Source organism: Fundulus heteroclitus, unplaced genomic scaffold (assembly GCF_011125445.2).
Source record: "Fundulus heteroclitus isolate FHET01 unplaced genomic scaffold, MU-UCD_Fhet_4.1 scaffold_185, whole genome shotgun sequence".
NCBI lineage: Eukaryota > Metazoa > Chordata > Actinopteri > Cyprinodontiformes > Fundulidae > Fundulus > Fundulus heteroclitus.
The window spans coordinates 9,997-82,085 of record NW_023396597.1 but is presented as its reverse complement, the minus strand read 5'-3'; the positions used below and the strand labels follow the sequence as shown (position 1 = coordinate 82,085).

General features: G+C 41.3%; 4 protein-coding genes and 1 long non-coding RNA gene across 9 annotated transcripts; 3 read left to right on the top strand and 2 right to left on the bottom strand.

The window, feature by feature from the left end:
• Positions 1-12,364: 12,364 nt before the first annotated feature.
• LOC118558944 lies at positions 12,365-15,125 on the top strand. Of its 5 annotated transcripts, XM_036129557.1 has the most exons (4): positions 12,365-13,309; positions 13,617-13,685; positions 13,830-13,906; positions 15,039-15,125. In XM_036129557.1, exons 1-4 carry the CDS (start codon positions 12,398-12,400, stop codon positions 15,052-15,054), a joined length of 1,074 nt encoding a protein of 357 aa, XP_035985450.1. In that variant the 5' UTR covers positions 12,365-12,397; the 3' UTR covers positions 15,055-15,125. The 5 variants fall into 5 exon arrangements, with proteins under 5 accessions (XP_035985450.1, XP_035985451.1, XP_035985449.1 ...); XM_036129558.1 differs by lacking the exon at positions 15,039-15,125 and having other exon boundaries at positions 12,365-13,357; positions 13,617-13,736; positions 13,830-14,589; XM_036129556.1 differs by having other exon boundaries at positions 12,365-13,906.
• Positions 15,126-23,958: 8,833 nt separating this feature from the next.
• LOC118558949 (gastrula zinc finger protein XlCGF7.1-like) lies at positions 23,959-26,106 on the top strand. The gene is made up of 2 exons (XM_036129563.1): positions 23,959-24,001; positions 24,083-26,106. Exon 2 carries the CDS (start codon positions 24,386-24,388, stop codon positions 25,271-25,273), a length of 888 nt encoding a protein of 295 aa, XP_035985456.1. The 5' UTR covers positions 23,959-24,001; positions 24,083-24,385; the 3' UTR covers positions 25,274-26,106.
• Positions 26,107-31,747: 5,641 nt separating this feature from the next.
• On the top strand, positions 31,748-48,119 carry LOC118558947 (zinc finger and SCAN domain-containing protein 2-like). The gene is made up of 2 exons (XM_036129561.1): positions 31,748-32,023; positions 46,739-48,119. Exons 1-2 carry the CDS (start codon positions 31,864-31,866, stop codon positions 47,797-47,799), a joined length of 1,221 nt encoding a protein of 406 aa, XP_035985454.1. The 5' UTR covers positions 31,748-31,863; the 3' UTR covers positions 47,800-48,119.
• Positions 36,773-38,412, bottom strand: LOC105924633 (zinc finger BED domain-containing protein 4). The gene is made up of 2 exons (XM_021315374.2): positions 37,611-38,412; positions 36,773-37,383 (listed from the first exon to the last, which is right to left on the bottom strand). The coding sequence occupies exons 1-2, from the start codon at positions 38,270-38,272 to the stop codon at positions 36,885-36,887; spliced, it is 1,161 nt and encodes a 386-aa protein (XP_021171049.2). The 5' UTR covers positions 38,273-38,412; the 3' UTR covers positions 36,773-36,884.
• A 20,981-nt stretch (positions 48,120-69,100) lies between the features above and the next one.
• Positions 69,101-69,571, bottom strand: LOC118558956. The gene is made up of 2 exons (XR_004928564.1): positions 69,265-69,571; positions 69,101-69,190 (listed from the first exon to the last, which is right to left on the bottom strand). It is a non-coding gene; the product is annotated as an uncharacterized LOC118558956 (long non-coding RNA).
• Between the last annotated feature and the right edge of the window lie 2,518 nt (positions 69,572-72,089).

Genomic DNA, 72,089 nt, shown 5'->3' with positions numbered 1-72,089 from the left:
GCCAGAGTCCTCTGCTTCAGCCCAGTTCAAGGTACTCCCCACAACACCAGAACAGGAAGCACAAACAAATGTTATGTGACAAGATTAAATGTACAAAAGTTAAACAAATGTGCGCGCTACAATTGGAACTAACGTCTTTCAATATTGTCACAATAAAAATAAACAAACCAGTGTATTTATGCTGCAGTGTATATGTGTGAAAACTTAAAGTGAAGAAGTAGTTGTTTGTGGGGTTACTGACTGTGTGGCTGCAGGTGTGGCCAACACAGATGTATAAATTGTATTTTATCACAGCTGGTGATTTTATTGCTTCCTTTAACACGTTGCTGTTACACTGTTACAATATCTAACAGATCTAAGTTGCTGTAGACAACAAAGGTGGAGATGGCCAAAGGCCTCTTAACCACATGGATGACCAACAACTCCTGGAATATGTGAAAGGGTAAATGGTTCTACTTACAACCACACGCTCTGTTCTCTGCAGACTTTTATGATAATTTCTGTGAGGTGGGCTGTGCTTATAGGTCATGTCATGCAAAGGATTGTGGGATTCCTAATAGCTCCTTAACGCTGGTAAGGGACATTATGACGTACCTATGCTAAAGGAACTATGAGAGGAAGCATACAGACTGAAAGGCTACTCTTGCAGGAAGAAACACGTAAAGCCAAATTAAAGTTTTCAAACCCCCACATGGAAGAGGTCTATATGTTCCAGTAAATTTATAATAAAAACAAACACATAAATAGTAACACGGGTACAACATCAACAGTCACCTGAAAACAACTTTAATATCTGAATAAACTCAAACTTTAAAACCTTTTTAATAGTAATGAGTAAATATGTGATAAATGTAATGAATATGGTAAATAAAACATATAGAGAATAGTAAAAATAATTTTAACAAACACGTAAAGGCCAGATTAAAGTTTGCAAACCCACACATGAACAAGGGAATTAATTTTTGGAGACATGTCCTGTGGTCTAAGAACACTAAAGTTGAGCTGGTTGGCCTTGAGGACCATTGTTACATTTGGAGGCAGAAGGAGGAAGCTTTCAAGTCTGAGAACACCATCCTAACTGAGAAATATGAGTTGGTAGCATCATATTGTTATTTTTCTGTGTGTAATTTACTTACTTCCTAATTTTAGCGGATTTGGGTTTTACCTTATTTGATGAGGTGAATGGAGTTAAATATTTGTCCATTGTGATACTTAGCTCAACCACGATTCATCCTCAGCAGTGCCTCCTCAGGCCCGACAGCATAGTTTCATGGACCCCAGTTTGAGGGCCGTTGCATTAATGGACTCAGGACCTCCATCTAAACACAATTACAAAGTCTGTCTTCCATCACTTGAAGAACATTTCCAGGATTAAAGGACTAATGTCTCAGCAGGATCTGGAAAAACTAATCCATGCGTTTATTTTTAGTAGAATTGATTACTGCAACGGTGTTTTCACAGTCCACCAAAAAGTGGATTAGAACGCTGCAGCTGATCCAGAATGCTGCTGCCCGCGTCCTCACTAAAGACTAAGAAAGTAGAGAGCATAAAATCCCTGAATGGCTTAGCACATAAATACATATCAGTGACAAGTGAATTTCTCCACTGTGAGATCAATAAAGCCTTATCAACCCTCCTGACCACTAAGGACCTCTGTTTCAAACCTAATCTGGTAACTGGTTTGTACTTGTATAGCACTTTAACTAGTCCGACGACCCCAGAGTGCTTTACAAGTTGGAACAAGTTGACTTCCTATATTGTAGCCAACTGGAGCAAACTTCCAGACGACTGTAAAAAGTGCTTGAAACGTTGAGTTCTTTTAAATCAAGATTATAAACTTAATAGGGTGTTTTCACTGACGTCACTGGCCAACTTCCGGTCCGCCATATTGGGTGGCACACTTCCTTATCTCTAGTTGTCTTACACGTATTATCGTATCGCGAATGGATAAGTACGCCAGCACGCTAGAGCGACCAGATAAGGACGTATATCTGAGGAAATGTTCCGTGATCGACCATATGGACCCGTATGCCCTCCACGGTGCCTTGTTTAGCCGTAATCCAGATGATTGGCCAAATGTAGAGCACGGCGACATAGTGCATTACCTGGTGTTCAGTGAAAACCCTCTGCACACTCTTGAGGAAATGAGAGCTTACAAGGGTCTAGAGGCTCACAACCAGTTCACATCTGGTTATGTACATCAAGGAAATCGCCATCATACGTGGACGGGTAAGTTTTAATAAGATGGTAAAAATGTAAACAATCCGACGCAAATGTGTTGCAAATGTGTTGCGCGAAGGCGCTTGGCTGCAAGGCCGATCGACGCCGCTCGCGGCTTTAATTATTTAAGCAGAACAATGACCAGTGCAAAATTAAGTTGTATTTACCGTATTGGCGCCGGTAGGAGCTGCAGATCATAAAGCCAGCAAACAGTGGGAACACAGCAACTCGTTCAAAGGTAAGCTGCGCTCAGACGGGCTGGCACATGCTAGTTTAGTAGCTGCTAACCGCCAGTGCTAACAACCACTCGCGCATGTAATGTACTTTTAACTTGCTGCTATGTGTTTCAAACGTTTAGAACACACTCTCATTGACATCGGGATACTGTGGAAAGTTATGTTCGGTCTTACAGCCGCGATCCAAGCGAGCCGACGATCTCTTTATCTCTGTAACTCGTTCAAAGGTAAGCTGCGCTCAGCCGGGTTAGCACATGCTAACCGTTAGCGCTAACAACCACTCGCGCATGTAATGTACTTTTAACTTGCTGCTATGTGTTTCAAACGTTTAGAACACACTCTCATTGACATTGGGATACTGTGGAAAGTTATGTTCTGTCGACTTACAGCCGCGATCCAAGCGAGCCGACTCTTTGTTATCGCTAACAGTTGTTCTCCGTGGTTGCGCCTCCAGGCAGGAAAGCGGTGGAAAATTAATCTGTTTCTATGTTTTTCCCATGGCGATCATGTGTTCCGCTGTTACAGCCCACAATACAGCAACGGTTTACCATGGTTGAAATCAAGTTAAGGTGAAATTAATCAAATTAAAACACGGCTGAGAGAGGGAGTACAGTATGCGGTAGTAATAGGCAGTAGAGGCGGCGGAGGCAGTCAACACGACAGCCGCGGAAAGTAATAAGTCATAACGCCCAAGCCCTATTATTAATATATTCTTCTTATATGTTTTAAATACTTAACAGTTAATTACCTGTGACAAAGTGAGCACCGCAGACTCTGGCGTATTCCAGCTTAACACCGTCCAAATCGGACCTGGATATCCGTGTCAGCCATAGGTGACGGCGTTGTTCAGACAGCTGTTTTTTTTTTTCACACTGATTCACTATTACGGCTGGTAGGCGATAGAAAGCGTTGATCTCCACCTCCACGGGCCGTGCAACCAACCATTAAACACGTTTTCCCCATTGTTCACTTCCAATACTGCCTAAGGCGTCATACAATGCAGGTCAACGGTGCGAAACGACTGCCACCCAATATGGCGGACGCGCTGAGTAGTCACGTGAGCGTGACGTCAGCTGAAAACCCCCTATTGCTTAGGATTGACTTTGACTTTTCTAGTTAAGCTTTTAACTGAAACAACAACATTATGTTTAAATTTGTAGTCCAATTGTTTATAAAATCATTAACACTTGCTCTTAGTTACCCTTTACTGTTTTATTTTGTTTCACTTCCTACATTTCGTTCATACTACTTGTTTACATTTTTATTTATCTACGTTTTAATCATCAGAAATCAACAGAAAGGCTCCTGTTCTGTATGGATTCTCATGTGTGTTTTTAGAGAGGATTTCACGCTAAATCTTTTTCCACATAGATCACAACAGAAAGGCTTCTGTCCTGTATAGATTCTGATATGCGTGTTTAAATTTGATTTGAAGCTAAAGGTTTGTCCACATATATCACAACAGAAAGGCTTCTCTCCTGTATGGATTACCATGTGTGTGTTTAAACTTGGTTTGAAGCTAAAGCTTTTTCCACATAGATCACAACAAAAAGGCTTGATTCCTGTATGGATTTTCATATGTTTGCTTAGAGAGGATTTATCGCTAGCTCTTTTTCCACATAGATCACAACAGAAAGGCTTCTCTCCTGTATGGGTTCTCATGTGTGTTTTTAAATTTGATTTGATGCTAAAGCTTTTTCCACATAGATCACAACAGAAAGGCTTCTCTCCTGTATGGTTTCTCATGTGTGTTTTTAAATGTGATTTTATGCAAAATCTTTTTCCACATAGATCACAACAGAAAGGCTTCTTTCCTGTATGGAATCTCATGTGTGTGTTTAAAGCCGATTTGTCGCTAAAGCTTTTCCCACATAGATTACAACAGAAAGGCTTCTCTCCTGTATGGGTTCTCATGTGTTTCTTTAAAGTTCCCTTTTCACTAAATTTTTTTCCACATAGGTCACAACAGAAAGGCTTTTCTCCTGTATGGATTCTCATGTGATTCTTTAAAGATCCTTTTTCGCTAAATCTTTGCTCACATAGCTCACAACAGAAAGGCTTTTCTCCTGTATGCATTCTCATGTGTCTATTTAAAGCGCATTTTCCAACAAATATTTTGCCACAGTCTTTGCAGCTAAGCTTCACTCCTCTGCGGCCTTTCCTACATGACTCCACATTTTTCTTCTCTGCAGAACATTTCTTATATCCAGAGTCTGACAAGTGTTTCAGGTCAGAGAGAGGGTGGTCTACATCACGGTCTTCTTCATCCTCCTCAGTGTCTTCAGTCTTAAAAGAAATGGAAGCATCTCCATGATCTTGTATCCTGATGGATTCTCCATTATTCTCTTCTGGAAGCTCTCTGCCTTTAACTTGGTCTGGATAAACCTGTGAGAGCAGCAGAGACTGTTTATCCTCCAGACTCTTTATGGGAGGAGGAGCAACTGGAAACCTGATGGCATTAATCACCTGCTTCCCATTGAGCTGCTCTCCTGGCAGACTGATGTAGACTCCCTCCTGTTCCTCCTTGATTTGGGGGGGCTTTGGGTCATGCAGGTCAGCAGGAGGTCTGTGGTCTAAAGAAGCTTCTTCTTTAACAATCAGCTTCTGCTGAACATCTGCAGGAAACAATGAAACACATTATGCACATTAGAAAGTATTTGGATCTCAGCCTGAACTGAGGCACATTTTAATAAAGATATATTTATGTAATTTAGTTAGATTAAATTCTTTGACAGAACAATAAAATGACATTACTGTTATAACCCCTGCAAAAACTCAGTTCTTTGTAGAGCTACCCTTTTTTACCTTAAAGTGCTGATGACACAATATTGACCTTTTCAGCCATGCTTTAAAATGATGCCATCATCTACCTGCTGAGTTCTGGCCCAGCTGGAGAATCCTGGAAGCACGGTGAGGATCATGTTCTGTGGTTTCTCCAGAGCGTTCAACACCATCCCACCAGGACTCCTGAAGGAGCAGCTGGAGCAGTCAGGAGTGGACCACCACCTGTCCCAGAGGACACTGGATCACCTCACTGGTCGACCGCAGTATGTGAGGACACGGAGCTGTGTCTCTGACAAGATGACCTGCAGTACCACAGGGTTCACCTTCTACACTGCAGACATCAGTCACCAGGCTGCCACCTGCTGAAGTTCTCTGATGACTCTGCAGTAGTCGTCTCATCACATGTGAGGACGAGTCAGAGTACAGACAGGGGATCCAGAGCTTTGTAGACTGGTGCCAGCAGAACCACCTCATGCTTAATGCAGGGAAAACAAAGGACCTGCTGAAGACCTCCTTCAACTCTGTGGGGGCATCAGACATCTTCTATGGTGTGGTTTGTTGGAGCATCAGCTTAACTGTAGCTGAGGGGAAACAGGCTGCTGCATCCCAGATGCTCTAAGGAGCGTTTCTGCAGATCCTTCCTCCCAGCTGCAGTCAGACTTTAGAATCTTAGCTGCTCCCAACAGACATAATATCTGTTTAAATCATATAAAGTGTTCCACAGGCCATGATCCAACCATTATTGTTTTCACTGTTCCCAGATCTGAAGATAACTGTTTACATCATGCTAATCGTTGCACAGCTTCTCAACCATCAACTGTTTACACTGTTCCCAAATGCTAAGGTAACGCACACGCTTTAGCTAGGATGAAGCTGCACTACCATATTCATTTATTGCAGTGTTTCCCCCCCAAGGAAGTTGTGGCCTGCAGTAAATTATTATACAAACTTTCATTGAAACCAGCCTGACGTCCCACTGGGAGAGTCTGCATGGTGCGCAGTACAACCAAGTGTGCAGCATCCTTTAATGTTTCTCACCATTTTGAGCAGAGATTGGTTCTAAAGATGAGTTTTTACTCCCTGATAACTTTGCACCTCACCGTCACAAACTGAGAGGTGGCAGAACTGCTCTAAATCAAGATGGATGCACCCAGCAAAGTAGATTCAAATGAAAATTACTCTTGGTTAAAAAAAATCTCTTATTGAAATGCAATAATGTAATAATTTTAAATTTAAAGTACTTTATGCAGTTTGAATTCTGATATCGACCGGACTTTTCCTTTAAGAAGTAGGGAGTAAGAATGGCAGCTAGCTTTCATAATATAACCATGTATAAAGATACATGATAGAGACAGAAAGATGGATAAATAACAGGTTAAGAGAGACAGAAGATGGTTGCTCATATAAATTTGTACTCTGTGATTTAAATGGACAGCTAAGTGGAAAAAAAGCATTAGCATCCCATGTGCTGCAGGCAAAGCTAGCATTAGCATACCATGTGCCACATGCTAAACTAGCATTAGCATCTAATGTGCTATATGCTAAACCAGCATTAGCATCCCATGTGCTACATGCTAAGCTAGCATTAGCATCCTCTTTGCTACATGCTAGCTGATCATGTGCTGCAGGCTTAGCCAGTTTTCTGGGGGAAACCCTGCAGCGAGTTGTGATGAAGAGGAGGAATCCATCAGCTGCTGAAAACGGCTCCTAAACTTTAGCTCCATCCACACAGTTAGCATGAAGAAGGAAATCTCCAAACCTGATGGGTGCAGCAGAACTCTGGGCTGGAAAACATCCCCCATCATCGGTGTCTCCTCTGCTGCGTCCTGCCGCTCTTTGAGCTCCTGCTTCCCTCCAGTTTCTCCGCTGTGCCTCCAGCTGCTGGACTTCTTTCCAGACTTCATCACCTGCAGCAGCTGCTGCTCTCTTCCAGCTTCACCAACACTCCCGCTTCTGGCCTCACAGCAACACAAGGACAAAGAACCCGGAGAATCAACGTGGCTGTAAGCAGGGAAGAAGGAAGGACTAAAGTCCCTTAAATGATCATTTAAGGGACTTTAGGAAGGACCATAGACGTTTTATAAGACTAGACCCCGCATTGACTGTTGCTGCGCAGGAATTACGGCCGCCATCTTGGGGCGGTTGACCTGCTACCCAAATTCTCCTGATTTAAGCTGAACAGACGAATAATTCCTCAGCACTGTGTGGCGTAATTGTATTTGAATCGACGGACTATTGACGTCAGGGCTCGATGGATAACATTTCACAAGTAAGATGAAGATATATTGATTATACTTTTGATTAGAATATGATTCTTCTAATATTAGGTAGAGAGATACAGGTCTACATATGGATGCCATAAACAGAGTTTAAGTTTTTGTGACCTAGTCTCTCCATAATTTCATCAGAGCTTTAGTCATTAGTTAATTAGTGACTCCCTGTACATTTTAGGATTCATGTTAAAGTTCTTTTATTTGTTTTTAAGTCTCTTCATGTTCTTGCTCCATCTTACCTTTCTGAGTTGCTGCACCTTTATGCACCCTCCTGTTCACTCAGGTCAGCGGATGAGCTGCTTCTTGAGGTCCCAAAAACTAAGCAGAAGCTTAGGGGGGATCATGCTTTCTCTGTGGCAGCTCCAAAAATGTGGAATGACCTTCCATTCCAAATTAAATTGTGTAATTCTTTGTCTGATTTTAAACTGCTCTTAAAAACTCATCTCTTTGCCTTGACTTTCTGTACTGTGTCAGATGTTGATTTTAGCCTGTGAGAAATTACTTTTATTTTAATATTATTATAGATTTTATAGTTCTGATGTTAATTTTTTGTTTTATGATTTTATTGTTTTTTTTAGTCTGTGTAATGGTTTTATGTTGTTTCACTGTATAAATAACATTGGATTGGATATATATATACATATACATATATATACATATATATATATATATATATATATATATATATATATATATATATATATATATATATATATATATGTGTGTGTGTATGTATCTACAGGATAAATGAAATGTCCACTTTTGACAACTGACTTTTGATTACATTTATTTTATTTTTTTTCCCCCTCCTTGCTTCATCTCAACCCATTGAAAATTTTTACCTCTCAGTTTTATTTTGTGGTGTTTTCTATTTATTTATTTATGTTATTCTTACTACTCTCTCTTTTTTAATCGTCTATATACTTTTTTATTCACATGTTTGTGTAGGGTAGGAAGGAAGGATGTGGGTTATTATTGATCTGTAACATAATTTTGTAGGATTGGGGAGGGCTGGGGAAGGGAGGAAATGAGTGGTTGTTTTTGTAAAAAAAAAAAAAAAAAAAAAAACTTAACTTTTCATTGTTTGTACTTGACCTTGTTACGTGAATAAAAACATGAATATAAAAAAAATACACTAACCTGGCCCTATTACTCTAGGAGTGAAATAATTCTGCAAACTGTGACTATTCTGGAAATGTTCCCTCTTAATTCTTATAATGACGTTTTTCTCATAACATTACCACTTTTGTGTATTTTGTTTTTCTTTTTTTTTTACTTTATTGTCCTAGGTCTTTTTTTCTCATATTAGTAATTTTACCTCTTTAATACTCCCCCAAAAAGTCTGTTCCTAAAGGTTCACATGTGACACGGTTTTATGAAATAATGAAGACCACAATGTTTAGATTTAACAAATTGATCCTTATATTCATAACACACACACACACACACACACACACACACACACACACACACACACATACATAGATAGCTATAATCATGACATATAGTTATATATAATCACACAGCTATTTATTTGGCTTATTTATAATACTTGAAAATCTATATATGCACATCTATGTCTAAATACAATAGTCTGTACTGTATGCAAGCTAAAAACCTTGATAAATAATGGTCTTGCACAGCTTTTTTATTGTTGCCACTTTAGTGTGTCCAGTTTTGCAACATGGTGCAGCCTTAGTTTATAGAAGGCAGATACAAGTAGTGAAATCAGCCAGAATACATTTCCATGCAGCACAGGAATGAGGCATCTTCTCTGATCCACGTTCACAACAACAGAACTTAACTTTTTTCTGCCACATACAATATGGCGGTGACGTTGACGTGCGAACCTGCGCCCAACGACGCGTCTACGTATTTGATGTCTGTGAGTCCTTCCTCTTCCCAAACACGCAGCCACGTTGATCACTTCCGGGTTCTTTGTCGCTGTGAGGCCAGAAGCGGGAGTGTTGGTGAGGCTGAAAGAGAGCAGCAGCTGCTGCAGGTGATGAAGTCTGGAAAGAAGTCCAGCAGCTGGAGGCACAGCGGAGAAACTGGAGGGAAGCAGGAGCTCAAAGAGCGGCAGGACGCAGCAGAGGAGACACCGATGATGGGGGATGTTTTCCAGCCCAGAGTTCTGCTGCACCCATCAGGTTTGGAGATTTCCTTCTTCATGCTAACTGTGTGGATGGAGCTAAAGTTTAGGAGCCGTTTTCAGCAGCTGATGGATTCCTCCTCTTCATCAGAACTCGTTGCAGGGTTTCCCCCAGAAAACTGGCTAAGCCTGCAGCACGTGATCAGCTAGCATGTAGCAAAGAGGGCGCTAATGCTAGCTTAGCATGTAGCACATGGGATGCTAATGCTAGCTTAGCATGTAGCAACATTCAGCATCAAGTTCTTCTTGTCTGTCTGCCTGGCAAATTTCCTCCGATCATCACTTTTTGGTTTATCTTGTCTAGAAAGATGGTTGCATGTTTTCTTCTGGCTGTTGGTTATGGAGGACCAATCCTGTCATAATTTAGATCACATACTAAAGTAAGAAAAAGTATTCCTCTACTGTCCCACAATGGGGAAATTTTGGTGTCACAGTTGCAAACACATGGACAGTTCCACACAATTATTAGCAATGAGGCAAAAATGAGAATAAAAATGAAGGAATCTGTCTAATCCAAAGTTACCTCTAAAGAAACACCAAGAGTAGCAGATAAGAGTAAAATACCAGAATAAATATTGACCAAGGAAAGAAAAAAATGTCATAGTGGAAGAATAAACTGCATTCTATTTACCCATCACACAATAATGATATATGCAAATCTTACATAATGTCTCACTGTCCATTTAAATCAGAGTACAGATTTATATGAGCAGCCATCTTCTGTCTCTCTTAACCTCTTATTTATCCATCTTTCTGTCTCTATCATGTATTTTTATACATGGGTATATTCTGAAGGCTAGCTGCCATTCTTACTCCCTACTTCTTAAAGGAATAGTCCAGTCAATATCAGAATTCAAACTGCATAAAGTACTTTAAATATGAAATTATTACATATTTTTCAATAAGAGTTTATTTAATTAAGAGTAATTTTCATTTGAATCTACTTTGCTGGGCGCATCCATCATGGTTTAGAACAGTTCTGCCACCTCTCAGTTTGTGACGTCACGGTGAGGTGCAAAGTTATCAGGGAGTAAAAACTCATCTTTAGAACCAATCTCTGCTCAAAATGGTGATCTGCACCGCTAAAGCTACTTTCAGCAGTTATCATCATTTATTAAGGAAAACAAACAAAGAAATAATGTAGTGGTAAAGTTGTTGTTTCAATTTGTTTGTTTTTACCATTTCTTTGTTTCTTTGTTTGTTTTCCTTAACAACCTTTCCCACCTTGGGTGTCCAATACTGTGGTCTGACGCGTGAAATTAAATCCGGGAGATGATTATTGTGTGTCCTTTGATGGTTTATTGTAACAAATTAAACTTGAGTATAACAAAAGATCAGTCCAAGTTTGCAGTGCCAATCACGGTCAATGACTGTCTCAGCTTGTATCAGACACAGCTGCTGTCCTGCATCACAGCCTTTTAAAGGCGCAGTTCCCGTCTTCACCTATAGATGGAAACATGGAAACAAACTGGCATAGAAATAAGATATATAGAAATTAAGAAAGTATGTTGTCAAGTAACTAAAATAAACAAATGGCTCCTACACACCGGCCCCTAATTGGGACCTGAAGTACCAATTACCATTAAAAAATAATAAGAAAGGAGCCTAATCTATAACAAACATAACAAACAAATTGAAACAACAACTTTACCACTACATTAGTCAATGACTATGCTTGATGTATGGAAACGACAAAGAGAGGATTGGATTGCGTGGATGCCGAAAGATGGAATTGTTTGAATGAGGCCGCCACGCCAACTGGAAACAAAGGAATACACCTTGAAGGAGGTACGTGCCACATTAAATTCTTTGGACTATACAAGTGAACCTGGATTGAAATGGATTTAAGTTGGAAAGAAATTATTTCAGAAATTATTAAAGAAACGAAAGTTTAATTTTGGATGAGCGTGGAGCTTAAGTTTTGCTTGAAAGAACAAGAATGTTGAAAGAAACGCTGCTGGACGAATAATTGATTTTGTTTTTTAAATACTAAAGGAGGAAAGTATTTACTTTGTTTGGAAAGTTTCTAACAAACTGTTTTGTGTTGAGAAATGGATGACTCCGACAGAGAGGAAGCTCCAGGCCCGTCTGCAGAGCCAAGAGAGGTTGCAGCAAATCTCCGTGCCTCGAGGTCTGGTAAAATGTCGCATCTAACGCGACGGATGAATATTGTGAACAGGCTTATGGAAAACAATGAACATGTGGAAGAGATTAAAGGCAATATGCTTAAGTATAACGATATGTTGAAAGAATTCAAAGCCATAAATGTATCGTATCAAGAAATGTTAGAGGAAGATGACAAAAGCCTTGATACAAAAACGTGGTTTGAGCCCCATATGGAGCAAATCAACGCGTTCCTTGCCAATGTGGAAACATGGCTCGCAAATATCGGACATTTGAAGCAAGACGGTGTCTCATTCGAACTGCCTTTTGATGCATCACCAAATATGCAAACAAATATTGAAGAAGACGACAAGCGCTCTGTTTGCTCCTCTGTGAGGAGCAATGCCTCAAGCGCATCTTTACGCATAAGGGCAGAGGCCGAGCGCGCCGCACTGATTGCAAAAGCAGCAGCTTTAAAAGATAAGCACGCATTAGAACACGAACAAGAACAACTTGAAAAGAAACGTGCTGAACTTAGAAAGAGAAGAGAAACGCTAGACATCCTTACTGATATAGCAGCAACAACTGCGAAAATCAATTATTTGAAAAACGCTGAGAATGTAGAAGTTATGGACCCACTGAGCACATCACAAGATGCCATGAACGCATACTTTAATGCAGCGCATAATTCACCTGTTCAGGCAGAGGAAAATCAGCCTGTTGTGAGACCCAAAGAACCTGTTGGGAGACCACTCTCGCAATTGTTAAATATTGAGAGCTTACAACAAGAAAATACTCAGAGAATGTTTACGTTGCCGACTCAGATTCCCACACATACAAGTCCCAATAATTTCTCAACGAACACAAGTCAACAGTCTGCAATTTTAACAACTGTTCTTGAAAAGCAGAATCAATTAACAGACATAATGGTTAAACAACAAAGACTCTCTACACTGCCAAAAATCAATCTGATTGTTTTTGATGGAGACATTCTTCAGTATCAGTCATTCATGCAAACGTTTGAACATGTTATTGAAAGGAAGAGCAAAGATGACCAAGACAGATTTCACTTTTTAATGCAGTACACAAAGGGTCAAGCGCATGATCTTGTGAAGAGTTGTCAGCACATGGCGGCAAGTAGAGGCTACCTCAAAGCAAAGCAACTGCTGAAAGAGACCTTTGGTAATGAGTATAGACTTTCTTGTGCATATATGGAAAAGGCTCTAAATTGGCCTGTAATCAAATCGGAAGATCCCAAGTCATTGAAAGAATACGCTTTGTTTCTCAGAACATGTTGTAATGCTATGGAAGATCTACACTACATGGATGAATTGAACACTGTGACTAACTTAAGAAATGTTATGCTGAAACTCCCATTCAGGTTGAGAGCAAAATGGCGTGCAGAAGCACACGAGCTGCAGACCATGGGTAGGATTAAAATGCTTGATTTAGTCACTTTCATTGAAAGACAATCCAGCATATTGTCAGACCCAATCTATGGCAACATCCAGGATGCAAGCTCTGTCCGTGGAAAACCCAAGGTAACACCGAAACCAAAATCTAAAGGAACATTTGCCACAAATGTAAATGTGAGTCCACAAGAACACAGAAATGCATATCTTTCGTGTATGTTTTGTAATGGAGCTCATGAATTGGAAGCATGTTTGCATTTCAAATCAAAACTGCATAAAGAAAAAATTGCATTCCTTAAACAAAATGGAGTATGTTTTGGATGTTTGAAAAAGGTTGGACATTTGAGTAAAGATTGCCCAAAGCGGCTTAACTGTTCAATTTGTAAAAATAATCATCCCAGTATGCTACACATTAATGCAGAGCGATCTGTTCCAGCTCCTGTTAACAGCGCACAGGTGTCACTCAGAGCTGGAGAACACGCCGGGGCCGGTGACCGGGACAATGGTGCAGACTGCTTGCTGTCTATTGTTCCTGTGAAAGTGAAACACGCTAAAGGAAGCAAAATTATACAAACATACGCCTTTCTTGATCCAGGAAGTTCGGCTACATTTTGCACAACTAACCTTATGAACAAATTAAATCTTTCAGGAAGGAAAACCAACATACTGCTCCGTACCATGTCGCAAGAGAAGGCCACATCTGCAAACATCATTACAGGCCTGGAGGTGAGCGCCATTGATTCCAGGGAGTTCATCAACTTACCTGAGGTGTACACCCAGAGCAACATGCCAGTGAGCACCAACAGCATACCCAGTGAAGTTGAACTCAGAGCTTTCACCTACTTGAAAGAGGTAAAGATTCCCAGAATCAAAGCGAATGTGGAGTTGTTGATTGGCAGCAATGCTCCAAAGGCGCTTGAACCATGGGAAGTTATTAACAGCGAAGATAATGGACCATACGCTGTGAGAACAGTTCTTGGATGGGTCATAAACGGACCAATGCAAAGACCAAGGTATGATGGTAATACAGTTGTCTCTGCAAATAGAATCTCAGTTGCAAGCCTAGAAGAATTGTTGATGCAACAATACAAGCATGACTTTTATGAGAGCCAAGAGGAAAGGCTTGAAATGTCTTTTGAGGACAAGATGTTTATGACTAAAGCAGAACAATCTGTTAAATTACTCAATGGACATTATGTTTTAGACTTACCTTTTCGAAACAAAGGCATTGTTATGCCACACAACTACCAAGTGGCAGAACAGCGGCTTGCTTCTTTGAAAAAGAAATTTTTAAAGAACAGTCAATTCAGAGCTGAATACACTGATTTTCTCTCTGAAGTTATTAGTAATGAACATGCTGAACTTGTGCCTGAAAATGAAATTGAAAGAACTGATGGAAGACTTTGGTACATTCCACATCATGAGGTGTACCACCCTAAGAAGGGAACACTTAGAGTTGTTTTTGACTGTGGTGCAACGTACTGTGGAACCTCTTTGAACTCAGAACTCTTGCCAGGTCCAGATCTGACAAGCTCTCTCCTAGGAGTTCTCTTGAGATTCAGACAAGAGCACGTCGCAGTGATGGCAGACATTCAGAAGATGTTTCACCAAGTCCGAGTCACTAAATCTGACATAGACTTTTTGCGGTTCTTATGGTGGCCAAATGGGGACATCAGTAAGCCAGCTCTTCAATTTCGGATGTTGGTGCATCTTTTTGGAGCTGCCTCTTCGCCAAGCTGTGCGAACTTTGCACTCAAGCAAGCAGCCAAAGACAACAGTGATTTATACCATCCAGACATTGTTAAAACTGTGCAATGCAATTTCTATGTGGATGATCTCTTGAAATCTGTCTCAACAGAACAACAAGCCATTGAATTGGTCAAGCAGGTCTCTTCACTGTGTGAGAAAGGAGGATTCCACCTGACCAAGTGGCAGAGCAACAGCAAAGCAGTAATTGCAAGCGTTCGAAAGCAGGATAGAGCACGTGCCATTGGAGAGCTTGAGTTGGACAGAGACAAACTGCCTCTTGAAAGAGCGCTTGGACTGCTGTGGAGTGTTGAGGAGGATGTCTTTAAATTCAACATCATTGTGAAAGATAGACCACACACACGCAGAAACATCCTCTCCACAGTAAGCTCAATTTACGACCCATTAGGTTTTTTGAGCCCTCTCATCCTTCCAGCAAAGCTACTTTTGCAAGAGTTATGCAAGTCTAAATGTGAGTGGGATGACAGAGTACCTCAATCAGCTTCGGATAGCTGGCAGAAATGGCTGAGCAGTCTTGAGGTTCTGAAGGACTTCAATGTGTCCAGATGTTTGAAACCACCTGACCTTAAGTCACCTCTGCATTTTGAAATCCATCACTTCTCAGATGCTTGTGACCATGGCTATGGCACAGTAAGCTTCCTAAGAATGACCACCACCAACAAGATCCATGTCGTGTTTATGCTTGGTAAAGCACGAGTTGCTCCACTAAAGCAAATGACCATTCCACGCATGGAGCTCACTGCTGCAGTGCTAGCAGCAAAAGTGGACAAAATGCTGAAAAAAGAAATTGAATATCCACTCAGTGCAACCACATTCTGGACAGACAGTCAATCCGTATTGAAATACATTGCAAATGACACCACAAGATTTCACACTTTTGTTGCAAACAGAATTTCCTTTATTAGAAACCACACAGAAACAACACAGTGGAAGTACATACCGACCAAACTGAACCCGGCTGACATGGCGTCAAGAGGAGTGAGTGCAAGCACATTGGTGAAGTGCAAGCAATGGTTACAGGGACCAGAGTTTCTGTGGAGATTGGAGGAGGAATGGCCTCAAAACCCCATGGAGACCCTCTCACTTGCTCAAGATGACCCAGAGGTGAAAAGGAGCACCACTGTGTTCAGTGTTGTTGTAAAGGAGGACCAAACGGACAATCCAACAAACCAGCTACTAGAGCACTTTTCAGACTGGCACAAACTAAAAAGAGCAGTAGCATGGCACTTGAAATTCAAAGAAACTCTTTTGCAAAAGGTGAGAAACAAAAAAATTAGCTTGGACATGACTATTAACATAGACCAACCCACAACTTTGAATTTGGTTAATCTGGGCAAAGCAGAGGAAAGCATCGTTCAGTTTTGTCAAATTCAAGGCTTTGCAAGGGAAATTAAAATGTTGAAGGAAGGGAAGGCTGTAAGCAAACATAGCAGCATCTGCAAGTTAGATCCCATTTTGGAAAATGGAATGTTGTGTGTTGGAGGCAGGCTGAACAGGTCAGCAATGCCCATTGAACAGAAGAGACCCGTGATTCTTCCCAAAAACCATCATGTGGCAACACTGCTGATTCGACACATCCACCAGCAGCTTGGCCATAGTGGAAGAAATCATGTCCTCTCTAAACTGCGTGAAAAATATTGGATTGTGAATGCCAACTCCACGACTAGAAAGGTCTTGACCAAGTGTGTTGTGTGCAGACGCTGGAGAGGCAAATTGGGAGAGCAAAAGATGGCAGATCTGCCAAAAGAAAGACTGACACCTGACCTGCCACCTTTCACAAATACTGGAGTTGACTACTTCGGACCCTTTGAGATAAAGAAGGGACGAAGATCCCTGAAAAGGTATGGTGTGATATTTACATGCATGTCAAGTAGGGCCGTCCATCTTGAAATGGCTCGCTCCATGGACACGGACTCCTGCATCAATGCCTTACGGCGATTTGTATGCAGACGAGGCCAGGTAGCCCACATAAGGTCGGACAACGGCACTAATCTGGTTGGGGCAAAAAATGAACTTCAAAGAGCAATAACTGAATGGAATATACACAAAATCCAGAGTGTGATGCTGCAGAGAGGAGTGGAATGGAGTTTCAACCCACCAGCAGCGTCCCATCACGGAGGTGTTTGGGAGAGACTCATTCGCATGGTGCGACAAGTTCTTTATTCCATTTTGAAGCAACAACTACTTGATGATGAAAGCCTTGAAACACTTTTATGCGAAGTTGAGTCAATCCTAAACAGCCGTCCGATAACAACTGTGAAGGAGGATGGGCAGGATGTTGAAGCACTAACGCCCAATCACATTCTTTTGTTGAACACCCAACCTGTGCTACCACCAGGACTCTTCAGCAAATCCGACCAATACACAAGAAGACGCTGGAGACAAGTGCAATATCTAGCAGACTTGTTTTGGAAAAGATGGACCCAGGAATATCTCCCAATGCTGCAAGAGAGACAGAAGTGGTTCAGAGTGAAGAGGGGGTTCCAAAGAGGAGATGTAGTGCTTATAGTGGACAACACTGCACCTCGAGGTTCCTGGCCCCTTGGAAGAGTCACTGAAGTTCGAGCTGATTCTAAAGGTCTGGCTAGAAGCTTGACCATTAGAACCAAGACTGGTTTCCTAGAGAGGCCAATCACCAAGGTCTGCTTGCTTCTTGAGGGTTCAGAAGACCCAGATCCAACTGAAAGAACTCTAAGATGAGTACAATGTTTATTCTCTTTATTTGTTATGTTTGTTATAGATTAGGCTCCTTTCTTGTTATTTTTTAATGGTAATTGGTACTTCAGGTCCCAATTAGGGGCCGGTGTGTAGGAGCCATTTGTTTATTTTAGTTACTTGACAACATACTTTCTTAATTTCTATATATCTTATTTCTATGCCAGTTTGTTTCCATGTTTCCATCTATAGGTGAAGACGGGAACTGCGCCTTTAAAAGGCTGTGATGCAGGACAGCAGCTGTGTCTGATACAAGCTGAGACAGTCATTGACCGTGATTGGCACTGCAAACTTGGACTGATCTTTTGTTATACTCAAGTTTAATTTGTTACAATAAACCATCAAAGGACACACAATAATCATCTCCCGGATTTAATTTCACGCGTCAGACCACAGTATTGGACACCCAAGGTGGGAAAGGTTGTTAAGGAAAACAAACAAAGAAACAAAGAAATGGTAAAAACAAACAAATTGAAACAACAACTTTACCACTACAGCAACCGTAAACTGCAGAAAATACGGGCAGATCTGCTCCTTATGCCTTTAACTCTGCTCCTGTCAGGATGAGCTCCAGTGCGTTATCAGGCGGAGGGATATTTCACCTTCACCTTTTAGTTATATGGCACCGTTTAGAGCCTGACACAACAGTGAGCATTATTTCCAAGTGTGTCATATCCCTCCGCCCCTCTGGTCGGGTAAACCATTGTCCCCACAAATTCTACATTATAAAAAAGAAAAACCTACATTCTTCTTGAGAACATTCTTCTACCAAATGTTGGCTACAGACGACATGTTTTTTTCTCTGGCCAAAAGTTCGATGGCAAATCCTCCCTCTTCAAGTTGGCAATCCAGCGACACCCATGAATTGGAAAGGTGAAAAAACTGTTTTTTCCACTTTTACCAAATGTATAGTTACATCCAACTGCCATGCATGTGAGCATTGTTGCTTAGTAAGTAATAAGTAATAGTAATATCATCTTTATTGTCATTGAAACATACATTACAATGAAATTTGTTCTCTGCTTTTAACCCATCCCCTTGGGGAGCAGTGGGCTGCCATGTGCGGCGCCCGGGGAGCAATCTGGGGTTAAGGGTCTTGCTCAGGGACCCCAGAGTGCAGGCGCTGGGGATCAAACCGGGTACTTGCATCCTTCTCTGAGTGCAAGCTCATTGCTCTAACCACTAGGCCAGCACTGCCCAACAATAGTTCTCCTGAATTTCAACGGTGAAGTCCTCTGGAAATCCAAAATAATTGTTGTTGATCACAGCTGTGTACAACAGTTCCTATTGAATTAGCTTGTAGAGCACAATGCCGCTCCGCACCTAAACATCACATCCTGTGATGTCTGACATCTGAAAATGACCATAGAGCCGTTAACTTGCTGAGAATGTGCTTTAATCAACGTTAATCTTTATAATAATCTAGTTAAAACATATGATCGTCGTCCTTGTATCAGGCAAACATTCTTAGTATATTGAAGTAATCAGGAACCACAACATGAAATAAACAAATGGCCCTTTTCTGTTGTAGCACAACAGAAAGAAACGACAAAGGAGGCCTTCATCCTGTTGTTTCCCTTTGCTCCTGACACATGTGATATAAATTGTGTCTGGGATAATTCCTGCATATTTCAGCGTTTCTCTTTAATGCACCACCGCATTAACCTGACTCTAGCCAAATGTATTTCGCTCCGCCTAGCTCCACTCAAAAATCCTTGCATATGATTGGATAAGCCACTTGTCTGTCATCTTTATCGACGTGCTATTTCAACCACTCACACCGAAGCTAACCCGTGACGCTGATGATAGCGACGCAGGAAAAAAAACCAAATTTCTTTATTTTTTTTAAATGTGTTTGCGGCTCTAGTGGCACGTGTTTTATTGACAGTGAGCTGACAGGAAGAGGGGGAAGACAGGCGGCAAAGCGCCGCGGGTCGCAGTCGATCCCGGGCCGACCGCGTTGAGGACTAAAGGCCTCCTAGCATGGTTCACGCTAACCGCTAACCGCTCCGCCACGGGCGCGCCCCGGAAAACATACTTGCCAAATCTGGTCGGGAGAAGGGCGAAAACATGGTTTCCACCAACAAAAGCCTTCAGAGCCGTTCTCTGATGTTCTTTTAAAGAAACAATATTAGGTAGATTGGACAACACGGAAGAAATAGCAGCATCAATGTTAACGCTTGCTTCCTCGATGCGAGCCGCCATTGTCTGAATCCAAACAGTCTCACGGTCGCTTCTCCACTACGTCACATCTATGAAACTCCAGCCCTGCGTCCTGATTGGCTAGACAATAAAATTGGTTGGAGAAATCACTCTCAATGCCGCCGTTTTGTTTTGCTGCTTCCGCCTTTAATCCCAGAGAGCAGCAGTACTGCAGATCGTCACTAGGAGGCGAGGAGCAACCAAGGAACCGGGATAGTGTGGTGTGTAAACGGTCGTCTCGGCTTGGTTAACTGATCAAAGCTCAGACTGGTCTCGGCTCGGCTAAAAAAGTGCAGTGTAAACGGGCCTATTGAGTCTGGTTGGGTTGGAATTTTTGGGGATTGAACGAGGTACTTGCAACCTTCTCAGAACGCAAGCGCACTGCTCTAACCACTACAGGGTTTTCCAAAAAAAAAAAAAATAAATCACATAAACATGCTTGCATGTTTATGTGATGTTAACACGCGTTTTTTGGTTGTTGCTTTCGCGCGTGCGTGAATGGCAGGGACAAAACACATGGATACCCCCCCGCGCAAAACTCCCCACCCCCCCACCCACATACCACCCCACCCCCCTCCCCCGTGGGTCCGACAACTCAACGCCTCGCCTAAGCAAATTCCTGGGGGAAACACTGATATAATACCCACTTAATTTATTAGGTCGCTCTATGATTGCATCAAGTTGCTTCTTTAAAGGTTTTCACCTTTACATAAAATTAATGTGTTTTGTAATGTGTATTTTGTTCTAATTGTGAACAAGAAAATCTGAAGTGAAATGCATGAAGTCGTGTCTGCAGAACTCATCTGTGTTTTTTGTCAAAGGTTGTCCAATGCCTCAGTCATAGTCCTTCATTGTCCATTTTCAGTCCAATGTCTGAGGTCAGCAGCACAACATTCTCCTTCCCTTCAACAGTCCATCCTCCAGTCCTCACGCCTGCAAACAGAATTAATTTTGCCAGCATTTTTTGCCAAAGAAAACTCCATAGGTTGAAAAGAAATTACAGCAAAGTAGTCACAAACATTTTAACCACAGCGTTCCCTTCAAAACGACAAACATAAAACAAAGAAAAGAGAAAAAATAAATAAAACTAAAAGAAATAATAATAATGATTTTCTTTTTTCTTAACAAAAAAAAAGACAAAAAAATAAATCAAACTTTTCTCTGCCAAAATAAAACTTAAAACTGGATCAGACTGAAGTCAATGACATCACCTTTTCTCTTTTGTCCCATGGATCAGCCTCCATGTCACTGCGGCACCGTTTTGGTATTCTCTCGCATCTGAGAATGTCTAAAATGAGACTAAATCTCTCTCTGTTAGCACATTCCTATCATATTGACCAGGTTTCTTTGCAAAGAAAAGAAGCAGAAAGATAGAACTGTTAATAGCAGAAAGCAACAAACATTTTTAAGACACCACCTTTCCCACTGGAAGATCTGGCATAAATGGTTAAAACTAAGTATAATTTAGTGTCCAAATCTGATTATAACTCCTTACCGCACTGCTAGCACTGTCTTTTCAGAGTCTTCTGTTGGCAGAAAGGTGGCGTCTCCTTTAATCTGAAAGCAATAACTCAGAGAAAAACAAGAGTGTTAATAGCATGCAGTTAAAACCCCTGGTCCCCTTAGTGTCCCTCTAATGTGATGTTGTTCTGCTGATCCTGGGAAATTAGATCTATCCCTCACCTTTCCTTTGAAAACTCTGTTCAAAACACCTCCAAAAGAAATGAAACAAAGAAATAACCGAAAAACAATTATGTCTTTTCCAATATGACATACATTATTGACTTATTACAACTTTTGATTTCTTTCTGGTCCTTTGACCATGTGTATTTGCTGTTAGTAATACTTTTCTGTATATATAACTTTTCAATCTCAATTGGTCAAGGGTGAAACTTTAAAGCAATGATTTTCTCTTTTAGTTTTTGAGCTTCTAGTGTTTTTCTATAAATAAGAGTTTTCCTCAAAATTCAGTACATTGAAAAGACTGCCCAAAACAAACCAAGATTAAAATTAGAATTTAACCCTTCAGAAGTTGGGTTTTATTTTATTTATTTTTTGCCGATATTCTTTTCATGCCGCCCAGGCCAGAACACACAGACCCAGCCTTGCCATAACATTCAGATGTTTACATCATGGTCAGATTTGTTTATCATATCTATTGTCCTTCTCAGGTTATACTGTCCCTCTGAGGTTCGCCTCAGCTGGGTATAACTAATAACATCAGATGATTTTGTAACTGATGACGCGTTTAATGTGGCCTTCTGATATTCTGATGCTTTTCAAAATTTCTCTTTAGTTGCATTCAAATTCCAAATAAAAAATAAATAAAATAAATGAATAGAAAACCCTTAGAAAAGCAACCATATTTAGTTCCATACAGTTTTGTTCAAAGCCAAAAGCACAGTTTTTTACATCTATTTAAAATCAAAGATCATGTATAGCTAAACTTCTTTCGAATGGACTGGTTTGGAATGAATCATTATTGTTATAAGCAATAAGATCTCAGTAATTCTATATTACTTTAGGGCCAAAAACAAGTGATAGGATCTAATTTCATAAAACAGTAAACTCAACAAGCTTTATGTAAAGCTTATTACCAGTTCCAATTTTCTAACAAAGCTGAAATATTTCCGTTTAAACCATGTTAATCTCTCACTGTATCAATTTAATTTGGGCCGGATATTTAATGTGGGGAAAAAACAAACTTTGTTATTGAAGTTTCTGTTTTCCTTTAGCTTTTTAGTTAACCTATATCATGCATAAAAACTTCATTTGAATTAGGGAGCTGCAGTCTCCCAAAACAAATTAACATTTTCGAGACCATGATTTATAATTTGACTTACTTATTACTTCACACAGACAAACATATAGTTACATACAGACAATGACATTCAGACAAACAAACACAAATAGGCCTGTTTTTCATTATCTTATTCATATTTTTAAAGAGCTGGAAAATAATCCCGTTACCGTGTCATGGAAGAAAGGTTTGGATCTTCGTACCTTCAGGGTACCAGAGGCCGGATAACCTTCTCCAGGCCGGCCAAAGCTGCTCCTGTCCCCGGACTCCCCGGCTCGTCTGTCGGAGAACTTGTTCGTTGACGCCAAATGTGGATGGAATTCTAAACAATAACTGAATTCCCATCTTTCCTAAATGAGGAGACTGTGGTGAAGAAGTTCCGGCACTTATATTGAGAAACAGAGCAGAGATCACATAGATGGAAAGTAATCGCACCCCACAGTCCCGCTGCTGTCTGCGTCTGCCCCTGTCTCTGCCTGTCTCGCTTTTTCCGGCTCTCCCTAATACTGCACAGTGGGCTTGGCATGAGACAAAACAGACAGGCTATCCTAGACAATAATCATTCTACGCAGTATTCTGCCTTGCAATCAGCAAACAGTGGATCTTCTACACAGCCATCAGGTCTGCAGGCCTCCCACATCCGAGTGGTGTGAGGCCATAGTGACTTCAGAATAATATTTCTTACAACAATCTCTTACGTAGCGACCAGCATCAGCTTCCTACTTCATGCACCTACAACTCAATAAAGCTGGTGTTTCAGAGCTAAGGACATTGTCTCAGATTTGTAGGACTATGTAATCTATAAGGTATCGATAAAGTAGCTAGTAGCTGTGGGCTGTAATTTCCATGATGCTGAAACACAGACAGAAACACATAATTTACAGTAAACAGTTAAACCATGACTCTACCAAATGAACAGAACACTGCGGGGGGCTCAGCGCACACACGCCGTCACATTGAAATATAGGCGTATAAAAGTGCAGCCAACTAAAGGCTCCCTCCCTCATGTTTGCTGACAAGAATTTATTTTGCAGGGGTTATAACAGTCATGTCATTTTACTGCATGTTCTGTCAAAGAATTTAATCTAACTAAATTACCTAAATACGTCTTTATTAAAATGTGCCTCAGTTCAGGCTGAGATCCAAAAACTTTCTAATGTGCATAATGTGTTTCAATGTTTCCTGCAGATGTTCAGCAGAAGCTGATTGTTAAAGAAGAACCTTGTTTAGACCACAGACCTCCTGATGACATGCATGACCCAAAGCCCCCCCACATCAAGGAGGAACAGGAGGGAGTCTACATCAGTCTGCCAGGAGAGCAGCTCAATGGGAAGGAGGTAATTAATACCATCAGGTTTCCAGTGGCTCCTCCTCCCATAAAGAGTCTGGAGGATAAACAGTCTCTGCTGCTTTCACAGGTTTATCCAGACCAAGTTAAAGGCAGAGAGCTTCCAGAAGAGAATAATGGAGAATCCATCAGGATACAAGATCATGGAAATGCTTCCATTTCTTTTAAGACTGAAGACACTGAGGAGGATGAAGAAGACAGTAATGTAGAACACCCTCTATCTGACCTGAAACACTTGTCAGACTCTCAATATAAGATATGTTCTACAGAGAAGAAAAATGTGGAGTCATCTAGCAAAGGCCGCAGTGGAGTGAAGCTTAGCTGCAAAGACTGTGGCAAAATATTTGTTGGAAAATGTGCTTTAAAGACACACATGAGAATCCATACAGGAGAGAAGCCTTTCTGTTGTGATCTATGTGGAAAAAGATATGTCCAAAAATCAAGGTTAAACACACACATGAAAACCCATACAGGACAGAAGCCTTTCTTTTGTGATCTATGTGGAAAAAGCTTTGGTTACAAATCAGCTTTCAACACACACATGAGAACCCATACAGGACAGAAACCTTTCTGTTGTGATCTATGTGGAAAAAGATTTAGCCAACAATCAAATTTAAACACACACATGAGATTCCATAAAGGACAAAAGCCTTTCTGTTGTGATCTATGTGGAAAAAGATTTTGCATGAAATCACATTTAAAACCACACATGAGAACCCATACAGGAGAGAAGCCTTTCTGTTGTGATCTATGTGGAAAAAGAGTTAGCAATAACTCCTCTTTAAAAAACCATATGAGAACCCATACAGGAGAGAAGCCTTTCTGTTGTGATATATGTGGAAAAAGAGTTAGCGATAAATCCTCTTTAGAAAAACATATGAGAATCCATACAGGACAGAAGCCTTTCTGTTGTGATATATGTGGAAAAAGCTTTAGCTCCAAATCAAGTTTAAACACGCACATGAGAATCCATACAGGACAGAAGCCTTTCTGTTGTGATATATGTGGAAAAAGCTTTAGCTCCAAACCAAGTTTAAACACGCACATGAGAACCCATACAGGAGATAAGCCTTTCTGTTGTGATCTATGCAAAAAAAGCTTTAGCCAACAATCACATTTAAACACACACAGGAGAACCCATACAGGACAGAAGCCTTTCTGTTGTGGGCTATGTGGAAAAAGCTTTAGCCAACAATCAAATTTAAACACACACATGAAAATCCATACAGGACAGATGCCTCTGTTAATTTCTGATGATTAAAACGTTGATAAATAAAAATGTAAACAAGTAGTTTGAATGAAATTCAGGAAAAGTGAAACAAAATAAAACAGGAAAAGGGTAACTAAGAGCAAGTGTTAATGATTTTATAAACAATTGGACTACAAATTTAAACACATTTCAGTTTAAAGCTTAACTAAAACAATCACAGTCAATACTAAGCAAATAAGTTTATAATCTTGATTTAAAAGAACTCACCATTTCAAGCACTTTTTACAGTCTTCTGGAAGTTTGCTCCAGTTGGTAGAATATAGGAAGCCAACTCTTTACAAGTTGTAAGGCGCTCTGGGGTCATCGGATTAGTTAAAGTGCTAGGGGTTAAAGTTCTCCGTAGCTGTGACGGATTTCCGCCATTTGGATATTGTGCGCAAAAAGTGGATATTGTGCGCAAAATAAATGGTGGTCAATGGTTTTCTTTGGATTCATGCGAACCAGCAGATCAGAAAGTTCAGCGGATAGAACATCTGATAAAAGCTTCCCTCGGTAAGCGTGTCTGTCGCTGCTCCTGCAGTTAATCAATGAGTTATTTCCACCTGTGGCCATGTCACCTGTCAGCGTTTATTCCCCCGCTTCCAGTAACTTAGCTGATAAACGCGGCGACCAACCATGGATCTCCTCGTGATTCGCTATTATGTTTGATTCAAAACAGAAAGAAGAGTAAAGCGCTAGCTCAGGCTAATTTAGCATGACCCTAGAAGAAGAAGGGTTGTAAGTGAAACAATGTCCCGCATTTGATGGGTCAGATTTGGGAAAAAGTAAAAAAAAAAAACGCTTCTCCCGGCCCCGTCTAGCGATCGCCACCTCCCCTCCGCCGCTATTTCAGTAGAACAATGACTAGTGCAAAATTAAGTTGTATTTACCGGAGATGAAGTGCAGACTGCACATTCTGTCGGGGTATGATGGCTCCCCCAGTCGACTGGGATCGTGTGCCTGGGTCCTTCTTCATTGAAAATATCCATTTCTTTTGTCTTTCTTCGTCCTTTGGTAAACGAAAGAAACGTACATCCAACGAATTGGAATGCCTCTGTGTGCAACCGGGAGCACAACAAGTCGTAGGCATTGTTTACATTTTGAAAATAAACTAACTAAAAGCACGCTCTAATTCACCCGTTTTGTAATGATAGAATGCGAGAACAGTCCTGTGTTTGCCTACAAGCGGGACCCGGAAGTAGCGCGGACATCGCGCGTGAACTACCCAATTAGCTCTCACTGAAATAAATTTCCAGATATTTTGCTTTCATGGCTCTCTGAGTCAAAAAGGTTCCCGAACCCTGAGCTACAGGAATCATTTAATTGCAGTGATTGCCTCAAAATATGCAACAAAATATTAAAGGTACCATCATCTTTATCCAGGTCTGTTTCATGAGTTTATTTACCAGCAATGACTGATTTTAATTTTTTTATTGTGAGAATTGTTTTTATTACTTGAAGTTATTTCTGTGACCATTGTGGGTTTTTCTTTCATTAAACGAGGGGTACCAGCAATTTTGTACGTGTGTGTGTGTGTAAAACTTTATTTAAATTGTTTCTCCTAATAGAAACATGTTTTTAAATCACTGTGCACTGGAATGTCAAGACAAATTGTCATTGAAAACTTATTTTGTGTTTCTGTCAGAACTGATAAACCAACATGTAAAGCAACAAATCCTCATATTAAGCAGAATATTTGAGGCACCGAATGTGTTGAAAGAAAAAACGGATGTGTATATCTGATAAATAAAGGGTTTAAATATAAATGTCAACTTTACAGCCTCAGGTCAAAACCTTTGAGCACAAAGCTGAATGTCAATAACACTTAGCTGGAACAAGTCTACTTCTCAGTAAAACTGTTCCAATGTGCCGTGACGTTTTTGTATGAGCCTGTGCTGTCTCGCTCGTGGATATTGTCCTTTAAGACTTCAGTCTGAATGACAGACAAAAGGGCTGGGACACACTTTGTAGAGGTGAAATGTAGGGAGTAGTAGTGTGTCATCAGATACAGCAAAGCTTCACCAAGGTTGTCTTTAATTATCCTGTAATGATTTGTGGGGAGAAGACTATTTTAGATGATAAAAGAAAAGCTAAAGATTTAGCTCAGCATTTTGTTAAATTCCATAGTTCAGAGAAGTTCAGTGGTGAAGAAAGAAGAGCAAGAAGAAAGCAAAAGTAAATAATGTACATGTGTTTGAAGATGTTGATATGATTAGAATTTGCGTTACTGAACATTTAACCTTTAATGAAGAAAGCCCAATAATAGCATTTTCTGGTGCCAGTTGGCAAAGATCTTGATGGCAAGGAACAAGAAATAGCCCAGACCATCCGTCCATCATCCATCCATTTTCTAACACGCTTATCCCTTCTGGGTTCATGAGGGGTGCCGGTGCTGATCTCCAGCTGTCAGTGGGCGAGAGGCGGAGTATAACCTGAACAGGTGGCCAGTCTATTGCAGGGCAGAAATAGCCCAGACTTTTATCCATTTTATTGTGCAAGACCTGCAGCGCTAGGATAGCACAGGCGACAGGCGTCTTTGATATTAATTATATTAAGAAAAGGAGATATGTCACTTTAGGTGTTTAAAAAATATATTTCATTTTATTAGAATGTGGTGTATAAAAATATTAAGACTTCACAAAGCTGGAGGTTAAAACTTTTATTGATTTCAAACTCCCCCGACGCAGGGCAAACGCATTCTGGCGGGGATAAGTTGTTTGGCACAACACCTGACACCTGTGCTATCCTAGTGCAGCAGGTCTTGATGATATCACAGTTAATTGGGCAAAAGTCTTTGCTATTTCTGCCCTGTGATGGACTGGCGACCTGTCCAGGTTGTACCCCGCCTCTCGCCCATTGACAGCTGGAGATAGACACTGACACCCCTCAGGAACCCAGCAGGGATAAGCGTGTTAGAAAATGAATGATGGATGGTCTGGGCTATTTCTTTTTTTCTTGCCATCAAGATCTCAGCCAGCTGGCACCAGAAAATGCTATTATTGGCCTTTCTTCGTCTGGAAACAGATGCATACAAACATCTTACGGGCGCAGCCATGATGACGTGTTGAACTCGCACAGTTGACAATACAGCAATCTGATTGGCTGGGCAGCAAAACTTGAACCACGTGACCTCTTGGACCTTTTATCAGCTATAACTTATTAATGTGCAAGTGAAAACGTGGGAACATTGGTGTTTTGAGATCACTGCTATGTGTAGCAAGTGATCCCGGTGGAAGAAAGTTGCCCCCTGACAGTTCATACAAAAAGTCATCCTACAGATTCTGGCCCACGGCCTAAATAAAAAAAAATTCTGAAGATAAAGGAATTCATTTCAATAAGGATTATAAATCAATGTACCCCATTTCATATACTGGTGCAAATCTGTGGCACATTGATGCAAGTGCATTGACTAAACAGTTTTCCATGGCAGAGTATAATTTATAGCTGCTACACAGTAAGGACTCAGTCATGGTTTCACGAAGTGTGACAGACTGCCTGATTTTAGTGATGTAATGGGTGTAAAATGTTGAATAACATGTTTTTCTGCGTGACTGGCTTTATTTTCACTCTTATATTTAACTTTATGGTGCAAATTTCCAAGAGGATTGCCGATAATTTCTCCAAGTGCATTTTGGATAAAACTCATCATCACCAAACGTCCACCAACGGGATCTTCGGTCACTTGGCAACTGTTTGTAAAATACGTGGAGCATTTTAACTACTGAGTTAACATGAGCGCTTCATATAAGCATAAAAGTGGATCGGCAAAGTGAAAGAAAATGAAAAAAGAGCAAGGAAAAGCCAAGTTACAAAAACTGTCCAGGAGTAAAGCCTTCCCCTCAACACCGCCACCAGTGGTAGAGCAGAATATAGGTCAGTGTGTCAACCTAAACAAAACACCACCACCCAAAACAAATAAACCAGAAACACTAACAACTATAAATGGCTCCTACAGTGATGATGAACCTGTTATCAGACCTTCAGGTACAGCTGTGATCTGTAAAGGAGAAATGCGTGCTAGTGTCCATGCACATTATAAATATTTTATTTTCCTTTTTTCTTGCCTATGCCGTTTTCAAGGCGGCCCAGCCGGGAGACATAGTCCCTCCAGCGTGTCCTGGGTCTTCCCCTGGGCCTCCTCCTGGTGGGACGTGCCCGGAACACCTCACCAGGGAGGCGTCCAGGAGGCATCCTGACCAGATGCCCGAGCCACCTCAACTGGCTCCTCTGGACGTGGAGGAGCAGCGGCTCTACTCTGAGTCCTCCCCGGATGACTGAGCTCCTCACCCTATCTCTAAGGGAGAGCCCAGACACACTACGGAGAAAACTATTTTCAGCCGCTTGTATCAGGGATCTCGTTCTTTCGGTCACGACCCAAAGCTCGTGACCATAGATGAGGGTAGGAACGTAGATCGACCGGTAAATCGAGAGCTTCGCCTTTTGGCTCAGCTCTCTCTTCACCACAACGGATCGGTACAGCGCCCGCTTCACAGCAGACGCTGCACCAATCCGCCTGTCCATCTCACGCTCCATCTTCCCCTCATTCATAACTATTTATCATTAGTTATTCTGTTGTTATTCTGTTTTTATTTTGCTATATTTTAATCATGTAAAGCACTTTATATTGTACTGAAATGTGCTATAGAAATAAATTTGCCCTGCCTAGTTTCTCACCAAAGTGAGACGAAGCAGGGGAATTGATAGCAGCATGTTTGATGCTTGGAGCACCTTCAGTGTATCAAGCTCAGTGTCGCATATAAAACACTTTGATGTAAAAACTTGTTCCTGCTGCATATGTGATTGAAAGAAAAATTAGAGTCCATGCAGATGGCCAAGGACTGGTGTCTCTGAGGAAAGCCTTAAAGGCATACTATACAACATTTTTCAGTTAATTAATATGTTCCATACTGTTTTGGATGATTAAATTAGTCATTTCAGGTCGAACAAAGGTTTTCTCGGCCGCCCTGGGGGTCTGTGGGGGAAACAAAGAAGTCTCGCTTTACGGCGAGAACTCCATGTGTTTTTGCCCAGCCATTCACTATATGCACACGCGAAAGCAACAACAAAGAACCGTGTGTTAACGTCAAATAAACATGCAAGCATATCGAGTTTTATTATTATTATTATTATTTATTTTTATTTTTTTTATGTTGGCGAGACGCTACCGCGGCGGCGGCGAGGTGGTGGCGGTAGCATCTCGCCAACATAAATAAATAAATAAAAAAAATAATAATAATGATAATAAAACTGGCTTGATGGAGAAACCAGAACAGCTGAGCATCTTTACGACAGTGCACTTTTACTTTCGCCCTCTGGGGGGAGCCTCGCTGGAAAATCAACCCCGGTTGCATAGTATACCTTTAAATGGAGAGGCAGTGATTTGTTGCCATAGCGACTCCCTCCAGCAGCTGTCTGTGATAGCGGATGGTCAGCAGCATCTGGGGCTGTTTTACTGTCATTCTGACGTGAAAATATTCACTAAAAACAAAAGTTTTGTTGCAAGAATTACAGCAATGAAAGGGGTGTGAAGGAAGCCACCTACATTAAGAGAGAAAAAACAACCTTAAACAGAGGAGGGGGCCTTAGGTTCCAACTCTCAAAAACTTATAATACAGCTATAGGATTAATTCCAGCCATTCATCACCTTAACTCTCACCCATATTCAGGTGATCATGACATTGTTCCTTTAAGCCAGGCCAACAACAACCCTAACGACTCCTCGTTGCAGAGGAGTGGACCAGTTTCGCTTCAATCTGCTGGCTTAATGACTTTAACGACCGCCCATTACTAAGGGGTGGACCTGTTTCTGTTCAATTTGCATGTTATCTAGCATTACAAGGCCTTTGTTGGGCGGTAGTATAAAGCTTGATACTCCACATTACTCCAGACTTTTTGAATTGATAAAGCTTCCTGGAGAGGAAGCGAAACGTCTTCAAACTAAAAACTAAAGTTTTGTTGCAAGAATGACAGCAACTTAAGAAAGAAATTACAAAAAAAGTTATTTGAAGGGCTTTTATTTTGAAATTCTATACCAGATGTTGGTGAACTTTGGTGAGGATTATCTGGATTTCTTTTACTGTGATTCGGAAATAAAAGTATTCACTGAAAACGGTTGTTTAAATGTACATATTTCCCTCATTGAGGTACAATAAAGGTATTTCTATTGTATTCACTGTAGCTCATGAAAATTAAGTGGACATTGGCAAATACTGAGCATACTAACCATGTATCAGTGAAAGAAATGTCTCCACATTTACAGGTGGACCTGAAAATAGATAAAATGTAGCAGGAATATGTCAACTAACTCCATTTGATAATTAACTAACTCCATTTGATGTTAAACATTGCTTTGGTTTTGAAAAGTTCTATTGAGGATTATTACTGTAATTCGTGGTATTCGGGTGACCTACATACAGAACCACGTGCAGGCCAGATCCACTCCAGTCCAGCAGGGGGCGGTAGATGGACCAATCAGCTGCTTTGTCTCAGTGACGTCCACCGGAAGTGAAACTAAAAGGCTCCAGCAGCAGCGTGTGTGGACTCAGCAGGAAGACGGTTGTGTTTTCGTTTCTCAGCTGAATCTTTGCGTAGTTTCAGCAACAATGTCTTCAGTTCAGCATCTGAGAGAGTTTATCAGAGAGCGACTAACTGCTGCTGCTGAAGAAATCTTCTCAGAGGTTGAGAAAACCATCGTCCGCTACGAGGAAGACGCCAGACTGCTGGAAAGCTGCTGGAGACCCCAGATAAAACTCCCCAGAATCGGTATGAAGCTACAAAAAGTGTCTGATAAATCAGTTTGATCAGTTTCTAATCTGAGCTCTCAGCTTTCCAACCACACTTCAGTCTCTGAGGCTCCGTTCACACCTGAAACTAACATCCTCCCAGTTCTCCTCAGCTGCTGCTTTCTAGCTTTAAAGATGAAAAACCTTTAAAATAAATTTTCACAACCAGCTTTATTTACCAAGTATGTGAACTCATAAATTAATCTGACTTTCTTTCACTTAGCTTTCCATTAAAAACACAGAATACAGCTTTATACGAGCAGCCATCTTGTCTCTCTAACGTGTAAATTTATACATGGTTATTAATGCTGTCAAACGATTAAAAATTTCAATGGCGATTAATTGCATAAAGTCAATAGTTAACTCGAGATTAATCACAAATTTAATCTTTTTATTTTTGAAAGTGTAAAAGCCTTTTTTGGGCATTCTTAAAATGCAGTTGTGTAATAAATGACATATAAAAAAACATGCTTGTACAAAAAGTTTTTATTATTTTTCAAGCACTTTTAAGAAATTGGAATAAAAACTTTGTGGTGCCATATTAACATTTTAAGTTCTGGCCAATAATTATTCAAACATGGTAAACAATTAAGTGTTATGCTTCCATCCAAACTGTAGCATAGCAGTTCAAAACTACAGAACAGTAAACAGTACTTCAAAGTACTCTGTAAACTTTAGTTATTTCTTTAACTTTAGTTAAACATGGGACAAAAATAAACATGTACTGTTAAAATAAAATAAAGTGCACATTGAAGTAAATATTTAATTAAAATAAAATTACATAATAATAGATAAGTCTAATGAAATTTACAAGAAGTGGCTTCCACAGTCATCTCACCAACATAACATTTTACATATAGAATATTTTCAAAATGCTTAAATATTCCTTTGCTCTGAACAGGAAGTGCAGCAGCTATAAATGCATTCCATGACTTAATTCATTTCTTTCATGTTTGCACTAAGCCAGCTGCCCAAACACACAAGCCGTTTAATATTTTCAGATGAGAGAGACGCTCGTTTCTTCTGGACAACATGACCAGACGGTGAAATAATCTCTCACACTGTACACATGTAGCAGGTTCTTCCAGGCCAATGATGGCTTCTGCTTTGTAGCGCTCTATACACATCTCAATCATGTCCTCATCCTCATCAGATGAAGATTAATGAAGCATTTTTGTAGGTGGTCCTGATGTCTCTTGATCTCACACTGGCTGATTAGGCATCTCCCTCTCCTTCCTCAGTAAATCAGAGATGGACTGCCACAGCTCAGACCTCTCACCTCTGCTAAGACCTTGAACCTGGGATCAAGTTGCTATTCTCAGCCATGTTATGTTGGTCTGCTGCTTGCGTTTATCCATTTCTGCAGTAAAGCTCTCCTTAATTCTGGTCATGTAGGCAGGCTCATCTGCAGAGACCTCCATCACCCTCGACAGATGGCATAATGCTGGCAGCACCTGCAAGTTTCAGACTTATCAGAAACTTGTATCTTCTGAGACATTTGTCTAGATTTTATATTTTGAATAAATATAATCATACAGAGTTACAAGTGTACTGAGCAAAACATAAAAATTACCCACAATGCTTCAGGACGTCCTCCAGGTTTTTTTTTTTTTTTAGCTTATCCAGCTCAGCGGGTGTTGGCATAGTGATGTTGGTAGGATGTAGAGCAGGAACATCTCTGAGGTTCTTGATTTCTCGGTACACGGCTGATCATCTCCAGAGTACTGTTCCATCTTTTAGACACATTATGTGTGAGTGACTCAGTTTTTTGATTGTGACCAATCTGCTTCTGTTCTAGCTCTGCGGTGTCAGAAGAACTATGTTTAAAATGTTCGACTAATTTTCTGCATTTTGCAAGAGTGTTTTCAGAGGGACTGTTTTGCAAAGAAACAGTTATAGATCGGTGGATACTGTGTGCGAGGCGTATGCTCGAACGGCAATTGTCTGGCTGCTGCTATCATGTTGCCAGCACTATCTGTTCTCAGTGTACTGACTTTATGCTCACTTTCCCACTGACTTGCTACCTGCATAAAGTGCTCAGCACACTCAACTTATTTTCTTCATACAAGCTGTTAATCCTGTTCACAGTTGATGCTTGAGTGAAGTTCTTACATTGGATCATTGCTCGCAATGCAAATGATTTCAAGCAGACCTTTATCCTCTACAACATTAATCGGCCTGCAGTAGGTAGCTATCCATGTAGCTATAGCTGCTGCCAGGTTTTTAGTAATAATAACTAATAGTAATATTATTGTCATTATTTATTTATTTGTCATTGAAACATACATTACAATGAAATTTGCTCTCTGCTTTTAACCCCCCCCCCCCCACCCCCCCCCATTTTTGTTAGTTGTGTTGTTCATGGGTTTTCGGTGCACATTATCTAGCGTTGTCTGTTTTTGACGAGTTGCTTGTTGGCTCGAAGTCTGCGCAATATGTCTGACTAACAAGTGGTATGTCAGACTCGCCGTACTCCGCTGGTATCTCCTTACGCCACTACAGAACGTGCAAACAACTCAGGTTTTGTTGAGAGTGCCATCTGGCATAACGTTAAAAAGAAACTTGTCACTTAGGATACCTTGTCTGCTGGCCATTTTTGCCCATTCAAAGCGTGAGTCTGTTTATGCTGCGGTCTCCTGCGCAGACTTAGCATTCCTGGAACTACAGAAAACGCAGAGGGTAAGAAAACATTAGGCAACTGTGTTTTTGTTTTGACAAGCGATTAATGTACTATAAAAAAGTTGTCGGCGTTATGGTCTAGCAAAGTTAGCGCATTAATAACGCGTTAAAACGGACAGCTCTAATGGTTATATTTTGGAGGCTACCTGCCTCTTTCTTCCTACTTCCTGTTTGAATGAAAATCTAGATTTGTTTATATTTCTGGCTTAACTTTACTCGATTTTAATTTTATTACATGTGGGGTTTATTACATTCATGGGGTCTATCTAGCAACAAAAATATGTTTTCCAAGAATAAAGCAGCATCTGCTTTCAGGGATGGACTCAGGAAGGTGGATTTTTTTTTCCCAACAGAGACTTTTGGTGTTTTGTTACAATCAAAGCAAATTGTATTTTCATAGGACATCTGGAAATGACCAAAGATCCGTTTATTTGTTGAGAACAAGCTATTTTAAAACCACCATCAGGATGATTCAGTGAATCCTGGTTCATTGCAGATCTGACTTAAAGAACCAAAGTTTATCTCAAAGAATGTGGAATGAGGTTAAATTAGGTTAAAGAATTTAGAACCCATTCACAATGCAAATACTCAGTTAAAAATTATTTGAAAAAAAATAAAATTTTAAAGAATGATTTGCCATCTTAAATCAATCTTTAGGACACTTGATTTTATTAATGTGATTATTCCTCCAGGAAGCTAGGGGTCGCCATAGTGATCGGTCACTTGATGGGTTCATCCTAAAGTTATGTAAAACACCATTAAATCAACATTAATATTCCCTATTAATGCTATAATAATGTTCATAGCACCAACGAAACGACAACAAACATTATGTTTAAAAACAAACCATAGTTGCGTTGACTAAGGTTGTAGTCGTAAGTTATCAGTAAGAAGCTAATAGCGCTATGCTAATGGACATTCTGCGCTAATTTAAAATACTTTTCAGATCTATTTGGCAGTAATGAGCGGACCAGAAAACACAATCATCATTATCCCATCAGTGTATAAAACCCTTATGGAAGTAAAGCTTGTTCTAACCATAAAAACACACTGGAGCCACATCAGCAACCCTTGGTTTCAAAATGCTAACGGGAGCTATGCCTGTTTTAAAAAAACACCGTGAAAATACATTAAGTAAAACATTCTAAACTTTCCTTGTTTATTTCTCTGCCAGATTTCACCGACTGCAACCTGTACAGGTTGCAGTCGGTGACTTCAGATCAGCTTTCCTCTCAGCTGGATCTGGCCGTAGCAGAGGAAACCGCTCCTCGCTGTCTCCTCTCAGCTTTCCTGCAGCAGCTGAGAAAAATCACAAGTCTCAGTATAGACAGATTCTGTACTCCGCTGTCTGGTCACGCAGAAGATAGACTGAACTTTTTTCATGTCTCTCCATTTTTCTGAACAACACTATTGTGTATATTTTATCAATAAAGAAGTCTGCATATGGCTTTCTGGCTATACTCGACATGTTAGCTAACTCTGGACTTTATTCCAGCATACTTGTTTAAGTGTATTTTTCAGTGCATTGGTCCTTGTGTACTTGACATAGTAAATGCCTCTTTAGCTTCTGGTCAGGTACCTGTTTGTCTGAAGAGTGTTGACATCCACCCACTCTTAAAAAAGTTACAGACCCTAAAACGGCTGACGTGTCTGTCTGATGTTCCAGGCTTTGCTTCAGAATGATTGTCCTCATAGTTCAGGGTTTCCCCTAGAAAGTAGAGTAATCCTGGTGTTAGGCGTCATGTTGGGTTGCTGGTAGGGATGTGCCGATACCAGATTTCTTCAAACCAAGTACGATTACAAGTACTTCAACTTCAGTACTTGCCGATACCGAGTACCGATACGAGTACTATAAAGTGCCATTAACTCCTCAGAATTAATTTGAATTTTTTTTATTTTCATTTGGCTCAAACAGAAATACACTTGGTGTATTTTAATTGTATAGATCTGTCCTCTTGTTATATTTTAAGACATAGAACACCACTTTTAGTCTAACCAACACTGTTAAACATAGATTTTAACATTTACTGAATAGTTTTAACAACCTTGTCACAGTTTTTACCTATATGCAAATTGAATATATAACTATGAAAACAAACTTTGAATGAGCAACTGATAAATTACATTATGCTTCTTGTAAAGCTTGTCTTTTAGGTCGGAACCTATTTTAAGAACGTGAGAGGCAAGTTTTTCTTGAGGAAAAGCAACATCTCTGCATTTGCTGCACTTAATCTGTTTCGATCTTCATTTATGATGTGTGAAACTGAGCTAAAAAGTCTCTCACTTTCTACACTGGTACATGGAGCTGAGAGGTACCTCTGGGATATTTTAGCCAAAGCAGGAAACTGCATTTTATTAACACCCCAGAACTGCAGTGGGTTTTCTTCTCGAGGAATTGTAGTCTCTCCAAGGTAGGTCTCTAACTGAATGGCAGCACCCACTGGGGTGGCATGGCTTTGTGAAGACGACTTTTGTTCTTCTGTTATCTCCTCAAACACTCTGTCCAGACTGCTGCTAGCTTGTGTCATACGAAGCCTTCTGGCAGGTGGCTCTTCCAGATTCTCCTTTGGCTCTCCTGTATTCACACTCTGCAACTCCACCTTCAGCATTTCTTTGGCATCTATGGCAATGTTGACGTTTGAGAAAAAACGATCTTTGTACCTACAACAGAAAAAAAATACATTTGCTTTTTATGGATAGGCTAGTCTTTAAATTGTAGGTGAAAAATGGTAAATCATATCATGTAACGTAAGGTAAGCTTATCGTGTATGTTAAATGCCATAAGTGTAATTGCATTATTCTAAATAAATGTTTAATTACGTTTTAGCTTAATTGGTTCTGTTTTGATCATATTCTAATATGCTAAACAGAAAAGGGCAGAGTTTTACCTTGGATCCAGTAGAGTTGCAATGCAGTAGAGGGGGATCTTCTCCATGTCAGTGAAGCGCCTCTTCACAGCTGCAGCTAAGGTCGACTTCATTGTTTTGATACCCTGATCTTCTTCAGTTTCTCTGTTCAGGATTCTCAGAAGCACAGTCACAGCAGGGATCACATCTGATGCCAATGCATCAGAGCAGCTTACTTTTCTTGTAAGCTCTTCAAACGGAGCCAGAACAACAACAGTTTTTTCCAAAAGTGCCCACTGGTGAGCGGCGAGATTCTCTGGAAGCTCGTGTTCAGATCCATATATTCCAAGAGCGCGCTTCTGCTCAATGAGAGACTGTAACATGTAAAATGTGCTGTTCCAGCGGGTCTGTACATCCTGTTGCAATCTTTTTGTTGGTTGGTTGAGCTGCAGCTGAATATCTTCCAGCCGGGAGTAAGCTAATGTGGAGTGTTTAAAATGTCTTACGATTTTCCGACCAATAGCGACAGCATCAGTCACACTCCTCTGGACCAGAAGCCCCTCGTTAACCACCAGCTGGAGTGTGTGCGCGAAACATGGAAGGCTCTGAAGTCCGGCATCCGTCATGGCTTTTATCATGTTTTTAGCATTATCACGTAGCACAACATGAATCAAAGTTTTGGGAACGCCCCACTTCCGGAGCATCTCATCAAACACATCCGCGATGGCTTGGCTAGTGTGTGATCCCCGAAAATGTTTTGCATGCAAGACAGCCCTCTGCAGGGTGAAATCTTTGTCAACCCATTGCGCAGTTAGGCTAATGAGTGACACCGGGCTAACGCTGCTCGTCCAGATATCATTTGTCAAGCTTATCGCTGAAACGTCTTGCAAAAGGCTTTGGATGTGTCTCTTCACAAAGTCGTATAGTTTCGGCAGCTCCCGGTCAGTGATGTATTGCCGACAAGGAATTTCATACCTCGGCTCCAGCACACTCAGAAGACGTCGGAATCCAATATTTTCAACGACGGATAATGGCTGGTCATCGAGGGCAATGTATTGGGTAAGAGCTTCTGTTATCTTCATTGCGTGTGGACTGTCTCTGGACATCTTCTCCCGCTTCTTCAGCGTTTGCTGCAATGTTGGTTGTTGCAGTTTCCCACCGCCATGAGACAACTCCTTGTGTTCTGCGTGGTGTTGCGTTTTAAGATGTTTTATCAGGTTACTTGTGTTGTAACTGTTAGGGTTTGTTCCTCCTCTTGATAACTTTGATTGACATATTTTGCAAACAGCCTTACTTTTGTCGTCCTCGTTAACTTGAAAATATTTCCAAATAGCGGACATGGCTAACTCCTTCACCCTTTTTGTGTTTGCTCCCTCCTCATTCTCTATGCTCTTGACGTCACACTGCGTTCTTCTTCGCTGTTTTGTCTTCTTCTTCTTCTGCGTTCTTCTTCGCTGTTTTGTCTTCTTCTTCTTCTTCTGCGTTCTTCTTCGCTGTTTTGTCTTCTTCTTCTTCTAGTATCTGATCGCAAACTAATGCTTTCTGTTAAAGAGAAAAGTATGCTAGTATCCGGTCCTATAGTATCGGAACACATTTACGGATACAAGTACGAGTACAAACACGTGGTATCGGGCCAGATGCCGATACCAGTATCGGCATCGGTGCATCCCTAGTTGCTGGAGGTGTGCGTGGAACCGTGGGGGCGGGGGATGGGCTTGTATTACATTATGATATACCATCTTAACATACGTCACCCTTATTGGCTGCATCTATTTCTAGATAATGGAGTGTTTTCAGCTGACGTCACGCTCACGTGACTACTCAGCGCGTCCGCCATATTGGGTGGCAGTCGTTTCGCACCGTTGACCTGCGTTGTATGACGCCTTAGGCAGTATTGGAAGTGAACAATGGTGAAAACGTGTTTAATGGTTGGTTGCACGGCCCGTGGAGGTGGAGATCAACGCTCTTTCTATCGCCTACCAGCCGTAATAGTGAATCAATGTGAAAAAACAAAACAGCTCTCTGAACAACGCCGTCACCTATGGCTGACACGGATATCCAGGTCCGATTTGGACGGTGTTAAGCTGGAATACGCCAGAGTCTGCGGTGCTCACTTTGTCACAGGTAATTAACTGTTAAGTATTTAAAACATGTAAGAAGAATATATTAATAATAGGGCTTGGGCGTTATGACTTATTACTTTCCGCGGCTGCCGTGTTGACTGCCTCCGCCGCCTCTACTGCCTATGACTACCGCGTACTGTACTCCCTCTCTCAGCCGTGTTTTAATTTGATTAATTTCACCTTAACTTGATTTCAACCATGGTAAACCGTTGCTATATTGTGGGCTGTAACAGCGCAACACATGATCGCCATGGGAAAAACATAGAAACAGATTAATTTTCCACCGCTTTCCTGCCTGGAGGCGCAACCACGGAGAACAACTGTTAGCGATAACAAAGAGTCGTCGGCTCGCTTGGATCGCGGCTGTAAGTCGACCGAACATAACTTTCCACAGTATCCCGATGTCAATGAGAGTGTGTTCTAAACGTTTGAAACACATAGCAGCTAGTTAAAAGTACATTACATGCGTGAGTGGTTGTTAGCACTGACGGTTAGCATGCGCCAGAGCCCGTCTGAGCGCAGCTTACCTTTGAACGAGTTACAGAGATAACAAAGAGTCGTCGGCTCGCTTGGATCGTGGCTGTAAGTCGACCGAACATAACTTTCCACAGTATCCCGATGTCAATGAGAGTGTGTTCTAAACGTTTGAAACACATAGCAGCTAGTTAAAAGTACATTACATGCGTGAGTGGTTGTTAGCGCTAATGGTTAGCATGCGCCAGAGCCCGTCTGAGCACAGCTTACCTTTGAACGAGTTGCTGTGTTCCCACTGTTTGCTGGCTTTATGATCTGCAGCTCCTACCGGCGCCAATACGGTAAATACAACTTAATTTTGCACTGGTCATTGTTCTGCTTAAATAATTAAAGCCGCGAGCGGCGTCGATCGGCCGTGCAGCCGAGCGCCTTCGCGCGCCGCCGGCCGCCAGCCACCGCAGAAGCATGCAACACATTTGCGTCGGATTGTTTACATTTTTACCATCTTATTAAAACTCACCCGTCCACGTATGATGGCGATTTCCTTGATGTACATAACCAGATGTGAACTGGTTGTGAGCCTCTAGACCCTTGTAAGCTCTCATTTCCTCAAGAGTGTGCAGAGGGTTTTTCACCGAACACCAGGTAATGCACTATGTCGCCGTGCTCTACATTTGGCCAATCATCTGGATTACGGCTAAACAAGGCACCGTGGAGGGCATACGGGTCCATATGGTCGATCACGGAACATTTCCTCAGATATACGTCCTTATCTGGTCGCTCTAGCGTGCTGGCGTACTTATCCATTCTCGATACGAAAATACGTGTAGGACAACGAGAGATAAGGCAGTGTGCCACCCAATATGGCGGACCGGAAGTTGGCCAGTGACGTCAGTGAAAACACCCTATTCTCCTGTCTTGTTCAATGTGGTGTTCCACAGGGAACATCTGTTCTACATCCATTGTTGTTGTTGCTTTATCTGCTCACTGTTGGTACCAACAGAGTCCATCAGGACCCATCAGACCACATGACCTTCTTCCAGGCCTCCAAAGTCCAATCTTTATGCTCCTTAGCCTTGCTGATCAGTGGTTTTCATCAGGCTACAGCTGTTCAGTCCCAATCCCTCAATTTCCCTTCACATTGTGTGTGTGGAAAAGTTACTTTAATTATTTAACAAACCCCTGAGTTCATCTATTGTTTTTCTTTGAATTCTCTCTTTGCTCTAATCACTAGGGCTGACCTAGTGGTTAGAGCAGCTTGTGTTCAGGGAAGGCTGCAGGTACCTGGTTCCATCCCCACAGACTGCCACTATGGATCCCTGAGCAAGACCCTTAACCCCCGATTTCTGGGCAGCTATAGAAGCTAACCACTGCTTCCTAGAGGATGGGTTAAATGCAGAAGACAAATTCATTGAAATGTACAGTTACAATGACCAATAAAGACTTCTTCCTTTCTTCTATTATGATTGCGGGTCCGTTTCCTATTCCGCTTCACCACGACCCATGTTACTCGGTCCAAAGATTTGGTCGCAAAGTAAGAAACAATTATCAGAGACCAAACACTTGTACATACGTTGTGCAATTATACACCGTTTAAAGTTATTTAATGTTTCATAAATAACTCTGTCTGTTAAGTATTGTCTGGTGATAATCAGTTGTTAAGCTGATATCAAGACAATGGTTGAAAGGGATGAATGGCGTACCGCGCACATGATGTCACCATCTCAAGAGCAACGCCCCTTTTGCTGCTTTGGTAGGACAAACAGGTAGAGAGCGCCCGTAGCCACCAGCTATTACACGCGCAACAGAAACAGCGATATGACCGACTTTGCAGCCGTTAATCTTTTGCAAGACGTTGTCCCAGGCGCACGGATTACTGGTCGAACTGTCGAAGAACACACCAACCTTCAGCTCAAACGATGGCTTGAGTGTCGAGTAGGGTGACCAAACGTCCGTATTTCCCGGGACATGTCCGTATTTCACGTCCTGTCCCGGGCGTCCCGGGTTTTTTTTAGAAAGTGAGGAAATGTCCTGTTTTTTAAATTACCTTCATTGGACCATTAAATTGACAGGCACTAGGGCACTGCACACAGCGCTGCGTGTGACGTAATCCCTGAGCCGCGTCAGTGCGGGCAGCCCTGTTCTTAATCAGAAGATAGATAGCGTGGCTGTCAGTACGCCAACAACATGCCGAAGCGCAAATGTATGTTTACCGACGATTTACAAAAGAGTTTCCCCGCTTTCAGACCGGGTCGAGACAAATGGAAGGCCTTTATTGTGCTATTCATTCATTACAGGAATTGTTAAGCATTTTTTAGTAAATACATTTTGAATAAAATTATCAATTGTTATTGGAGTTATTGCTGTTGACTTTAACTGAAAAGCATTTTTAATAAACCAACTGTAAATATCATGTTATTGTAGGATTACGTAGGCCTATGTTAAGTGAGTGCATGCCACAGACATCTCTATGCATGGGAACAGAGATTCCCCCCCCCCCCCCCCCCCCCCGCTCCAAGGTGTCCTGGTTCTCCCAAATGAAAATATGGTCACCCTAGTGTCGAGGGTGTAAAAAGACCGGAAAACGGGCCGAGTTGATCGAACGGTAAGTCGTTTTTTTTCCCTGCTCGGCGTTCATGGCATCGTCTGCCGTTTTTTTTTCTCTTTGTAATCACCGTCCAGGAATCGATGTTGCCAATAGGTAGCTATAAAACAACTGTTTACATCTCAGCTGCCATGATAGCCTATATGCTATTATGGTAGCAGGCGCTCGGTTGACAAAGGTAAATGGTATTCAAAAAACTCTTACCTGTTCACTACTTGATGTCGCTGGAATTGGGTCAGGATGTTCTTCGGTTGTGCCCTTTCCTCCAACAAAATGCTTGCTACATATGTACGTGAATTTGGTAACTTTTTCCGGGTTGAACTGTTGTGTAGGCTGACCGCATCGGTGTACCCAGCGCACACATTTTTCCTTGGCAGTCCTTGGCAGAAAACATCCTTCATATGCGGCCGATCAGCGTACCTCGAGTTGCTGTTGCACGTTCCATAGCAACAATGTTTAAAAACCATGGTCTTAGACTTGGAAAAAGCAGTCGTTTTAACGAGTAAAACCAAGGGTAACGCACAGCTCTATTACAGCGAAACAGCGGAGGACAGAGCAAGCTTGCCCTACCGCGTACCACGTGATATGACGTCTCGTGACGTCACGTTCTAAAAATAACTCGCTCGCGGTGCGCCATTTGAGCACTAGCGATCTTTTAACAGCAAAACCTGCAGCACACACATAGAATAAAGGAGTGACAACTTATTTCAAGTTCAAGGATTTATTAACAGAAATTAAATGAACATCCAGAGAACATCACTATATAATGCTGTTTATCTGAATTAACATAATATTTCAATCAGTAATTCCTCTTTACTAGGCTAGTGAAACTTAACTAAACTACTAAGCAAAATGAAGATAAAAAAAACTAAGCTAAGGAACTATTTACAAGCAAAAAGACAACATAAAAGTGGTTGATCATAATCAGAATAATTCAGTGAATCCTGGTTCACTGCAGATCCGACTTTGAGGACACGGAATAGAGTTAAACAAAACATCATTTGAAGAAATAATATTTTAAGTTAAAGAACCAAAGTTCATCTTAAAGAATATGAACTGAGGTTAAATTAGCTTCATTAATTTAGAACAACATTTGGCATGTGTTTCAACCCATTCACAATGCAAATCCTGAGTTGCACAAAACGTTACTTGAGGAAATAACATGACTGATTTTCTCAGTAAAATAATTTATTTTAGGGACGGCCGATTTTATTAATGTAATTCTTTTGTGGAATCAGTCGTTGAAATTGGTTACTCCTAAAGTTACCCAAAACGCCTTTAAATTGGCATTATTATTCCATATTAATGCAGGAATAAGGCTCATAGCACTATCAAACAATGGCGGAGCGGAAAGAACAAGCGTTATGCTTTAAAACAAGCTCCTTTTGAGAGTCTGGACACGGAAGCTACCAGAAGCTAAATAGCATTTTGGCTAGCGGAATTTATGGCGCCAACTTTAAAAGCTTCGGCTTTTATTTCAGTTATATTGAGTGGGCTGGATAACATAAACATTACTATATCATCAATGTATGAAAACCTTGTGGAGATTAAGTTTGTTATAACCATAAAAACACACTCGGCAATGGAATTAGCAATGCCATGGAACAGGATACTAGCATGAGCTAATTCCGTTAGCCCTTTTATTTAGAGACACCATATGAACGCCTTACACAAACATTTTCCAATGACCGTGTAACTTTACCCTCTGGTTTCTCTGCCGAACACGTCGGTAACTCATCTGAGTTTGGTTCACTTTGGTAATCCAAGGAAGGCGGCGGTCCCGTGAAAGCAATCCTTTCACTGGACCCCCTCACCCCTTTAGGTATTTAGGGGGTGATGGGGGTTCTGGCTGGGTGGCTCGTACGGGTCGTGTTGCCCCCCACCCCCAACCCCCCCCTCCCCCTCTTTGGGGGGCCCGGTCCGGGGGGTGTCTGGTCCGGGGGCGGGGCCGGGCACAAGCAGTCGTATAGATGATTTGTGGTGACCCCCCCCCTCTTGTCAGTGTTGGATGCGAGTGTTATGTGGGAATGTGTGTACAGCGTCTTTTTTTTTTTTTTAATAAAATCTGTGTGTGGCGAGTGGGGCACTAGGGAAGGATGGTGTGAATGAGTTTTCCTTTTTTTCTTTTTTTTTTTCTTCAGGTATGGGTGTGGTCCGCTCCCTCTCCCAAGAACATCTCAAGTCTCCGCTAGGTGCGGAGCCCATCCCCCCATGTCCTGCCCACCTCCGCTGCGCTGGCAGGCGTCTTGGCCCTCTGGCGCATTGGTGGGCCTCAGGTTTGGGGCGGGTTCCCAGGCGTGCGCCGGCCCTCTGGCCCTCAGGGCCCATGGCCGGGACCACTTCAGCGCGGCTGGCTGCCGGCGGAGCTCGTCCCCGCGGCTCTTGGGGGCGTCGGCATTGCGGTGGCTGGGGGATTTCCTCCGGGTCGTCTCTCCTCTTTCCTTGAGGGGGGAGGGGGGGGGGGGGGGTTGCAGATATCCTGTGTCGGCCCCTCCTGGGCGCCCTGCTTTAAGGGCCCTTTTGGGAGTTCTGGGTTATGGGTCCCCTGACTCCTGCCTCTGTGCTCGGGGAAGGCGGGCCTTTGGTTCTCCACAACCAGCTATTGAGCTATTAAATGTTCACTTATTTACAGAAAGCTTATAATTTATTTATGTTCTTTCATTTTCTTTTTTCAGGTATCACATTACACATGTCAGCTTAAATAATAATACATATGATTTAGCAATGGCATCTAGGTGTTATTCGATTGTATCTGTTGCTTTATGTCTGTTGGTTGTGCTGTTCTTTTTGCATCCCTCTTTCCAGGTGATGGAGCAGACGGAGAACGTTTTATCACTCTCTCCCTTTTATCTCTTCTTTCTTTCACCTCTTCTCTTTTTTTTCTCTCTCTTCTTGTTCTTCCTTTACTCTCCCATTGTAGTGTCCATATAATTTGAATTTCTCCCTGCAGGAATCACAATAAAGCTATTTACAAGCATAAATCAAGCGGAGCACTATGACGAAAGCTGTTCACTTGTAAAAGCAAAATCTGTCGAGCTGTGTCCTGTCGAGCAATGTGGCAGTTCCTATTGCCACATTGCTAGACAGGACACTGGAAAAAAAAAGAAAGAAAGCGATTCTTTCAGCAGCAGACATACGGCTCTTCGGCTATGAGGTAACCAACAGCGTGGTCGGGATCGTAGGCTCCAATGTCCTGCAGGCAGCCTCTGATCTCAGCATGTCTGGTGAGGAAAGGCGATCGATCCGTGTCGACTGGAGTCCGTTTTCCTGCAACAGCTGACAAAAATAAACAAAGCTGTTTCGGCATTCTATACTTTGCAGTTGGGTTGCGCAGAAGTTAGTGCAACTAAGCTTCGATCTGTGTGATGATTCTCCAGATTCATGTCCTCCGCTCCTCGGGAGCCCCATGGTAGAAGAAGCAAACTCTGCTGTTCCATGTAGCTTGCACGAATAGACTGGATCTCTGCTAGGAGGGCTCTGACCTTTGTATGTGGGGGAGTGCTTTGGGTTTACAGCAGGCACCCTGCTGAGAAGCAGCTCATTGGTTGCTGTGAAATACCTTTTGGGTCCCTCCCCCGTGGTACATGTTCAGAATTAAATCTGACTTCATTCATTCCCTCATCCCCCCCTACCCTCACGCAGACATAGTCTCAGAGCACACATGTGCTTTCTGACAAAAATATCCTCAAATTCAAGTTTTAATTTTTTCAAAAATTTGTGTACCTTGTAGTGATGCAATAAAATTTGGATTTATTTTCAACTTTTTGAACATCTTTACCAGGGCTGCCAATTAGTGTGGAGGACACTTTACCCTGCTAACTTCACCTCCTTTTAAATGAAACACGACAAATTAATTTTAGATAAACAGTGTGACGCCTTCAGTCCAGTATCTCCAGAAACAACCAGGCTGATGCATGAGACAGTCATCAGTTAAATTATATTAATGATCTCTTTCTTTGTCCCCACAGACCTCCAAAAGCCACATGTCTCCATGGAGGAGGAAGCTTCTTCCATCCAACAGCTCTGCAACCAGAGGAGAAGGTCCAGTCATGACCAGGAGGAAGGAGAACCTCAGTGGTCTGAAGAGGAACAGATGGAACCAGAACCTCTTCTGACTGAAGAACAGAGGGAACCAGAACCTCCATTTATTAAAGAAGAACATGTAGAGCCTGAGTCTGCATGGTCTGAAGAGGAACAACAGAAACCAGAACGTCCACGGATTGAGAATGAAATGGAAAAAGTTTCTTCAAGGCTTAAACATGAACAACAGGATCCTGAACATTTACCAACTAGAAGGGAGCAGGAGAATGTCTGCAGCAGTAAAGGGGGAGAGCAGCTTGTCCAGAAGCAGCCCGTTGCTCTAATGGAGACCTTTACCCTTCAGGAACGTGAAGGAGAACCAAGAACTGAGCAGCTTTCCTTTCATATCTCTCCTGTAGTTCAGACCAAAGACCACAAAGGAAGCAGCTCCATTGGGTCAGAGAGTCAGTCTTTCACTGACACAAAGAAAATGTCTTTAAAATGTGATGTTTGTGGGAAGTCTTTGAAGCACAAGAGTCAATTGAAAAATCATTACAGAACCCACACAGGTGAGAGGCCTTTTTCTTGTCAGACATGCGGAAAAGGTTTCACTGGACTGAGTAATTTAAATGTTCACATTCGAACCCACACAGGTGAGAGGCCTTTTGTTTGTCAGACATGTGGAAAAAGTTTCTCTCACTTATGTTCTTTACAAGTTCACATGAGAACCCACACTGGTGAGAGGCCTTTTTCTTGTCAGACATGCGGAAAAAGTTTCACTGGACTGAGTAATTTAAATGTTCACATTCGAACCCACACAGGTGAGAGGCCTTTTTCTTGTCAGATATGTGGAAAAAGATTCACTATACTGAGTAATTTAAATGGTCACAAGAGAATCCACACAGGTGAGAGGCCTTTTTCTTGTCAGATATGTGGAAAAAGATTCACTATACGGAGTAATTTAAATAGTCACAAGAGAATCCACATAGGTGAGAGGCTTTTTTCTTGAGGAACATTTCAGAATCAGAATCAAGTTTATTGGCAAGTAGGTTTGCACTTACAAGGAATTTAACTTGGTGTTGATGGTGCAGACAAAATAGATACATATACAGAGCTATATACATAGTAGACGCAGAAGGTCTGTAGATGCTACGTTGGTGTAGCTTGTAGGTCCTGAATGGGGGAGGGAGAGAGGCCCCGTCACATTGTCAAGTGTGACGGGGCTCTGGACCTTGTTAATAAGGCTGGTAGCGGATCGGGAGAAACTGTTCTTGTGGCGTGAGATTTTAAAAATAATAATAATAATAATAATAATACATTTAATTTATACTGCGCTTTCCATCAAAAGATCTCAAAGTACTACAGGAAAAAAAGGGGGGAAAAGCATAAAAAATTTAAAAAAGCTATTCTAGAAGAGAGAGAAAAAACATCTAAAGGGGACCAAAAGCTTTGAAATGTTTTAAGGCCTTTTTTAAAACACTTAATGGATTGAGGTGCCCTCAAGGTGTCAGGGAGGGCATTCCACAGATGTGGGGCAGCAGCACAAAATGCCCTATCTCCCATTGTCTTGAGTCTGGTTCTGGGAATGTCGAGGAGATTTGAGTAAGTGGAGTGATGGACCTCAGCCTCCTGCCAGAGGAAAGTGTCTGAAATAGTTTGTGACTGGGGTGTGAGGCATCAGCCACAGTCACAGGAAGTACATCCTCTGCTGGGCTTTCTTGGTGAGGGAGTTGATGTTCAGTTCCCACTTTAGGTCCTGGGAGATGATAGTTTCCAGGAAGCGGAAAGACTCCACAGTGTCGATGGTGGAGTCACAGAGGGTGATGGGGGTAGCTGGGGCTGAGTTCTTCCTGAAGTCCACAACCATCTCCACTGTTTTTACAGCGTTGAGCTCCAGGTTGTTCTCCCTGCACCAGGTCACCAGATGGTCAGCCTCCCACCTGTAGGCGGACTCGTCACCATCAGAGATGAGTCCCATGAGAGTGATGTCGTCAGGAACTTCAGGAGCTCGACAGACTGATGACTGGAGGTGCAGCTGTTGGTGTACAGGGAGAAGAGCAGAGGAGAAAGAACACAGCCCTGGGGGGAACCAGTGCTGATGAATTGTGAGTCAGAGTCATGTTTTCCCAGCTTCACGTGCTGCTTCCTGTCAGACAGGAAGTGTGTGATCCACCTGCAGGTGGAGTTCTCCTGAAGCATAGCTGGGATGATTGTGTTGAAGGCAGAGCTGAAATCCACAAGCAGGATCCTGGCGTAGGTTCCTGCAGAGTCCAGGTGGTGAGGGATGTGGTGAAGGGCCAGGTTGACAGCGTCGTCTGCAGACCTAAAGTAATACAAAACACCTTTAAATCAACCTTAATATTCCATATCAATGTGGTAATAATGCTCATAGCACCATCGAATGATGGTGGAGTGAACCGAAACAAACCTTTGAAATGATCTGTTGTTGCGCATCAGAGTGGAAGTTATCTGAAGCTAAAAAGAGTTTAGGCTGGTGAACAGGAATCTGGAATCAGGAATCTCCTGACCTGGAATCCTTCATCATAAACAGTAAGCCTTTTTATTCATCCCACGAGTTTGCTTCATTAATTCTGGTCGGTGTTTACATCGCGCTGAACGCAAACGTGCAGGTCGCACAGCGTACGCTCGCAGACCAGATACTGAATGTGGAGCGGAGCAATCCAGATTCCTTAGTTATTGTCCTTAGTGACTTTGACAAAGGAAACCCTACTCATGACTTAGACTTTCTTTATGACTTAGACTTAGACTTTCTTTATTGTCATTTTGTAGCACAGAGTGCATACAGAACGAAATTTCGTTTTTCATACAGCTCAGAAAGATTGCATGAACTTCCTAAATATAGACAGTTTATTAAATGCCCGACCAGAGAGGAGAACATTCTGAATCACTGTTACACCACAGTCAGAGATGCTTATCACGCCGTCCCCTGTGCTGCACTGGGCCAGTCTGACCACGTCGTGGTTCACCTGATTCCTGCTTACAGGCAGAAACTAAAACTCTGCAAACCTGTAGTGAGGACATCAAAGAAGTGGACCAGTGAGGCTGTGGAGCATATTCAGGCGTGTTTGGATTCTACTGACTGGGATGTCTTCAGGGCTGCTACCAACAGCCTGGATGAGTTCACAGAGGCTGTGACATCATATATCAGCTTCTGTGAGGACTGCTGTGTTCCATCAGGAACCAGGGTGAGTTACAACAATGACAAACCCTGGTTCACAGCCAAACTCAGAAGGCTGAGGTTGGATAAGGAAGAGTCCTTCAGGAGAGGGGACAAATGCAGATTTAAAGATGCAAAATACACGTTTAGCAAGGCGGTCAAAGAGGCTTAACGACTGTATTCTGAGACGCTGCAAAACCAGTTTTCAGCAAACGACTTTGCTTCTGTCTGGAAAGGGCTTAAACAGATAACAAATTACAAGCCTAAAGCCCCCCACTCCATGAACGACCGACACTTAGCCAACGACCTGAACAACTTCTACTGTCGATTCGACAGACAAAGGGACAGTTCTGCATCCACCCCCCACAACACCCAACAGATCGCCTCCTCTCCTTCACCTCAGTGACAACTCTTTCCATACATGAGAGAGATGTCAACAAACTCTTTAAAAGACAGAACCCCTGGAAAGCTGCTGGACCAGACTCTGTTTCTCCATCCACCCTGAAGCACTGTGCTGATCAGCTGTCTCCAGTGTTCACAGACATTTTTAACACCTCACTGGCGACATGTCACGTGTCAGCCTGCTTCAAAGCCTCCACTATCATCCCTGTTCCCAAGAAGCCAAGAACCACAGGACTTAATGACTAGACCCATCGCTCTGACCTCTGTGGTTATGAAGTCCTTTAAGCGCCTTGTGATTTCACACCTTAAAGAAATCACCGACCCCCTCCTGGACCCCTACAGTTTGCCTACAGAGCCAACAGGATTAACCAATTTTAACGACCAATCGCCAAAGCAACCCCTAGCCTCCCGGAGGTATAATCGCATTAGCAATATCAAACGTTCCTAAAGTTTACAGATTCTTATTGAAAAAATCATTCTTTAAAATGTTTGTCTCAGGATTTGTATTGTGAATGGGTTGAATCACATACCAAGTGATGTTCTGAATTAGTTAAGCTAATTTAAGCTCATTCCATGTTCTTTAAGTTGAACTTTGGTTCTTTGACTCAGATCTGCAGTGAACCAGGATTCACTGAATTATTCTGATGATGATCACCCACTTTTAGGTTGTCTTTTGTTTCTTTTGTATGCACATAGTTCCTTATCTTAGCTTCTTTTTGTCTTCATTTTGCTTAGTTGTTTTAGTTAAATTTCACTAGTCTAGTAGAGAGGATTTGTTGATTAAAATATAGTGTTGAGATAAACAGCATTATATAGTGATTTTTTTTTCTAGATGTTCATTTAATTTCTGTTAACTGAATTCTTGAACCTGAAGAGAAGTTGTCACTCATCTATTCTATGTGTGTGCAGAGTTTGCTGTACAAGCTCGCATGTGCTCGAATCATCCCTTTTAACTATTATCCTGATATCAGCTGTTTTGGCTTATATTCACCAGACAACACGTAACAGACAGAGAGTTGTTTATTAAACATTAAATAACTTTAAACAGTGTGTAATTGTACAACATATTACAAAATTCAACATGTTTGAAATGTTTCATTCATTAATAAAATGAGTAATGGGCCACATTCCCCTAGAAAACCATTCTTGAATGAAAAATCAGTATATAGCAGCTGTTCCATTAGTGTGTTGTATGGAGTCAAGTTGTGTTTGAAGATGTTTCCAGAGTTTCCAGGTGTGCCATATTAAAACCATAATGAAATAATTGATGTCAGATTGAATTCTGACCATCTACCATGGATGAGGTACCAAAGGAATTCCACCACCCTGCTGCAAAGCCTCTCTCTCAGCAGGGTGGCTGCTGTAAACCACTCCCCAAAGACAAAATGTCAGAGCACTTCTGACCAAGCTCACACATCTTCATTCTACCCCTGGCCAGAGATGATGACCACTTTTTAGGCCGTGGGCCAGAATCTGTACGGTGACTTTTCGTATGAACTGTCAGGGGGCAACTTTCTTCCACCGGTAAAAGTTGCTACACATAGCAGTGAACTCAAAACACCAATGTTCCCACGTTTTCACTTGCACATTAAGAAAAAGGAAAAAGCCCAGACCATCCATCCATCCATCCATCCATCTATCCATCCATTTTCTAACACGCTTATCCCTGCGTTCGCGAGGTGCCGGTGTCTATCTCCAGCTGTCAATAGGTAAGAGGCGTTGTATAAACTGGACAGGTCGCCAGTCCATCGCAGGGGAGAAATAGTCCAGACTTTTGCCCAATATACAGTGATATCACCAAGACCTGCTGCGCTAGGATAGCACAGGTGTCGATGTGCCAAACGACTTATCCCCGGCAGAATTTGTATCCCCTGCGTTAGGAGCGCATTCAGCTGGAAGAATGAATCCAGTCAACTCCGCCTCATTTCCAACCTATTAGGCATGGAAATGAAGATATTTTACTTTTCTTAACGAAATATAGCAATGGTGTTGTTACATTATCGTTCAGTTAGTGTGAAAAAAATGAAAATATAACACTTGTTAGTGCGATCATAAAGGATTGCTATGTCGGTTAAAACTCGATTGATCATTCAATATAACACGTTATGAGAAAGTAAATGGCTCTGTGGTCATTTTCACATGTGTCACGAAAATATTAGCTTTATGTTATTAGATTGTCGCATGTCTGTCTGCTTAAACCAAAAATACACCTTCCTGAGTTCATCACAGCTGTCTGCTTGTTCGTCTTTTTTCTTTTTCTTTTCTTTTTGACCCGCATGAATGGATCATATAGAGCGGATTTCACGTGTGATCAAATGAACACTGAATAAAGGTACATCCAAAATGATCAGATTTAATAATATTTTAATTCAACCAAGAACCATATAGAGATATTAACCATATTAAGAAAACGAGATATGTCTCTTTTAAAAATAGAACAATGTATTAGGAGTTTAAAAAATCTATTTCATTTTATTAGAATGTGATATTTAAAATATTTAGACTTCACAAAGCTGAAGGTTAAAACTTTTATTGATTTCAAAAATACAATACAAAATTCTACAAATTCGGAAGGGGATAACTCGTCTGGCACAACGAGTTTATACAACGCGTCTCGCCCATTGACAGCTGAAGATCGGCACCAGCACCTCGCAAACCCAGCGGGAATAAGCGTGTTAGAAAATGGATGGATGGACGGATGGTCTGGGCTATTTGTGCAGAGACAACAGCCTGATCCTGAACGTGGAGAAGACGAAGGAGATCATTGTCGACTTCAGGAAGAACCGGCCTCACCACGCTCCACTGCTCATCAACAGCTCAGCTGTGGAGGTGGTCAGCAGCACCAAGTTCCTGGGGGTGCACATCACGGACAACCTCAGCTGGACTATGAACACCATGTCACTGGTGAAGAGGGCACAGAAGCGACTGTACTTTCTGCGGAGGATGAGGAGAGCCCACCTGCCCCCGCCCATTCTCACGACCTTTTACAGAAGCACCATAGAGAGTATTCTGACCAGCTGTCTCTCTGTGTGGTGTGGAGGCTGCAGTGCCTCCGACTGGAAGAACGTGAGGAGAGTGGTGAGGACAGCAGAAGGGATCATCGGGGCTCCTCTTTCCTCCATTAAAGACATTTCATCGCAGCGCTGTGTGTCTCGAGCCCGTAACATCATCAGGGACCCCTCACACCCCCACCATAGACTATTCTCCCTGCTGCCCTCTGGAAAGAGGTTCCGCAGCATCCGTTGCAGGTCCACCAGGTTCTGCAAAAGCTTTTTCCCTGCTGCCATCAGACTGTTGAACAGCTGAAGTATAAAAACGGACTGTGTACCACACTCGACTCGCTGATTTGCACATTTGTATGTATCCTTCAATATCGCTGCTGCACTTTTTCCGGAAACGTACTGCAAAACTGTTTACAATGCAACTGTCTACTGTTAAATCACTGCTGCATCTTACTGCATATTTGTTTACATTGCTTACATTGTTTTTACATTTCAATCTGCCTACTGCTCACTGCTGCACTTTATCCGAAAGTTAATTGAAAGTTATCCTGTATTTGACTGTGATTTACCACTGCATTTTTCTTATCCTGTACTGTAAATTCACTGCAAGGTATCCTGTAGAGTTACTGCAATCTTTCTGAGCTGTATGAAAAACGAAATTTCGTTCTGTATGCACTCTGTGCTACAAAATGACAATAAAGAAAGTCTAAGTCTAAGTCTATTTCTTTTTTCTTGCCATCAAGATCTCAGCCAGTTGGCACCAGAAAATGCTATTATCGGGCTTTCTTCGTCTGGAAACAAATGCATACAAACATCTTACGAGCGCAGCCATGATGAACTGGTGAACGCGCACAGCTGATAATACAGCGATCTGATTGGCTGAGGAGCAAAAATCGAATCACGTGACCTCTTGGACCGGAGCTCCACAGTATAGATTTTTTATCGGCTATAACTTATTAATGTGCAAGTGAAAACGTGGGAACATTGGTGTTTTGAGTTCACTGCTATGTGTAGCAACTTTTACCGGTGGAAGAAAGTTGCCCCCTGACAGTTCATACGAAACTTCTTAAGGAAGCGTCCTACAGATTCTGGCCCACGGACTATTTCTCCTGGAGGCCTCGAGGAGAGGGGCGGGGGGGGGGGCTGCTCTCCAGGAGCCACATGGGGCCTGGAAGAGGCCAAGAGCCGAGTGAGACATGTGCCTCTCTGAAACTCAGTTCCTCCCGTGCATCGGCGGAAAAACTGCCAGCCACAACTGATTCAGAGTCCGCTTTGACCAGCAGCCATGTGACTCAAGGCCCAAAAGCCAAGCTGCGCGGAAAGGGCTGCAAAACTCATCTGACTGTTTCGATGGAGTGGCCAGAGCGAAACAGGGGAATCTTCTTTCTCGTCCTCTGCGGAGCGGAGACCTGACTGAATCCGGAGAATCATCACACAGATTCAAGCTAAGCTGCACTCTGACTACTGCGCAACCAAGCCGTGAACTACAGAATGCAAAAACAGCTTTGTTTATTTCTTCTCAGCCTTTACAGGAATGCAGACTCCAGGTGGAGCTGAAAAGCCAAAAAAAGGGCCCGCTTTCGCATGCTGAGGAAAACCTGATAAAATTGTGACTTCAACTAGCTCTGAGGCTGTCTGCAGGACATCAGGCCCCCGATCCCGACCACATGTGGCTGCTTCTAGGCTGATGAGCCACAGGCTAGCCCAGAACTGCATGGCCGCAGTCTGCTGCTGAAATGACGTTTTCCCTTTTCAGTGCTCCTTCCTTGGATGGCCGAAGTAGACTGAACTCACACAAAGCACCGACAGGTTGGACAGAGAGAAGGGAAAGGTTACATGATCATTGGAAAATGTTTGTGTAAGGCATTGTGCATGGTGGTTAAAACAAAAGGCTAACAGAAGTAGCTCATGCTAGAATCCTGTTCCATGGCAATGCTAATACCGTTGCCGAGTGTGTTTTTATGGTTATTACAAAGGTTATCTCCACAAGGGTTTCATACATTGATGGGATATTAATATTTATGTTATCCGCTGTTAAAGATTAGGTTTACCGGCCTGCTGTTACCTGTATATTGAAAACCCATCTTATCCCTATTCCGGATTTGGCCGCAAGTGAGAAAATATTAATCAAGAGGTAGAACAGTTTAAATGCATATTTAATTCATGGAAATTAAATATGGAGACAGAGTATACATTTACCAATCAAGGTGATTTCACTGCGCGGTCAAGAAGTCTGTCTGAAGTAAGTTTTGGACAAACACTCTTTTTATCAAATTTACAACTCCTCCTGCTCGCTCAGGGGGAGGAGGACTAACCCCCTCTCCTTCTGACCACCCCCTCGGGGGCAATAGAACTGAAGCTGCATGTTATCTTACACTTGAGCAGGGAGACAGACACCACTCTGCCTCCAACAGCCCTGGTCCTGCGCCGTCACACACGACCAGCCTGGACCCACAGATTAAAGGCTCCAGTAAAAGCCAGTGCAGAGAGTTAGTCGTTTGGGATGGCTTTAATTTAAACAGGGAGCATGATTTAAAAACACCCTGATAAAACCTTGGCAATCCCCTTAACTTTAAAAGATTTAAATCAGTTAAAAACAGAGCCGCATCCAGCCCCAGGTTATTTACACGTCTTAAAATGCAGCTGGCCACGTCCCTCCACACTAAGTCAGGGGGCCCTGCCAGGTATTTCTGAACAAAACGTAATCTAAAAGCTGCTGTTCTCCCAGCCAGGTGGACAAGGCCCTGCACCCCCCACCCTTCTCTGGGTAAAAACAACACAGACTGTGGCAGCTAATGGAAACCGTTCCAAAAAAAGTTGACCATTTTTGCTTGTATGTGGCCAACAAACCAGACGGTGGGTCTAAGCAGGAAAGTTTGTGCCACAGCTGAGATGCTACAAGGTTATTTAAAACCAAAACCCTTCCCCTGTATGACATGTGGGAGTGTAGCCATCTCCACTTTTCTAGTTTACATTCTATTTTCTGTTCCATGTTTTCCCAGTTCTTTTTCTCAGTGTTTTCTTTGCCTAAAAACAGACCGACATATTTAAAACCATCTTTTTCCCATAAAAGTCCTTGAGGGAGAACCGGGAGCCCTTCACGCCATTCGCCCACTGCAAATGGTGTGAAGGGAGCGCACATATTTTATATATATATATATATATATATATACCGCGCACGTGACGTCACCGTCTCAAGAGCAACGCCCCTTTTGCCGCTTAGGTAGGACATACAGGAGAGAACGCACGGAGTACCCAGCTATTACAAGCGCAACAGAACCAGCGATATGACCGACTTTGCAGCCATTAAACTTTCCCAAAATGATGTCCCAGGCGCACGGTTTACTGGTCGCACTGTCGAAGAACACACCAACGTTCAGCTCAAACGATGGCTTGAGTGTCTTGGGCTTAAAAAGACTGGAAAACGGGCCGAGTTGATGAACGGTAAGCTTGGGTTTTTTTCCTGCGCGGCGATCATGGCGGCGTCGGCCGTTTTTTTTTGTTTGTAATCACCGTCCAGGAATGGGTATATGTTTAATGTTTGTCTCATTTGAAATGTTTTTGAGTAGGCTATCCTGATAGCAGGCTATCATGTTAGCGCCTGCTACCATGATAGCCTGTATGCTATCATGGTAGCAGGTGCTTCTTTATTAACATGTCGGTCACCAAAATACTCTTACCTTGACTTGATGTCGCTTGAATTGGGTCAGGATGTTCTTCGGTTGTGCCCTTTCCTCCGACAAAATGCTTGCTACATATGTAGGCCGACCGCACCGGTGTACCAAGCGCACACATTTCTCCTTGGCAGTCTTGAAGAAAACATCCTTCATATGCGGCCGATCAGCGTACCTCGAGTCGCTGTTGCACGTTCCATAGCAACAATGTTTAAAAACCATGGTCTAAGATTTGGAAAAAGCAGTCGTTTTAACGAGTAAAACCTAGGCTAACGCACGTCTCTTTTAAAGCAAAACAGCGGCGGGTTTCCGGAGTTTGCCCCACTGTGTACCACGTGATGTGACGTCATCGTGACGTTACGTTTCTAAAAATAGCTCGTTCGCGGTACCCCATTCACGAGAACGCGAGTCCATACTCGCGTTCTCGTCAAGTCTGTTCTCGGTAAGAACACAGGAAGATCGGACTTGACGAGAACGCGAGCACGCAGCACGTATTGTGTATTGGAACAGAAGTATACTCGTGACGTCATCACACCCACAGCTCTTGAGCATTCCTTTAACGTTCAAAACTATTTATACACTACACCATCATATCTTATTAAAAACGTTTTTTATTTAAATTCATTTCTAAAAAGTATAAAAAATATCCAAAATCATTACAGAACTGTGGGTATAAAACCAGCAATAGCGTGAATTTCTTTGTTGGGAGTTGTAATTGTTGTTGTTGCAGAGGCGATTGAATCTTCTTTAAAAATCAGCACTTTGTAGAAGCAAAATGAGCAATACGAGCAATATTGCTGTTGCTTCGGTCGTTGGTCAGCTTTACCAGCAGGCTGAAGAGGAGGTGATGCAGTTGAAGAGGCAAATACGAGCAAGGAGAAGATTGATGCAGCAGAGGAGGCTCAGAAGGCAGGCTTTGCTCACCCATCTATTGCCAACTGGTAGGCATTTTAAGATTGACAGTCTATTTTCTACTTTTATCTTTTAAAAAAACATTAAGGATGGTATTAAAAACGTGATCAGGTTGAAATTGTGACTATTTTCCCTATTTTAATAAAAATGAAGACCCAGTTTTTACATTAATAACAATAGGGTTAAGCTACTTTATTGCACCTCCTGACCTTCACAGCATTGATCATTAAGAAAGGAAAAAAAAAAACATTTTTATGTCTGTCCACCTTTACAGTGATTAATCTATAAATTATGTGCAGTTAGTTCAGCTCATTTTTTTCAGTGAAATGGTAAAAATACCAGATAAGGGAAGCCATTTGTTACATTTACTATACATTTTATCTTTTCTTTCTTGAGAACTATAATAATCTGCATGTTAAACAGGTATAGTTTTATGGTGTGAAAAGATGAGAATTAAAAAAAACAATGATGGTAACATTTGGCATTTTTTATTTACAGGAAGAAACAGAAACTAAATATGTGAGGATAAACACCTCTGTGCTGATCCTCCAAATATTTTTTTAATGAAGGGGACCTGAAACCAGCCTTCAGGCTAAACAGGGCCACCATCGTCCTCCTCCTTCAGCTGCTGCCCATCCAGAAGGTCCATGGATGGCCACAGGAGATAGAGGTGCTGGTGACCCTCTGCTGGCTGGCCTGCGGTGCATCCTATAGGGAAACAGCTTGCCAGTAAGATCTCTTACCTTCTTGTCCATAAATAGAGCTAGCAATGACACACAATTGATAGATGATATCAATTGGATAGAAGATTAAGACAGATCAGCATATTACCTAAATTACAAGTTAATTTTTTATTTGGTACAGGTCTAGTGGAGGCACGCTACAACAGGCACCACGCCAAGGCTGATAAACATCATTGAGCGTGTCTTTGGTGGTCTGAAGACACGGTGGCGTTCCATCTTCTTCAGGGTGCTGGAGGTCCGCCCAACGTTTGCCCCAAAAGTAATCGCCGCCTGCTGCATCCTCCACAATATTAGTATAGCAGCAGGTGACCAGCTGGACGTGGAGGATGAGGAGGTTGATCCAGAGGAGGACGAGGAGGTTGATCCAGAGGAGGATGACCATCCCGCGGCTGAAGACAGGGAGCTGCTCCAGCTGGCTGCATGTTTAAGTGAACATGACTACACCTGACCTAATGTAGATCAGTTGGAGTCTTGTTCACATGCTGCTTCATTTCTTATGTTTTCACCACCTGGAAAAATACATAAAATAATGCGTAAATTAATTTCCATTCCAACTATTTTTAATTGTAAGTTTATAGGCATTGTCTGTTTGTATAAGATCTTAATGAGTTATTTCGTTGTTTTAAACCATGTTAGTAACTGTTAATAATTTGTTGAATATATTACACCTTCATTCTGTTCCAAAGATAAAACATTTGTATAAAATAAATGTCTGTTTTTTCATATACTATTATTACTATTATTTTCTTTCCCTCTTTCTCCTCTCAATTATTTGTGTCCTGACTCAGAAGAAATTCACTTAGATAGGAAAAACATTTATAGAATGTATTTATTTATCTATTTTCTATGCTGCTGCCATCCTAGGGAGACATTTACAATTTATTCCAGCAAGTATTGAGTTAATAAAGCAACACACGTCAGTCAGATAAACACAAAACAAATAAATCAGAACCAGCGGTATTATGCACACTACTTTTTTTAATTACGCACTAACTCTGTAAACAGGCCACATAGGGAAGCTTAAAAGTATAATGTTCTCACCTCAAACGATCTGAAAACGTACTTTTGAACAACAATAGCAGCAGAAAAGGGAATTTTTAACTTACCGCTGTGAGCTCTGTTTGCGCTGTCTGGAATCAAGCTGCGGCCGCGGTGCATTCTGGACAAGCGGTCAGTCTGAAGAACGCACAAGTCTGCTCTGATGCATGCTCGATAAAGAGGGCGGGCGAGAACAACATCCGGGGAATTCGGCGCGTTCTCGATTTGGCGTTCTCAGCATTGGAACAGTGCTCAGGCTGAGGCTGATGACGTGTCACGAGCACATGAGTACACGAGAACGCTCAAGAACGCATATTGAGAAACGGCCTATGCCTCCACCAACTCAACTTTCTTCTTCTTCTTCTTGATTTTTATTGGTGGTTGGCAAAAACGTTTAGGTGAGCATTACCGCCACCAACTGGTATGGAGTGTGGACCGCATGACAACCCCCCCCCCCCAAAAAAAAAAAAAAAAAAAAAAAACTATATCCTATTATACAACCTACTGTTTCAAAAGCTCAAATATGACCTGGTATCATCTGCTTCCTGATTCCTTTCGCAATAAATTAATCAAGTTTAATTTTCATGTTACTAAGTTTACTTGTCAACCTGTTTCTCTGAATCCAATATTTATTACAATTCAAAATGACATGTTCCACAGTCTCATCTTCCCCACAGTCACATTTCCCTGTCTGATGTTTCCCTATCAAAAATAATGATCTATTCAATCCAGTGTGTCCCATTCTAAGCCGTGAAATAATTATCTCTTCTCTCCTGTTCCTTTCTGTTATTCTCATTTGTCCAATTCTCTTTTGTATTTTATAAAGCCACCTTCCTTTCTTTTCTTCATCCCATAACTTTTGCCACCTATCTTTGGCTTTTTGTTTAATTATACCCTTTAATTCTGTTATACCAAAACTAACATTAATATCTACCCTTACCTTATTTGTACTCTCCTTAGCCATTCTGTCTGCCATTTAATTTCCTTTAATCTCGTTATGTGCCGGAACCCAAACAAAATTTACTACTAACCCCATCATATTTATTTTGTAAAGTGTTTGTTGTATTTCAATTAATATATCTGGTCTACTGTCTGACTGATTATTTTGCAAACTGATTAACGATGAACTAGAATCTGAGCAAATGATAGATTTTAATGGTCTTACCTCTTCCACCCATTGAACTGCTAAAAGCAAAGCTAGCATTTCTCCTGTATACACTGAAACGTCATCACTAATCCTTTTTCCTACCTTAATATGAAACTGTGGTATAATAAATGCTATCCCTACCCTATTAACTGTGTTTTTTGATGCATCTGTATATATTTGTATATAATTATAATATTTATTTAAATGTTCTTGTACTATATATTTATTCATAATATATTTATCTTTTTCCTTCTTTTCTAATAATGAAAGATTAACTTTAGCATCAGGAAGTATCCAAGGTGGTATTGCTGTTAACGGAACTGTCTGACATATGTCTAACTGATTTAAATTAATTTCATTAACTTTATTTTTTATTACCCATCCAAAGTTCTTTAATTGTTTCTTTTCCTTTTCCCATCCAGGTTTAAGCACCTCTAATGTTGGATGATCCTTCCTTTGCCCCTGTAATTTTGACCAGTAGTTTAATGATAATTTATCCCTTCTAACTTTAAGAGGCATTTCTCCCATTTCAACCTGTAATGCTGCTGTTGACGATGTTTTAAAAGTGCCAGTACATATTCTTAAAGCCTGATGTTGAATAATATTTAACTTATGGAGGTTTGTATCTGCTGCTGAGTTATAGACTATACATCCATAGTCAATTACTGACCTGATTAACCCAGTATAAATTGCTTTTAATGATTTTCTATCAGCTCCCCACTCTGTTCCAACTAAACACCTCATTATGTTTAGTACATTTCTACATTTATCGATTATTTTCTTAATGTGCATACCCCATGTCATTCTTTCATCAAACCACATCCCAAGAAATTCAAATTGTTTAACTCTTTCCAAATCCTGACCATATCATTTTAATTTAGCTTTTCCATCAACTCTTTTCCTTGTAAAAAACATTATTTTAGTTTTCTCTACAGAAAATTTGGATCCCCATTTATATGACCATTTTTCTACAACTGCAATTGCTCCCTGAAGTTTCTTTACGATAAATTCCAAATTTCTTCCTCTTTTCCACATTGCTCCATCATCTGCAAATAATGAGAATCCCATTCCACCCTCTATTTCTTTAAACATATCATTAACTATCACGGAAAATAATAACGGACTTACTATACTTCCCTGTGGTGTCCCGTTTTCTATTTTCAAACTCTCAGAACAATCCTTCCTTATCCTCACTTGTATTTATCTTTCTTCTAGAAAATTTTTAATCCATCTAAACATATGACCATTTATACCCATTCTTCTAATTTTAATTAATAACCCTTCCCTCCACATCATATCATATGCTCTCTCAATGTCAAAAAACACTGCCACAACAGTCTCTTTATTCACCTGTGCCTTTTTGATTTCATGCTCCAAGCATAAAACTGGATCCTTTGTAGCTCTCCCTCTCTTGAAACCACTCCGATAAGATGATATAAGTTCCTTGCTCTCCATATAATATTATTTCAGTTGACGCCTCCTGTTGACGTGAGTTCAGTTTGACATTGGCATCTGTTTAGTTCAGTTTGTCTGCTGTTGAAAACAACACCTTAATGTATCTAATGCTGACTATTCATTGAATCATTTGACTTTAAATATTTAAAATACTTTCACAGCAAAAATTATATGCGATAAATTTAGATTATTTAATTACAGAGTATGTAAATAATTAGATTAATTTTTTTTAATTGATTGACAGCCCTAAAATTTTCTTTCATTTATTTTTGATTTTGATTTTGAAAAGATGCCTACCTTCACCACAGAGGACTTTGACAAGCTTCTACAGAAGATAGCTGTTATGGTAATGAAAATCTGTCGACTAGAAGTGAACTATGATGTAAACGCCGCTTATGGAAATGAAACAACCCTGCCTGTGATTCCAAACAGTGACCACCAGCCCAGCGACTCAGCGAACAAACAGTTCCGTAAGAAAAATGAGAATCCCTGGACCACTCTGGGTGCAAGACCAAAGGATCAACAAACCCCGCACCTAGACAAAGAAAACTGGCCGAGACTACAGAGAGATGTCCCAAGACAAATGAAACAACAGCGGGCTGTTCTCAAAACAAATGTTAGGAGTAAACCTGCTGGAAATGTTGGAATTCCTTTACTAAACAGACTCGCTTCGCTCCAAAATGTGACCCAGGAGGATCTTGACATCAATCAGAGGTATGTCAACCATTTTCGTTCTAAGACATCAGAGAAAAAACACGCCACAGGGCCAAGGACCCTGATATTATGCAATGGATCTGTAAGCGGGATTAAACATTTCTGTAACAAGAAAAACACAGAGGTGTTGATTTATAGCCCTTTGACCAATACCCTGGTGTCTGATATATCAGACATCTTTCCAAGGATCTTGAAAGAACGCCCGAAAAACTCATCATACAAGCTGCCCTGGGCGATGTCACCCGGATAAGAAAGAAAATCAGAAGTATTGAAAGAGGATTACATTCGTCTGTTGAACTTAGTTGATGGCCTTAATGTCAAGGTGTTTCTCAGTGGCCCTCATGTGCCCGCTAAGTGTGGAGATGAGATTTTTTCCAGAGTTCTGATGCTAAACAAATGGCTGGAAAAAACATGCAAACAAACAACTGTAACCTTCATAGACAACTTTAACATCTTTTGAGAGAGGAGACATCTGTTCAACAGAAATGGTTTCTCTCTAAATAGGTCAGGTGTTGATGTTTGAAAACGGCTGATTTCAAACATCTTCTATTCTGTGAGATGATGGTACAAAAGCCAGAATAAATGTTGTCAGGACTTTGATTTAGGATCTAAGTTGACTTACGGCAGGGGTGTCCAAACTTTTTGGCACGTGGGCCGAAATTCTCAAGTCAAAAGTACTTGAGGGCCAAAAAAATGGATAAGTGATTAAATTTTTTTTTTAAAAATAATGTTTTTTTTCCTTTATTAAATAAGATGACTTTAATTAAACTAATTATTAAGATTTTCTGAAGGAAAAGGATGTTAAATCCCTGTGGACCCCAAAGTTAAAAATGTTGTGGTCACCCAGTTTGCAAATTATGTTGGACTGGATTGAAAAACAAAAGACTTTTTTCTATTCTAGCAATATGCAAACAGGATTTGAGCCGTTATTTTTTTGAAAACACTTGCTGTATTTAGCCAATTTTAATAGATTTAGTTTGCATCCGAGTTAAAGTCCTCAGACAGATGTCGTATTTAGTATCAAATTAACTAGAATGTAAAAAGTGTGGTTATAAAAACATGAATACATTGTGTTTTACCCAACATTTTCAGTTGTAAGATCTTAATTTTAATAAAAATAAAACGTTTCCATCACCATCAGCCAAATCTTTCCAATAGACCAGGGATTAGCAACTTTACAACCCGCAGAGCCATTTTTGCTCTCGGTCCAGCTAAACTAATTTTGTTTAGAGCCGCAAAAGTTACACATCTCTTTGAAACAAGAGCTTGTTTTTGTATTATTCTACAGGAAATTAGTTTACTTTTTTTTTTAATCAAAGATCAACAGTTATTATTTAACCAACAGTATTTTTATGTTTAGGTTTAATGCATTTTCTTCAATTGGACATTTGATTTTTACAGCAAATGGCATCAAAATGATGAAAAAGCAACCTATTGACAACATGATACTTCATTTATCTATAGTGAAATATTCTATAGACTATTAGTTTCTTTCTTTCTGGAAATGTTTCGCATATATTGCAGAACTAGCAATTTTAAATTACCTTTACATTTAGAAACATTAACCAATTTTTTTTCCCTTCGCATTTTTGGTGTAAGTTTTTAAGAGCCAAAGCTGAAGGTGTAAAGAGCCTCATGCAGCTCTGGACCCCTGCAGTAGACCAAATCTTGAAATGCAGTTGGGGGGGCCACACAAAATCAGTCCAGGGGCCACAAATGGCCCCCGGGCCGCACTTTGGACATGCCTGGCTTATGGGCTCTCTTTTATTTATTTGAAGGGGGATTCCCTATAGATGTGTCACTAGCACAAGCATTAACACCACTGGGGTTTGGATGCTTATGATGGAGTTGATCTATGAACAAAGTCTGATCTGCAGAGAAACTGAAAGTCTGAGAGGAATCATGATGACGTCTGGCTGCAAATCACCACTTTAACATCTACATCGGCAGATTCCTCAGAATGAGCTTACTGGATCAGAGCTGCCGTGAGGACTGCAGATTTCCTTTGCGTGAACATACACACGTCTCAGGTCCCATTTTGCACGTAGGCCATCTTTATAAATGAGGCCCCTGGTCTCCTCTGCCTCCTCACAGTCTGCAATATTAGCAGCTGTAACACAAACAGCTCAGATCCAAACTTTCACAGTTTCACACAGAAAATACGCCTCATAAGATAAGATAGTCTTTATTGATCTCACAATGGAGAAATTCATGGGTCACACTAACAATGAGAGTAATGTGTTTGCTTTTCAAAAGACGCTCACCGTTGATGAAACAGATCATAGAGAAGTCACACTACTGCTTTGGTTGGGAAAAGAATTCTAATGCATCAAGGATTGGGGGGGAAGGCATCTAGTGGTCAAAATGAGAACTACAAGGACACTAAAACTACAAGCATGTAACCATAGTGGTGAAAACAGGCAATAATCTTTTGTCCCTCTTCCTTATAGTGATTACAGAGGAATTTACCACTCTGGCTACGCCTGGTTTACTCTTATTGGGTCTCAGAGAATAGACTTTAAAATCCTCCTGTAGTCTATATGTGACCTCAGGTACAGTTTCTATGCGTTAGACCCTCTTTGTACCAGGTCAAGGAGGTTGCAAGGAATAACAGAGGCACGGTTTCCCATTAAATATATAATTTATTAAATATACAGGTACCAAAAAACAGAAATCAATGTATTTTATTGTACACCAAAAACTAACTAGTTTAAAAGTGAGCACCTATGCTGGTCTGGAATCCTGCTAACTGTGAAGAAAAGTTAAAAACCCAGTTGAATTAAGTAGATCCCTTGGGAGGGTGGGAGAACGACTACAAAACACAAACTGAATACACCTTAGTGTTCCCCAACAAAAACACACTCACTCCCAAAACCCTAGTGCATATAATCCACACCACCACCAGCACTAATGATCTGAGAGACTGTAGCCCAACCATTACCATTTTAGGGCAAGCTATTTATTTTATACCGAAACATTAAGCTAGTACCGGGAGGTCCTGCACCAGGTTGTTTAGAGGGCCCATGATGGCATTCTCTAATAGCCTCCCTTTTCAAGGCCCCCCATAGCACTGTAACTACCGGGGATGTCCCAGGGGTCTCTCCCCACCAAAACACAACGTCTGGGTACCCCCTTGCCCAACACCTCTACACCAGCTTCCAGATAGCCAACCAAAGAGATGCTACACCGATTGCTGCGTTAAGCTCAAGACCACAACGGGCCTACAAAGGGCCCATCCCATGTTGGGTAAGGAAACTATGCAGCTGTTGTCACCAGTGCCCTAAAAGCACTGCCAGGTAACATCCCCCAGTTGCACTAGTACAGTGGGACCCATCTAGCCACTAGTGAACCTACACGTTTATTTAAGACCACTAGAACCCTGACCTCTTCCTTCTGAATTGTGACTTAGCAAAACAGAAGGAGCCAATTTCCCACCTGCTGATAGACAGCTGCATCCTCCCCCTGTATCGGAGTTGGGTGCTGCGGGACACGGTCTCCCCTCATTAATCACAGTCTCAGCACCTGTGAATAATAGGGGTGGTTCTGGCCGGCCGTGAAGTCCCTAAAGTGGATTATAACAGCAATACATTATGACTTCCAGTTCTGTTTACATAAAACCCGGCATGAGGAAACTCCGGCAAAAATAAAATAAAATGCACAGTTACATAAAACTTGGTGCGTCCATACAAATGTTTTTTTTCTCCATAAAATTGGCAAGGATGCATTCGGACCTCTGTCCAGTCCATAAAACCAGTTCCAGCGTTACCTTGAAGACAACCCACAAGAGCTTGTACATTCCCTGGAGATGTCAACAAAGCCGCTCCGTTGCCGCCGCTTCCTCCGTAGAGACAGGTTAGGGGTCCCTCCTGGTCACAGCCCCAAGGGTGGAGGGCAAGGAATCTTGGTCCGCCATGGACATTTCTTTGAGCTTCTGGTCCTCTGCCTGAAAATGATGTATCCCATCCTTCAGCTCCCGCAGCTCCTCCTCCATGGTTCCTCAACGCCAAGTTCCTCTGTAACCGATCTGCCGGCCCCCGTCGAACCTGCTACTGTTTCAGTGGAATATAAAAAGAAAAAAAAGAAAAAAAACACGACATCGACACCTCTATTTGGTCCTGTTTCGTTCCTTAAAACAAACCCCTGTTCACCAATGCCACTGCCTTGCAAGATCCTGTCAACAACGCCAAATTGTGACCTCAGGTACAGTTGTGCTTTCCTTACCCATTTGCCCCCTTTTAACTGGAAAGGCTGATTGCCTCTCATTAACCCCCAGCTGCGCACGATCCCAGCGTCCTCCATATATGGCAGGAGGGAGAGTGTGCAGCACTATGCTTCTGGGACAGAATGCCCCGGCTACATATAAATCCCTGAATGGCTTAGCTCCTAAATACATCACAGACTTGTTATCAGTGTATCAACCCTCCAGACCACTCAGGTCTTCTGGCTCCAGCCTGCTCTGCAGAACCAGAACCAGAACCAGACATGGAGAAGCAGCATTTAGTTCCTATGCTCCACTGATTTGGAACAAACTCCCAGAAAACTGTTTAAGTGCTGAAAGCCTGAGTTCCTCTAAAGATTAAAAATACCTTTGTTAATAGTTGCCTTTGAATGTCAATGCTGAAGTTTGTATTCCAACTTGTCTTATACTCTAGCACTGAATTAACGAAATGATCTTTGCAAAAAGCATGCCTTGCCTTAATGAGTTTATGCAGCTGCTTCCTCTCAGCTACAGTTAAGCTGCTACTCCAACAAACCATACCATAGAAGATGGCTGATGCCAACCTAGATGCTACTTCTGGCTTCTGGCTCCAGCCTGCTCTGCATACCTAGAACCAGAACCAAACACGGAGAAGCAGGATTTAGTTCCTATGCTCCACTTATCTGGAACAAACTTCCAAAAAACTGTAAAAGTGCTGAAAGCCTGAGTTCCTTTAAATCGAGATTAAAAACACATTTGTTTAAAATTGCCTTTGAATTTTCCAGTTAAACTGTTTTACTGTTTTTAATGTTCTTTTTTGTTTCTACATTCTATCCCTACTTGCTTTAATTGCTATATTTTAATCATGTAAAGCACTTTGCATTGTCTCTGTACTGAATTGTGCTATATAAATAAATTTGCCTTGCCTATTTGCCTTACTTTCTCCGTTCCCCAGCTGCTGTCAGACTTTATAAACTCTGCTGCTCCCAACAAACTCAGTGTTCACAACCATGAAGTATAAAAAGCTGGCTCATGTTGATGCTTGAGGCTTACTTTAAAAAACAAAAACGCTCTCTTGTACATCCTGCTCCTGTTCCTATATTTCCCCACAAAGTGTTTTTGTTATAAACGATAGTTTTTGCTCACCTTGATTATTTTATGATGCAAGGGTTGAAAGCCAATTCAAATTCCTTATTTTTTTTTTGTTTATAATATTTTTTCAACCAGTATTGACAGTACAGCGTATAACAATTTTAAATTTGGTAATTGAGATTGAAGATGACAACATTAAAAATAGAATTCAAGGAAAGATCAAAGATACAAAGAAATCAAAGATAGAAACTAAAAATATACAAGTCTAAATTCACAGAAAATTTTGTAAAAATCTCTGCAGTTCACCATGACTCAAAGCTGTAGAATATTGTGCAAATTAGGAACAATGGTTTGACTATGAAAAATTACATAATGTTTTAATGGTGATAAACAGGTTTTAAGAAAGAGTCCTTTTTGCAATCATGCAAAAATATACCAAATCTGACATCTTTTTATATGTTGTCAAAATGGCTCTAATATCAGTAGTATAGTGAGCTTGTCCATATTCCATGTTAATCAAAAATTAAGAAATAATTTGGACATTAAAGGTATTAAGTAAAGTAGACAACTTAAAGAGCTCTGTAATTGTAAGTTTAAATTGTTTGTTTGTTCAGCTAGTCTGAACTTTGATTGTTTTCTCTGTACTGAATAACGTAAGCAATGAGTGTTTTCGTGTAGACAGGCTGAGTAGAAAATAGAATTTGTCATGGTTTTTAAGTGTTTGGCCCACATGCAGACACAGACGGAAGCAGGAACAGTTTTTAGGATGTTTATTTTCAGGCTCAACAAAGGGAAAGCACACGCTGTGTGCGACAGGCGAGGTCTGAACGTCACAGCAGGAACGACTGCGGGAATAAAGAGGATATGTTTACTGAAGGGTCGAACCAGGGGGAAATGTTCCAGAAGCTGCGCCGCTTACCGTTTGGTTGGGGAGACCTGTCCGGGGGGGATGAGTGAAAAAGGTACCATGTGACCATAACTCTCTGATGGAAGATGTTGGCTGGGTGACAGGAGGGCTGGCAGATGTAATACAGGCGGGGGGCCAGAACAGCACAACTGTGGCGGCAGGCAGGAAGAACAGCTGGAAGAACCGGAGTGTGTCCAGACGAACCAGGTAAATCCAGGGAGGGGGTTCTCACGCCCGGCTTGGTACCACCAAGGGAGTATGAGTGGAGATGCCAGAACAAAATCTGAGCGGCAGGGATTCGGATGAATCAAAACATGACACACTGGAGAAGAACAGGAGACAGGATTAGTCCAAAAACTGGGTTTCCAAAACTCACGGATACGAAGCACAGGAGACAGATCTGTGGCTTAGGCATATCTGTGTGTATGTATATATATATATATATATATATATATATATATATATATATATATATATATATATATCCAATCCAACTTAATTTATACAGTGAGACAACATAAAATGATTACACAGACTCAAAAAACAATAAAAGCATAAAAGACTAAATTAAAACCAGAACTATAAAATCTATAATAATATTAAAATAAAAGTTATTTAAAGTAATGTCTCACAGGCTTAAATCTACATCTGACACAGTACAGAAAGCCAAGGCAAAGAGATACATTTTTAAAAGCAATTTAAAATCAGACAAAGAATTACACAATTTAATTTGGAATGGAAGGTCATTCCACATTTTTGGAGCTGCCACAGAGAAAGCATGATCCCCCCTAAGCTTCTGCTTAGTTTTTGGGACCTCAAGAAGCAGCTGATCCGCTGACCTGAGTGAACAGGAGGGTGCATAAAGGTGCAGCAACTCAGAAAGGTAAGATGGAGCAAGAACATGAAGAGACTTAAAAACAAATAAAAGAACTTTAACATGAATCCTAAAATGTACAGGGAGTCACTAATTAACTAATGACTTTAGCTTTGATGAAATTATGGAGAGACTAGGTCACAAAAACTTAAACTCTGTTTATAGCATCCATATGTAGACCTGTATCTCTCTACCTAATATTAAAAAAATCACATTCTAATCAAAAGTATAATCAATATCTCTTCATCTTCCTTGTGAAAAGTTATCCATCGAGCCCTGACGTCAATAGTCCGTCGATTCAAATACAATTACGCCACACAGTGCTGAGGCATTATTCGTCTGTTCATCTTAAATCAGGAGAATTTGGGTAGCAGTTCAACTGCTCCAAGATGGCGGCCGTAATTCCTGCGCAGCAACAGTCAATGCAGGGTCTACTCATTATGTCTATCTTCACGCTTATCTTATGTCTTCTCCCCATCGCGCAGCCACGTTGATTCTCCGGGTTCTTTGTCCTTGTGTTGCTGTGAGGCCAGAAGCGGGAGTGTTGGTGAAGCTGGAAGAGAGCAGCAGCTGCTGCAGGTGATGAAGTCTGGAAAGAAGTCCAGCAGCTGGAGGCACAGCGGAGAAACTGGAGGGAAGCAGGAGCTCAAAGAGCGGCAGGACGCAGCAGAGGAGACACCGATGATGGGGGATGTTTTCCAGCCCAGAGTTCTGCTGCACCCATCAGGTTTGGAGATTTCCTTCTTCATGCTAACTGTGTGGATGGAGCTAAAGTTTAGGAGCCGTTTTCAGCAGCTGATGGATTCCTCCTCTTCATCAGAACTCGTTGCAGGGTTTCCCCCAGAAAACTGGCTAAGCCTGCAGCACATGATCAGCTAGAATGTAGCAAAGAGGGCGCTAATGCTAGCTTAGCATGTAGCTCATGTTATGCTAATGCTGGCTACGCATGTAGCATAGGAGGTGCTAATGCTAGCTTAGCATGTAGCAACATTCAGCATCAAGTTCTTATTGTCTGTCTTTCTGACAAACAAATATCACTTTTTGGTTTATCTTGTCTAGAAAGATGGTTGCATGTTTTCTTCTGGCTGTTGGGTATGGAGGACCAATCCTGCCATTATTTAGACTACGTACAAAAGTAACAATAAATATTCCTTTACTGTCCCACAATGGGGAAATTTGTTCCACTCAGCTGTCCTTTTAAATCACAGAGTACACCTTTATACGAGCAGCCATCTTCTGTCTCTCTTAACCTCTTATTTATCCATCTTTCTGTCTTTATCATGAATTTATACATGGTTATATTCTAAGGCTAGCTGCACAATGTGTTCTTCTCCAGAATCCTCGCCGACGATATATTTTGTGTGTGTGTGTGTGTGATGAGTGCAAGTCAAATTAAACTGTGAGATAAGAGATTTTGACAGCGATATGACTGAAACAAACAACATGTAAATTCAATTTCAAATTCAAGCCCTGTATTTTTTCATAAAAAATCGACTTTGTTCGTGAAGAACCTTTACGATCTTTTTTAGAGCTGAACTGTGAATAATAATATGAATAGACCTATATGTATAGATCGTATTGATTTGGGGCTTGATTTTTCCAATAATTGGGATTACATTTTTTTTAGATTAATGATAGCCTAATAAATAATAGATTTAACTATTTATATTTTCTTAGGCCAAGTTCATAAATTGTCATATATTCACCAAATCTGATCTGTTTTATATGGTGCTAATAATTTAAATTCAACTAATTTTAAGCAGATGGAGATTGCCTTACCTAGTTAAAACATAACATCCTGTGAAAAAATAGTTTTAAGAATAATGATAAAAACCATCATTCACTTCTTTTTTTTTGCCTTTTATTCAATATAAAACATGCACTCTGACTTATTCTTTAAATAATCTCCGGTCATGGGGTCTATAAAACAGCACAAATGTCTCACCAGTAAAAATGATCTGTG

Coding starts and splice junctions, on each gene's coding strand:
- LOC118558944 (XM_036129554.1), top strand. CDS start 12,398: ATGGACCCACTGAGCACATCACAAGATGCCATGAACGCATACTTTAAT.
- LOC118558949 (XM_036129563.1), top strand. CDS start 24,386: ATGAGAATCCATACAGGAGAGAAGCCTTTCTGTTGTGATCTATGTGGA.
- LOC118558947 (XM_036129561.1), top strand. CDS start 31,864: ATGTCTTCAGTTCAGCATCTGAGAGAGTTTATCAGAGAGCGACTAACT. Junction 32,024..46,738: donor GATAAAACTCCCCAGAATCG/GTATGAAGCTAC, acceptor TTGTCCCCACAG/ACCTCCAAAAGCCACATGTC.
- LOC105924633 (XM_021315374.2), bottom strand. CDS start 38,272: ATGCTCCGGAAGTGGGGCGTTCCCAAAACTTTGATTCATGTTGTGCTA. Junction 37,384..37,610: donor GCAACTCTACTGGATCCAAG/GTAAAACTCTGC, acceptor TTTCTGTTGTAG/GTACAAAGATCGTTTTTTCT.